Source organism: Arachis hypogaea, chromosome 15 (assembly GCF_003086295.3).
Source record: "Arachis hypogaea cultivar Tifrunner chromosome 15, arahy.Tifrunner.gnm2.J5K5, whole genome shotgun sequence".
Taxonomy (NCBI): domain Eukaryota; kingdom Viridiplantae; phylum Streptophyta; class Magnoliopsida; order Fabales; family Fabaceae; genus Arachis; species Arachis hypogaea.
In genome coordinates, this window is record NC_092050.1 from 150,869,139 (window position 1) to 150,920,608 (window position 51,470).

A 51,470-nucleotide genomic window follows, 5' to 3' on the forward strand; every position below is an offset into this window, starting at 1 on the left:
TTTTTTACATTATTTTTTTATATTGCATGGATGGCCTGTAAGTTAGTAAAATTATAATGAATAAATTAAAAAAATGTCCAATTATACTAATAATTTTAAGGTATAAATTTAGTGAAAAAATATGGACTTTTTGAGATAAACATGTATTTAGTAAAATTAATTTGTTAAAAATAATATATATAAGTAAATATCAAAATAATCAGTTATTCTTTTATTTTTTATATTGATAAAAATAAAATAAAATTAGTATTAATTTTATTTGCTCTGCTTTATATTATTGGTACCAAAAAAAAATATAATTAATTTGAATCTTTCATCAAAATTATTAACGAAAGTAAATATTTAATTTGAAACCCTTATTTACAAACTATGTAATTTATATATATTCCTCAAAGAGATTAGTAGATAAATTTTGGTAATTATATATATCATGTAGTAATATAAATATTAAAAATACAGTAATATTATTTAATTACTCTAATTATTGTTTATATAATACTATTAGTTAAGTAAATATAATCAAGTCTTTAATTGTTTTTAATATATTTAAAATGAAAAAATTTCAACATTTCTTTGATTTTAAATTAATATAGTAATTACTAATTAAGGACAAATAGGTTATATATATGTCGATCATAATTTAATTTTAGCCCTTTCAAAATTAATAAAAAATATATTAGCCAAACATGCATTCTTCATATAAAATTAGTTTCATTTTCCGTGCTTTACACAAGAATTTAAATTATAATTTAAATAAATATTATTTAGTATGAATATAAATTAATTTATTTTAAAATGTTTGATAATAGATATATATTTAGTATGTAATAGTAATATTTGACGTGTAATTTACTAAAAGTTGATTTATTATTTTTTTTTTTTTGTAAAATTGTAGCAAGAAAAAATAGTAACTTTATTTTATTAGTTAAAAAAGTATTCATATTTTTTTTTATTATGCAATTAACTTAGTTAATAATTTTTATTATTGTTTTTTCACTAAAAAAATATCAGCTTATATTATTCATACATTTTTTAAGCTAATAAGAAAAAAGGATAAGTATTGTTTTGGTCCTCACGTTAAGGGTCAGAATCGAAATCGTCTCCAACGTAATTTCCGATTTAGAATCATACTTAACATTTTTTTTTGTATTAAAATCGTCCTTTTAATTTTTTTGGACAAAAATACCCTCACCACTACCACCACCACCACCACCACCACCACAACCAAAACCACAACCACCACCACCACCAAGACCACCACCAAGAAAGTAGGAAACAACACCACAACCACAACCACAACCACAACCACAACCACCACCACCACCACCAAGACCACCACCAAGAAAGCAGGAAACAACACCAAACAGAAATAGAAAGCAAGAAAGCAGAAGCAAGGCGTGAGGCGGAGGTGGAGGCGGAGGCGGCGAGACGTGAGGCAGCAGAAGCGAGGCGGAGGCGGCAACGTGAGGCGGCAAGGCGGAGGCGGCGAGGCGTGAGGCGGCAGAAGCGTGAGGGAGGCGGCGACATGAGGCGGCGACGCGGAGGCAGCGAGGCGCGAGGCAGCGACGCAGAGGCGGCAAGGCGGAGGCGACGACGTGAGGCGGCGAGGCGGACTCCAACGGCAGTGGCTCGCTGTCCCCCTCCCCCCTTTCCCCTTCCCTGTCCTCCTCCCCCTCTCCCCTTCCCCCCAAACCCACCCCCACCCCGCGTCCTTTCCCCCTTCCCCCTTCGCCGCCGCCGTCCCCTCCCCCCTTTCCCCTTCCCCCTCCTCCTCCCCCCTCCCCTTCCCCCCACCCCGTGTCCTTTTCCCCTTCCCCCTTTGCCGCTGCCGTCCCCCTCCCCCAATCCCGAATCCGCGTCCCCTTCATTTTCTTCCTCTTCTTCTCCGGCTTCTTCCACTTCCCCTCTTCCCTCTCTTCGCCGCCTGCGCCGTCCCCCCGCCGTCCCCCCATCCCCCCATCCCCTCCCCCTTCGTACCCTTTTCTTCCCCCCACCAGCGCGTTTTCTTTTTTTTTTTATAATTTTTTTATTATAGGGGTAGTTTTGGAATAAATTAAAAAATTTTATTAGAAAGGACGATTTTAAATTCAAATACGACTTTAAGGATGATTTTAAATCAAAATATACATTAAGGACGGGTTCGATTCCGACCCTCAATGTGAGGGACCAAAACAATACTTATCCCTAAAGAAAAAGATATTGGTATTATTATGTTTATTATCCTAGATAATTGGATATTTCACATGAATAAATAGTTTGGGGTTGAAATCTTAAATTTGATTTTAATAAGATTAAAATATTCTTTTAGATTATTTTAAATGAATAAGATTTTCTTTTTAAAACTTAAACAAAAAGAAATTTTTAGTATTAATTAAAAAAAAAGACTAAAATACACTTATAATTGATGTTCAAGAAAACAAAACAATCTTTGAAGGTAAATTAAAAAAAAAAAAACCATCATATATAGGACTAATTCATATTATTGATTGTGTTAAAATTAAAAAGTTTGAATATGATCTAAAAATAAAAATAAAAAACTGTTGTAATTTATATTTAGAATACTAAAATACCCTTTTAATCATTAGCATGAAAAAGACTAATTTTTTTATATGATTAATTAAAATTGTTTGATTATATTAAAATTAAAAAACTTAATATAATAGTAAAAAAATAAAAATATTATTATACTTAACTTTTAAAATACTAAAATAATTTTTTATAATTAATTTTAAGAGACTAAAATATCTTTTATGATAAATTATGTGTCATTATTATATGAAAGATACTATTTAAATTATAAAGTTGTGTGTTATTAATACATGAAAGGTTATTTTAATTATAATTTACTTATGTAATATAATTTTAATTTATAATTGGATTTGTCGAAAAAATTAAAAAAAAAAGGAGAATAAATTAAATATAATAGAATTTTATTTGTTGTGTGGATGGTGAAATGGTTATTTTAGCAGTCAAAAGAGTGACATATAATTGTGCCACATGTACAAATGAATAAAACAATATACTTTGATTCTAAATTGATTTAATATCAAATGAGTCCTAAAATTAAAAAAAAAATTGCATAAAAATCCTAATCCTTTACTTAAGAAAGTTAATATTGTAGAAGTCTCTTATATATATATATATATATATATGAACTTTAATGAATCAATGAAACAAAAAACAATGAGATTGTTGGTAACTTGTCATAAGATGTATCTTGTTTGTTTATAGCGGCAATACACATTTTTACAATTTAAATAAAAGATACCTTAAAATATTACATGTCACGTCCAAATATCCAATACTAAAAAAGAAAAAAAAATTATGTGTATGTTCACTTGGTATACAAGTATACAATATTTAAATTGAAATTGATTAAGGTTTAATTTATTGTGAAGGTATAAAGATATTGCTCCAGAATAGGACCATCCTTATTAAATTTGAGTTTTTTTATTTAAATAAAATAATAGGAGATTAAAATTATGTAAATCTCCTAAATAGAATTTTAAAACATAAATCTCCTAAATCAATAATATATAAATTATTTCAGGGTGATATGTGTTAGTTAATGCATGAAACATATTATCTTAAGATAATTTATATTTTAAATTTATTAAACAAATACACATAAATTGTCCCATCCCAATATGCTTCTCAAGATGTATATAAATCGTCCCACTCCAGCATAGATTACGTTTTTTAACCTAAAGCCACAAAAAAAAGGAGTTTAAAATACCATTTATATTACGACGATTTTAAAGAACCGCCATAATATTAAAGTATTATGACATTTTATGGTGCTGCCATAATTAATGTGCATAAAATGGCATTTTTGGTGATTCTGGCGATTTTACACCGCCATTATCGAAACCCATTATTTAAAAAAGAAGGACCAAATAAAACCTTTCCCTAACAAAGGAAAAACCTAACCCGAAAACCTATTACTGCTGAAACTAACGTGCGCTACCACCAAACCCGAAAATGAAGATATGTGCTCTGCTCCAGCGACTGCTCCGGCGACGATCTGCTCCACCGACTGCTCCGGTGACGATCTTCTCAGCGGCGTTATCCTCCGACAAGATTTTGTGCTCTCTCCAATGACGATCTCCTCTGGCAGGTTCTCCTCCGACTACAATCTCTGTGTGAGAGCAAGGTTGATCTTCTTTCTCTCTCTAAATTTTCTACTGTTGTCGAAAATACTTGAAAGTTTGAAATGGAAAATCAAGTTGCAGAAACTTCATAAATTTATGAGATCTATTGCGCAAGTGTTTCCTCCAACGATCTTCTTCGGCGGTGATCTCCTCTGGCAGCGATCTCCTCCATCAACGCTTCTCTTCCATTGATGAGATCTGTTGCGCAAGTGTTTCCTACGGCATTGAGTTGTGTTCTGCGACTTCTACATCTCCATTGAGCTTAGTTGAGCATCTAGGTTAGTATACAAATTTGTATTATCTTCTTCTGTTTACTCATGATTTATAAATATGCCATGTTCTATATTAACAATGACTACGCCTTTTTTTTTTAATTCTAGGTTTTCGATTTTCTTCCTTGTCAAAAGAAATTGTCGGTCAGGCATTCACTAAATTTTCTTCTAATTTTGTTTGTATGTATGTTAGATGATTATGGATTATGATGATATCATGTTTGAGCTCCCTCCTCTGTTCTATTCTTCTTCCCTCTTTTTATTGAAAGAAAACAACAAACAAAGGAATTTTTCGTTTCAATTGATTTTATTTTTCATTTTCTTGAATTCTTGATAGACCTACATAACTTGATTGAATTTCAATTTTGTTTTGGTTTCGATTGAATTTCAGTGTTGTTGTTGTTATTGTCTTTGAACAACTTTAATTAATTTCTGCTGTCAATTTTCGTAAATGACAGCATCGTTATGGACTTCTCACTACGAGATGCTACAAATGGTACTTATCCAAGTCTGTTTCTCATACTTGTCTTCCTTTTGTCATTCTAAAAAATTTGGTTCTTAATTATTCTGTTGTTAAACATGCTTAGCTAGATTCTTTGACTTTTGTGCTATTTTTGAGTGTTGATTATTGCCTAGCAAAGCTAGTTGACTTTATGTTGCTATGCTATGTGGAACTCGTGTGCTTACATTGGTTGTATATTCTATTTAGAAATGAAACAAAATTGGTGATTATGTATGTGGTCACACATTAAATATGGTTAAAGAATCAGCAAATATATCTCTTAGTCTCTGCCTTATTACCAATAGGGTTTATATTCTAATCAGTTATCACTACTATATATTTTGATTTGCATATTTGTTATTTGCAGATAAGATTTGAGATAGAAGCTCTTAGCCTCCTATGAACAGGCTACAATAAAATGAGAGAGTACTATATGTTAATAGAAAATGCAAAGAAGTATCATAAATTTATAACTCCCTTTTCCTTTGAGTTGCAGCTTTATACTAGCGGAATCTTTGGCCATTAAAAGCTAATGTCTGGAATTCGAATCCAGAAAAAAATAGTAATATGCTAAAAGATGCAAAATTTCACAAGGAAAGGCATTAATGCATCTCTCTGATTCATTGTTTCTCTTTAACTTTTCTTTCTTACAAAAAATTATAGTATAATTAGTGGATATGATTTGCTTAATTATAGTATAACTAACTAACAACTCAAATGGCAATTTATCTTGTAAATTTATATATTTGTTAGTTTTAATAATGCTTATTTTTTACTTTTGTAATTGATTAAATGTACAACTACTTCTGTTAATAAATTATTTTATTTCATTCTATGTGATTTTTCCCCATATCTCCCAAAATATGCTAGTGTTGCGAGAATAATTGAGCATTATAGAAAATGAAGATGTTCATACAATGCATGATGCTGTGTATAAGAAGTACACAATGTTCAAGTAAGTGCCAAAGTATCTTAATTAAAAGTGTTTATTATGACTAATTTCTTTCTTTTCGTGAGATACTTGTTTGTTGAAATTCTGAAATTTGTTCCTTGAGGACTAATATGAATGAAGAGAAAAAGAAGAAAAAAGTATAATGATTAATTAATTAATTGATGGATCTTCTTGTTTTTTGGTAATGATGTGTGAAGTTTAAGTTTGCTGATTTCTCCAGCCAGTCTCCCATGCAGCCATGTCTTCTGCAAGTAAGTATTCTTCTTCTTCTTATCGTTATACAAAATTTGAAATGAAGCATTCTTATGTGTTTGTAATTCAATTTTGGTGGTTTCAGCTTTTGTATCGTCAAATCTATGAAGTCATCTTCTGATTGTCCTGTTTGTAAACTACCCTTTTTCCCTCAAGGTACCCCTCCACCTCTTACCCTCTTTATCTGTTTTAAAGGTTCTTTTAGTAATTTTGGCTGTTTTAAATTTGTAATATATCTCTTTGTTATTTAGCTCCATATTTATCTAGAAGTTAATTAGTTTAGTTAGTGGCAAGAATAAAATATTGAGATCTCTCTCTAGCTCTCTGCACATAGCAGAATCTTAAAGCTTCTTCTCTGTTCTTTCTATTCTCTCCTCACACATTAGCTCTATTTTAATTAGTAATTTATGTATTTGGTATTTAGTGATTTTGTGTCTTGCATGTCATTTTTTAATAACAGAAATTGCTAGTTGTAATAGATGAGCTTGAAGCCTTGTGACTTGAATTTAAACTCCTTGGAAACAAATTGAACAATTGGAGGTAAATTCTAAATGTAATAACTGTAACATTATTCTACTATCTTGCTCCTTGGGGTCGTTGCTTTTTTGCTATGCTCTCTCTTATTTGTGGTTTTGCTAGGAAGAACCTTGAAGACATGCTTACAATTTTATGGTTCTAGTGCAACTTTTTATTAGGACTCTTCTAATTTTTAATTCTATCCTTTTAAAAAACTTTAATTTCAGAATCTTAGATGCTTCTTTGCTTCATCAAGGGTCTAGTACCCTTCTGAAAAAATTAACTATGGTATAATTTTTATTAACTTATTTTTTCATGCTCTTTAATTTTTAATGTTGTTTCAGGTCACTTATTAGTCTATTAGAAGAAGTAAATTATGGGAAGTTGAAACATGAAGAAAATCTAGCTTTCCAGATAAATGTACACAATGCTTTGGTGATGCATGTAAGACTAATAATTATCCTAAAAAGGATAAAACTCTTGTTTTCTTGTAATACTCTTCACACATTTGTCCTTTTTGATTTGTTAGTTTATAATGTGCTTATTGGAGCCATTCGCCATAAAGCCATTAATGTACATTTGGATTTTGGATCATAAATTTGATGTGTTTATAAATTTTATCTCTTTTAATTTCTATATTTCGATATAGATATTGTGAATATTTTTAGTATTTATTTGAAAAATTGATCTAAAAAGGACGGTTTGTAACTGCTATTTTAAAACAATATGAAATGATATTTTAACGAGGTAAAAACAGTGGTTTCAAATGCCGTTTTATCCAATAAAAATGCTAATGTCAGGGTAAAAATTGTGGTTCAAAAATGCCATTTTAACCAATCAAAAACGCCGTTTTAACCCGGTAAAAGCGGCAGTTTCAAACACCGTTTTAACCAACCAAAATGCCACTCTGCCAGGGTAAAAATTACGGTTCATAAATGCTATTTTAACCAATCAAAAATTACGGTTTGAACCGCCATTTTAACCAAACAAAAATGCCATTTTAAAAAACCGCCGTAATAACCAGAATGGCACCCATAATTACATCGCTTTCTAAAACCGTTATTTTTGGTAATAATGGCGGTTCAAACTGCCGTAAATACAAAAAAAATCGTCGTTTTTACCAGATTTTTTTGTAGTGAATCACAACCCTAGCACGATTTACGTGCAATGGGATATGGGTTGCACGTGAATCGTACTAGGGTGTTGGGGATATGGCTTTGCATGTAAATCGTGATAGGATGCTGGGGTTTGGGTAATTACACAAAAATCATGTTAGGGTTGTGAGCTTTAGGTTAAAAAGCATAATCCATGCTGGGGTGGGATGATTTATATACATCTTGAGAAGCATATTGGGGTGAGACGATTTATACATATTTGTCCAATGAATTTTAAGCATAAATCGTCCTGGATTAATATGTTTTATGCATTAACTAACACATATCACCTTTGGATGATTTATATATTATATAGTTTAGGAAATTCACGTTTCGAAATTTTATTTAAGGGATTCACGTCATTTTAATCTTCTATTATTTTATTTAAAAAAACCTTAAAATTGGACTAGAATGATTTATTGATAAAAAAATTGGTGAATCAAAGATATGACTAATTTGGTAATCTAATACATTATATTAAGCAAGTCGATCATCAGTTCGATTTTGATAATTATCGGTGACACATTGGTGGCAGTAAAAGTTTCTCAATTAAATTAAAGTTGATCAGAGACGGCGTAGTTTGTGGAGTTGGTCATTCTTAGAAGGTGTTGTGTAGAAAAAGGTATTAATTAAAGAAGTAATATGTTTTCAACTGTTTATTATTACAAGCATGTATTATTGTGTTTCAACTTTGAACTTTATTGAATTAGAGCTTATAATAAGTAAGAAGGCCTACTTGTTATTATATATGTTTATTGGCAAGTGTACCGGGTCGTACCAAGTAATACCTTACGTGAGTAAGGGTCGATCCCACGAGGATTGATGGATTAAGCAACAATAGTGTTTGATAGAATTATTTAGACAAACAAAAAATAGTGTTTGGAAGTTCAAAAGCATAAAAAATTAAAGAAGAATTTGAAGACAGGCAGGTGAATAGGTGAGGAATAAAATATGAAGAAACAGTTAAGGTTTCAGAGTTATCTATTTTTCGGATTGACTTTTCTTATTATTTTATTTTAATCATGTAAGATCTAATTTATGGCAACTATATGTGACTAGACCCTAATTCCTTAGACCTTTCTAGTCTCCTCTAAAATTCATCAACAGCCAATTTCTTGGTCAATTAATTTCAATTAGGGGGTGAAGTTCAATTCTAGTTATATGCCACAGAAATCCTAATTACCCAAACATAAAAGGATTATATGTCACGTATCCTATTAAATCCAGATAAATTAGAAATTTAGGAGAATATGTTTTCAAGCTGTTGTTCAAGTAAAAAGCTTTTCCAAGTTATACAAGAACGCATTTAGAAAGAGGGTCATACTTTCGTTCCACCCAAATTCATAAAATAAAGAACGAAAACAATTCTTAAATATAAACCAAAACATGAATTAAAATAGAAAAATAATAGTATCAATCCATACAATAGACAGAGCTCCTAACCTTAACAGTGGAGGTTTAGTTGCTCATGGTTCAGAGAAAATACGGATTGTAAATTGGGATGGAATGGGATCCTCCCCATGACCTCTCCAAAGGAAGGAAAATTTCTCCCTTTTATAACTAATCCTAATAAATTTAAAATCTAATTTTTTTAAAATTAAAATAATATCTTTTCCTAGAATTCAAATTTGAATTTAAATTCGAATTAATTTAAATAATCAAGTCTTCAATGGATGGATGGGAACCACTTGTTTCGTCTATTCTGCAGCTTCTAATATGTGTTTTCTGGGCTGAAAACTGGGTTAAAACAGCCCAGAAATCGCTCCCAGCATTTTTCTGCGTTTTCTGCACGTGGCGCATGTCACGCGTACGCGTCAGTCACGTGTACGCGTCGATGGTCTTTTTCGCGAGTCACGTGGACGCGTCGGTCACGCAGACGCGTCGCTTTGCAAATCTTCAAATCACGCGTACGCGTTAGTCACGCGTACGCGTCGCTCCTCGCTGCCATCTCCTTTGATTCTTGTGCTGCAGAAACTCCATCAAATCCAGCCGAATGCTACCTAAAATAAACAGTATTGCACAAAACTTAAAATAGCATCCATAGTGGCTAAAATATAATTAATTCTTAATTAAACTCAACAAATTACATACAAATTCACTAGGAAAAGATAGGAAAGATGCTCACGCATCACAACACCAAACTTAAACTGTTGCTTGTCCTCAAGCAACCAAAACTAATATAAGCTTAGGATGTGAATTTGTATGAGAATGAGAGATTGATTAAGCTTATGTCTCTTCTTATAGTGGGGTTTACAACTGCAATCCTGAATAGTTTTGGTATCTCACTTTACCCTTTGAAGTTCATAATGATTGGCATCCATAGAAACACAGAATTCAGATAGTGTTATTGATTCTCCTAGTTCAGTATGTTGATTCTTGAATACAGCTACTTTATGAGTCTTGGCCGTGACCCTAAGCATTTTGTTTTCCAGTATTACCACCGGATACATAAATGTCACAGACACATAACTGGGTGAACCTTTTCAGATTGTGACTCAGCTTTGCTAGAGTCCCCAGTTAGAGGTGCCCAGAGTTCTTAAGCACACTCTTTTTGCTTTGGATCACGACTTTAACTGCTCAGTCTCAAGCTTTTCACTTGACACCGTCACGCCACAAGCACATGGTTAGGGACAGCTTGATTTAGTCGCTTAGGCCAGAATTTTATTCCTTTGGGCCCTCCTATCCATTAATGCTCAAAAGCCTTGGATCCTTTTTACCCTTTGCCTTTTAGTTTAAAGGGTTATTGGCTTTTTCTGCTTGTTCTTTTTTTTTCGCCATTTTTTTCACAAGCTTTGTGTTTTTTAATGCTTTTTCTTGCTTCAAGAATCAATTTTATGATTTTTCAGATTATCAATAATATTTCTCTTTTTTTTTCAGCATTCTTTCAAGAGTCAACAATTTTAACATTCATAAACTTCACTATAAAAAATATGCACTGTTCAAGCATTCATTCAGAATCATAGAAAATACCACCACATCTAAGTAAGTGAGACTACTCTAAAAATTAAATTCAAATTCTCATGCACTACATCTGTTCTTCTTTCTTTTTGATTTCAAGTTTAATGGGCAATACATGAGACATCTTTCAGAATTAAAGTACTTAACAGAAAAATTAAACTAGAACCTATGAATCCACTAATAAAGGATCATGCAATAAACAAAACAAAGTAGCAGTAAACCAGAACATAATATAATAAAAGCGGGAAGGAATAAAAAAAATGAAAGGAACTCAACCATCTTAGTTATCCGAGCGGTCGTTTTATTCTTCAGGTTGTGCTCCTTTGTAAAGATGATTCACCTCCCTTAGTGCCATAAAATTAAACAGAAAACCTATAAGCGAAGCGTCAACACCAAACTTAAAGGTTTGCTTATCCTCAAGCAAAGAAGCACTGAAAATAAAAAGAAACAAATATTATACTGAAATAAGAAAAAAAGGATAAAAGAACAAGAGAGATTTAGGATTTGGGAGAGAGAATAAAAAATTAAAAACTGGCAGCGAATTTGTGGAGGTGTGCGGCGTGGGTGACGCGTACGCATACGGCACACGTACGCGTGGGTCGCGAGATTTTCTTAATGACGCGGAAGCGTCAGGCACGCGTTCGCGTGCCCTGGGTTTTGTGCGATTCGCGCGAAGCCAGCCGCGCGCATGCACAACTCTTTGTTCGCGTGGTTTGGGAAAAAATTCATACGACGCGTGCGCGTCATACACGCGCACGTGTGGATGGCCATATGTGCAATTGACGCGTACGCGTCAGGAACGCGTCCGCGGCACCAATTTTGTGCTTCTAGCACACTTCCTGCCCCAAGCTAGCACAACTCTCTGCCCAAACACTCCTTTATGTCGATTTTGCAGGTGATGCGTACGCGTCATTGACGCGCTCACGTGGATGGCAAAAATCAGAAACGACGCGCACGTGTGGAGTGCGCGTCCGCATGGGGTTGCTTGTGCTAAAGGCTTGGTTTTAGCACCATTCCCGTGCAACTCTCTGTTCAACTTTTATTTTTCATGCACACATGACTGACGCGTACGCGTCAGTGACGCTTGCGCGTCGTGTGCCATTTTTTTTAAATATTCGGTTCCTGTTCTAAGATAGCTGCATGATCAGAAAAATAGTGAAAACTCAAGAAAAATCAACTAAGTAAGAAAACTACTACTAGGAAAAATAACTAAGAATGAAAAGGAATGATCATACCACGGTGGGTTGTCTCCCACCAAGCACTTTTAGTTAAAGTCCTTAAGTTGGACATGTTGTGAGCTTCTTGTCATGGTGGCTTGTGCTTGTACTGATCCAGGAATCTCCACCAATGTTTGTAATTCCAATGGCTACCGGGATCCCAAACTAGGCGCATAACGCCTTTGAGCAAGTTGAAGCAAGTGACAAGGCTCCAAGAGTATTGATTGTGGGAATGAATTCCAGGGTCCCAAACCTTGCTTTTACACCCGTCTCCTTGTGGATCACCATTGTTCCCACCGGGTGGCAAGTGTTTTGAATTCTCACAGAGACATCCAAACAACCTTCTAAACCCATTTAATTGAGCTCTACACTAATCCTTGCACTTCAATTTGGAGCATGCAACCATCTTGAACCTTGCTTGACAACTCTTACTACTAACCATCTTCCTCTTACTCTTAATGCCACAAAGAGCTCTAAGTTGACCATCCGTCTCCAGTAGCCCATATTCAATTGGGAACGTAAAGGTTAAGGATAGGAATTTTACTCACTTGAATGTTATATTGGATGGTGATGGCTTTGGGAGAGGTCTTGCAAGCTCCACTCCCTTGTGTTCTTCTTTGAATTCTTCCACTTCTTTGCAAGTTTCCTCAATTTCAACCTCTTCCTCTTGGTATCTATCTTCTAATTCAATCTCTTCTTCATTGCTTACCAAGGGCATGGGAGGTTGTGCATCTTCCTCCTTTGTGGGTGCATCTTCCTCCTTTGTTTTTGCATCTTCCTCTTCTTCCATGTGTGAGGATGGAAAGTTATCTAGTTCACTGGAGTATGAACTCTTTTGATTGATTTCCTCACTTTCTTCTATAGGATCTTGTATTATATCTCTTGGGAAGGAATTTGCTTGCTCCTCTTCCTGTGATTTGATAATCGACTGCACATATTTTTTTATATTTTTGACACTTGTTTTTATATCATTATGCATTCTTTCATGAGAAGCTCAAGATCTGATGGTATTTGAAATGAATAAGGAGATGCTGATTCTTGATAAGTGTAAAAAGAGGATGGTTCTTGGTATGAATAGGGAGATAGTGGCTCTTGATATGGGTAGAAAGATGATGGTTCTTGATATGGATAGAGAGGTGGTGGTTCTTGGTGTGGATATGAAGTTGGTGGTTCTTGATATGAATATGGAGATGGTGGTTCTTGATAGTTGGAACATGGAGCATTGAAGTTTCTTTGGTTTTGGCTTTGCCAACCAAAATTCGGGTAGTTCCCCATTCATAATGATATGAATCACTACTCGAGTGTGAATAGTAACCCATATGATCTCTCTCCATTATTTTTCTTTAGCACAAAACACCAAAAAAAATTAAACGCATCATGTGGTAAACATGAAAGCAAAGAAAAAAGAACAGAATTCTAAAAATTAAAATAAGAAGAATTAAAATAAAACTAACTAGGAAACACCAAACTTAATTTCAGAAATTAAAAAAAATGTTAGTACCATTTATTTATTTAAAAATTTAAATATTTTTTTGTATTTATTAAATAATAAAAGAAAAAAATGAAAGAAAACAAAACAGGGGAGGGGGTTGCTACGAAAAAATAGAAAACAAGGGAAATTTTAAAATTTATTAAATTTTTTTTGAAAAAATAATAAAATAATATTTACTAAAAATTAAAATTAAAACGCCTAATCTAAATAATCAAACAACTAATAGTTGTTAATCACAGTCAATCTCCGGCAACGGCGCCAAAAACTTGGTGAGGATGTTGTAACCCACTAACTTACCGGCAAGTGCACCGGGTCGTACCAAGTAATACCTTACGTGAGTAAGGGTCGATCCCACGAGGATTGATGGATTAAGCAACAATAGTGTTTGATAGAATTATTTAGACAAACAAAAAATAGTGTTTGGAAGTTCAAAAGCATAAAAAATTAAAGAAGAGTTTGAAGACAGGCAGGTGAATAGGTGAGGAATAAAATATGAAGAAACAGTTAATGTTTCAGAGTTATCTATTTTCCGGATTGACTTTTCTTATTATTTTATTTTAATCATGTAAGATCTAATTTATGGCAACTATATGTGACTAGACCTTAATTCCTTAGACCTTTCTAGTCTCCTCTAAAATTCATCAACAGCCAATTCCTTGGTCAATTAATTCCAATTAGGGGGTGAAGTTCAATTCTAGTTATATGCCACAGAAATCCTAATTACCCAAACATAAAAGGATTATATGTCACGTATCCTATTAAATCCAGATAAATTAGAAATTTAGGAGAATATGTTTTCAAGCTGTTGTTCAAGTAAAGAGTTTTTCCAAGTTATACAAGAACGCATTTAGAAAGAGGGTCATACTTCCGTTCCACCCAAATTCATAAAATAAAGAACGAAAACAATTCTTAAATATAAATCAAAACATGAATTAAAATAGAAAAATAATAGTATCAATCCATACAATAGACAGAGCTCCTAACCTTAACAGTGGAGGTTTAGTTGCTCATGGTTCAGAGAAAATACGGATTGTAAATTGGGATGGAATGGGATCCTCCCCAGGACCTCTCCAAAGGAAGGAAAATTTCTCCCTTTTATAACTAATCCTAATAAATTTAAAATCTAATTTTTTTTAAAATTAAAATAATATCTTTTCCTAGAATTCAAATTTGAATTTAAATTCGAATTAATTTAAATAATCAAATTTTCAATGGATGGATGGGGACCACTTGTTTCGTCTATTTTGCAGCTTCTAATATGTGTTTTCTGGTCTGAAAACTGGGTTAAAACAACCCTGAAATCGCTCCCAGCATTTTTCTGTATTTTCTGCATGTGGCGCATGTCACGCGTACGCGTCGATGGTCTTTTTTTGCGAGTCACGTGGACGTGTCACTTTGCAAATCTTCAAATCACGCGTACGCGTCAGTCACGCGTACGCGTCGCTCCTCGCTGCCATCTCCTTTGATTCTTGTGCTGCAAAAACTCCATCAAATCCAGCCGAATGCTACCTAAAATAAACAGTATTGCACAAAACTTAAAATAGCATCCATAGTGGTTAAAATATAATTAATTCTTAATTAAACTCAACAAATTACATGCAAATTCACTAGGAAAAGATAGGAAAGATGCTCACGCATCACCAGGCATTCAAGACGGAAGTCCGACGTCTGGCCAGCAAAGCCCTAGGAGAGCACAATCAGGGACGATGGATGACCCTGAATTAAAGCCAGGCGTCTTCAAAGGCACCCGTCCTCATTAAGCCACATTGATTAGTGTTCATATGATTTCTTTCTTTTTCACGCACGTATGCTTCTTCATATTACTTGCACTTATTCCTAAAACTTTGTTAAACTATAAGTTTGGTGTAAGTCCTTAAGTTTGTGTTGGTAACACCATGAGTTTTTGGATAATAGAGAGCAAGGATAAAGAGAACAGTGGATATTGGGTAAGATGAATTCCCTCTAGCGGTTAGTTATTTCTTTTTCACTTTGTTTCGTTTTCCTTTCGTTTTTTGTTTTTCTTTATTTTCTTTCTTTTTTGCATGCATTACATCTTTCTATTTCTATTTTTTTTACTCTTTCTTATTCTTCATTTAAATGCTAAAAATTATTTGTTCCTTCAGTGATCAAATTGAATGGAGTGGTGGTGCTTAAGAATATGGGATTACATTTGAGGAATTTAAGATATTTGAATCTTAAGGAAACAAGAATAATCTTCAAAAACAAAGCTTTGAAGATGCATTATGAGAATTCAACCATCAATTCCTTGGAACTGTGAATGAAAAAAAGAAGAAGAAGAGAGAAAAAGAAGAAGTCTAGAAAGATCAAAGAAATCAAAAGTTATAAGGCTCTGAGTAGCAATGATTAGGGCTCAATAATGTGCCTGTGATGTTTGTGTTTTAAGAAAAGACTTAGGCGAATAAATTCGAGGGATGCCTTATCATCCGATAAGTTGGGCCAACTGGACTGGGATTATCGATTGAAAGCCCGCTTAAAGAGTCGCCTTAAGACAAAACATTAAGAAGCCCAAAGAGGCTCTGAGCATCAATGTTTGGATCGACAAAATCTTAATTATGTGCTTGTGGTGCGATTGTGTCAAGGAGAGGTTTAGGTGATTAGATCCGAGATGTGCTTTATCACCCGATAACTTGGGCCAATTGGCTCAGGATTATCGATTGAAAGCCCATTAAGAGCTGCCTTATGACAGGACACTTAGAGTCAAAAGCCGCAAAGATCTTTCTCCGAATTAAATGTGAAGTAACTAAATTAAAGTAACTATCTCCAAGTCATATAAGCTCAAAGAATTCTCATAATACAATTCGGATCTAAGTTTTTGAAATTTTCATAGCCTAAGTATGCAAGATTCAAGAATAAGAGAAGTCAAATGTAACCACAAGGATTATCATAAATTCTACTTTTGTTTTTAAATTAATTTTGTAAACTCTTCAATTCTTTTTAGTTAAGATAAACTCTGTTTACTTTTCTTTTTGCTTGAGGACAAGCAAAGTTTTGAGTTTGGTGTTGTGATGACACGTCATCTTAAGCATTTTTTAAGGCCCTTTTTCATTTGTTTTCTTAAGTTTTTCTTAGATTTTTTTAATCAATTTTTTTATGTTTTCTAGTGAATTTTCATAACTAATCAAATAGTTAGAGTTGTGTTAGTATTATTGTGTCTTCAGGTGTTTATGGCCCAAAATAAGCAAGAATTAAAGTCTTTTTAGTAAGAAAACATAAAAATCGGTTCAAAGACAGTTCAACCAGGCCCAAAAGAAAGAAAACTGGATGCCCAAGCCTTCAAGCATGGACAGCCGGCAGCACAAACACACGCCCGACGGCTATACACAGAAGCCCGACATCTCCTCCTCCTTCCACCACATGCCCGACGGCCATGTAAGCAAGAAAGGCGTCCCTTCCTTGCATCCAACATAAGCCTGGCGTCTCCCCTCCAATCCAAGACAAGCCCGGTGTCCCTCCTCCATTTGCACACACAAGTCTGGCATGCCAATCACAAGCTCAGCGTGCAATTGTTCCTGCAAGGCCAAATTGGGCTTACGCCCACATTCAAGGATGCAAGCTTGGCGTCTCCATACTACTCAACTCGCGGAATTCAATACTTGACAAGGCCCAAATTCAATTATCAAATCATTAGAAGCCTTAATCCAAAGATTGAAGATTCAAGAGATTAGTTATCATTAATTCATTCTAGAAATATAAAGATTTGGTTGTTAGGATTTGTTTCTATATTAGATTTGAATTATTGTTTTGTTTTGAATTTGAAAATAAGAAATTAGCTATCTTATCTTTCCGAGAGATAAGATTAGGGTTAGTTTTGAATTTGAATTCTTGAACTTAGGATATAAATAAGTGAACCTTGTTTACAAGAGATGATGGAATCTTCCACTGGAAGATCACTTCTCTCATACTTAGGATTAGTTTCTTTTCTATCATGAGTTACTACACCTCTCTATTGAAGGTTAGGAGCTCTGTTTGGTTTTAGGATTAATAATGTAAAGTATTTTCTTTATTTTAATTGATGCTTCTTTACTTTTTCAAGATTGAGTTTTGTTCTTCATCAATAAGGGTTAAAACTATTGGGAAATATTTTAATCTGTCATGGATCCTGATTTTTGGAAAAATTAATTTTGGAATTAGCTTAAAACTTATCTCATAATCTTCACTTGTCTAGATCTAGTACGAAGACGTGACATATAATTCAGCTAGTGATAGTTTTTAAAGGTTGTGCGGCTTAAAATCGAAACCGTTCTTCACCTCTTATCTCGATTAGTTGACCAAGGGATTGACGGTTAATTGGGTTTAGAGAAATTAAATCACCAAGGGATTGGGATTTAGTTATAAATGATTTGCTGTAAAAGGATTTTTTCATTAATTAAAATAAGAAACCATAAGCATTGTTCTTCCGAGAATCAAACATCTCCAAAGCCTTCAACATTCTCATCTATTGCTTTCTCTCTACATTCAAGCATTCTCCCAATTCTCTTGTTCAAGATCCACAATGCAATTTCTAAGTTTAATCGATCTAATTAGATATTTAATTAGATATTGCTTGTCTCAATTCGTTAATCCTCGTGGGAATGATATCCCCTTACTGTGGTATTACTTGAACGATCCGGTGCACTTGCCGGTATCCGTGAGCTTTAATTTTCGCTCATCACTGGGTCAGTTTAAACTAGTTTTCGATGAATTTGACTGAATTTTATCGGGTTTGACTGAGTTTGACCTGGTTAATTGCTTAACCGGTTCGAATGATGACCCAACTCGGGTTGATGACCGGGTGACCGGATTTTCAGTTTGACCGACCAGGTCGAACCGGGTTTGATAACTATGATCTGTGACAGTATTAGCTTCTCTCAAGGTATGCTTCCAACCTACATGCTGTAACCTACTCACCAGGATCTTAATGTCTTCTAGCAAAGGTTTAACAGGATGCGAATTTGGGCAACCTTCCTTGATAAAATTTATAGCTGACCAGGAGTCCGACTCAATGATGAGGTGCTGGAAGTTGTGAGCAACAGCAATACTAATCCTTTAACGATCCCCCACAATTTCTAATGAGTAATTGAACAGCTCCCCAGGTTGCAAGAAAAACCCAATATGTACCTACCTAAATGGTTTTTGAAAATACCTCCACAAGCTGCATTCTTGTTCTCCGAGAATAAGGATCCATCTATGTTTAATGTGGTGTAGTGCTCTGGGGGAGGCAGTCACCTGATTAGTGAATTAATATCCTTGCTGGTACGATGCAAGGAGGACCGAAACTTCATGGTGCACATAATTTCATCGCTCCGTGCTCTAATTGAACTCGTCGCAATAGTCGGCTTCACCCTTTTTCCTTCGAAGATAAAGAAGTTATGATAGAAGCAAAGAGAAATGATAGTTACTCCAAACTTACAAGCCTAGTCACTTATTGCTGATAGATTCCTAGTCAACCAATCCTTGAGGCTGAGGTTAAAGAATTCGAACACAACCTCATGAGGTTTCAAGAGACTCCACACACACTTGGCATAGAAACAATCTCTGAGAACATGAAAGGAGTTCTCTTCTTGACGGTTACATCTGGGAAAGTTGGCATCCGTTACTAGGTGTCTTCTCCTTCTTTCCACATTTGCTAGGATTGTGTCGTTAGCAATCAGCCACATGAAGGAATGAATTCTTTCTGGATCGCACCACTTCCAAACTACCTTGAAATTCGATATGAATCTGTAGGCTGATTTGAGGCTAAACGTCCCATCAGAAGTTAGTGTCCAAGCAATAGAAACTGGACCCTTCCATGGAGACGGAGGCGATAGTGCTTGGATTCTTCTCACAATGTAATCAGGGAGCCACTCCTTGAGCTTACTCTCATACCACTCACCTGAAACCGAAAGAAAACCAATTAGACACAAACTTGATTTAGAGTCTGTTATTACCTGTTCTGAATATTAGGTTAAAGATCCAAGATTGGGTATCCAGTTATGACTCCAAAACTTAATGTTAGCGCCATCCCAATGCGCCAGATATTATTTCTCATCGACCCCCTTCCAAGCCGAACATATCTCTTTCTAGAGATTCGAGGAGTTATTTTTCCTTTCGACCCTCGGCAGCAAATCGCTCCCACATTTGTATTTGGCCCTAACCATCCTTGCCCATAAAGCATCCTTTTTCATCATAAGGCTACTCTTCATCATAAAAGATTGATTAACTTCACAAGCACGGCGGATGCCAAGCCCTACCGAAGCTTTTGGCCTGCTAAGATCCCTCTAATTGATGAGATGAATTTTTCTAGATTGTTCCGTCTCTCTTCAAAGAAAATTTCTGCATTGATGATCAACCAAGTTACTAGTAGAAACTAGTAAAAGAGCAGTTTGCATAGTATAACTAGGAAGAGAAGAGAGAACAGATTTTACCAGTGTGGTTCTTCTTGCTAGATACAATGAAGTAGCTTTGCAACTATCTAGTCTAGAGGTTATATTGTTAATAATGTCACTGTATGTGTTTTTCGAGACCTTGGAGTGGAGGAGAGGAACACCAAGGTACTTCCCCAAGTCATCAGTTCTAGGGAACTTAAGGATACTGCTTATCTGACTTCTCACATTATTACCCATATTATTCGAGAAGAAGGCACGTTTCTTTTCATTGCTGACCTTTTGACCTGAACTAGAGCAGAATGCCTCAAGCACCTTATTAATAACTTCAGCTTGGTCCATAGTTGCTTTGGCAAAGAGAATTAAATCATCAGCAAAACATAGATGAGAAAGCTCAAGGCCCTCTCTGTTCAGCTTGATGGGCTTCCAAAAGCTATGATCTACACCAGCATTAATAGGATGGGAGAGTCTTTCCATACAGAAGACAAAAATGTAACGGCAATAGGGTCACCTTGCCAAATTCCTCTTGAAGGAGAGAACTCGTCCAAGGTTTCCCCATTCTATAGAATCCTCATCCTCACAGATGAAATACAACTGGCTACCATTGAAAAACTGAGAGGGCATCCCAATATCATCCAGAGTGTCTTCAATAAAATTCTACTTGAGTTTGTCATAAGCCTTTTCCAGATCGATTTTAATCACCATCCATCCTTTCAGACCTTTTTTATTCCTTATAGTATGGATAACTTTTTGTGTAATGATAATATTGTCAGAACTATGCCTCCCTAGGATGAAACTACACTGGGTTGGCCGCACTAACTTTTCCACAACCCCCCGCAGCATTTGGGCCAAAATTTTGGTAATCACTTTGTACGAGATAAATTACATAAGCTGATAGGTCTCATTTGCTTTAGATTAGTAACAGGCTCCATCTTAGGAATAAGCGTAATAAGCGTCTCATTTAGCTCTTTGATTTCCTAAGGGTGCGCAAAAATATTCTCAATCATCGTGCACAAATCCAGTCCCCCAAGATCCCATTTATTCTGGTAAAAGCCTACATGAATACCTTCTTTTCCCGGAACCTTGAAGCTACCCATGATGAAAAGAGAATCTTTAATTTCCTTGTAGTAGACATTACACCAATCAGAGTCCTATCTTCATCACTTAATGCCGAAAAAGCACATTAATCACAAAGGAAACATTAAGGAGATAATCACAATATAGATTGGTATAGAAAGTTGTGGCCATTACTTCAAAGGTGTGACTATCATGTATCCAATTACCAGCCTCATCCTGCAAAAAAGTAATCTTGTTCCTCCTTCTTCTGGCCATAGTAGTATCATGAAAATATTTAGTATTTCTATTGCTGTACTCTATCCATTTGCATCTAGATTTTTGAAACCATAACATCTCTTCTTGGAAAAGGAGCTCTGCATAATCTTTCCAAAGAGTAACTTAGAGATCTTCCAGATAAAGATTGTGATTCACACTCAATCTATTCGTGATACTATGCAATCTCGTTAGAATTCTACTTTTCCTTCTAAAGATAATCCCATAGACAGTGAAATTTCATACTTTAAGAGAATCTATAAAGTTCGTAACACCTTGGGACCAATTATTTTCTAATGATTAGTAATCATATTATTGAAGTCCGGATGGGATAACTAAGATGCTAAAAATCTAAATGGCCTTCGCCATTTGTTAGGTGAGGGAAAAGTAAAGAGTTAGAGATAGAGAGGAGCATGCATGATTAATCTAGGTAAGTGCTTTATCGTAGCTTCCAAAAATCTGATTTGCCAATTCATATTGCTCAGACTACGATCTAATCTTTTGACCAAGTTCCCTCTCTTCCAGATAAAAGGATATACTGAGTATCCCAAGTCTAAAAGTCCATAGTCAGAAACACACTCCTGAAAATCAACACATGCACCATTAAATTGAGTGGCTCCTCTTCCTTGTCTTTTCAAAATTATGCATAAGCACATTGAAATCCTTAACCAGGCACTAAGGGAGACTATTCTGCAAACTCAGCTTCCTCAAGTTTCTCCAGAATTCTCTTCTATGTACTCTTTGAGGACCCCCATACACTACAGTAAAAACCGTGGCTGTAAGTACTTTTCCAGCATCCTCATATATATGAATTATTGATGACTCTACAAAATATCCACTCTCCATTCATCGAAATTTCACCAAATACTTCCAGAGTGTCCTCTGGCTTTCTTTATAAAACAACTGTCAAAATTAAAGGCAACTTATTTCTAATATTAGTTCCTTTATCCCCCACTAATATAAGTTTCAAGGAGAACAAAAAAATTAACATGATATTCTTTTTTAACATCTCTAATTAAAACAGTAAAAGAACTTCCACCAACACCACGATAATGTCAGAATAAAAATTTCGTTAAAAGAAATAGGAGAAAGATGTCACCAGAGATGCAGATCAATTAGAGTGTGGCTCCCCACTGGTCAAGATCAAACCGAGTTCCTTAGAGTTACTCTCACCGTTTCCTGATGATCCTGGATCTTCAATCATGGGGTTAGGTGGTTTATCAGGTGGATTCTTTCCCTGACAATTTGCAGCCATCTCCTCCACATTAGTGGTCATAGCCAGTTGAAAAAGGTTCGGGTTGTTGTAGGAAGACAACGCCATTTACTTCGCCATGCCTTCTTTCATAATCTTTTCAACTTCAAAAGCTTCCCACCTTTGCATGATGCCCATTCTGTGAATGATTTCACATTCCATGGCTTCCCTTTCTAGATTTTTTAAGCTCACTTTCTCAATTAGAAGAGGAACAAATGTTGAGTCAGAGAGCACCAAGGTATGACTTTCAACTAGTTTAATCTTCATTTTTTCTTTGTTCACTTTTCCTGGCCCATTTAGCCCATTCTTATTATTTCTAGCCTTCTTACTTATTTGGGAATTTTTTCCAGCCTTCGATCTAAGAACCTTGTGGAGGGATTGGGTTGGTCTTCCATTTTCTTTATGGACTTTAAGTGGCATTAAAGTACAAGGCCCATGTTGCTCCACTCTAGCATCTAGTCCACTTTGCATGGATTGCTCCACGTGAAGCTTCTCATGCACAATCTTCTCGTGGATTTGCTCCATATCTTTCTCATTAAGAATAATAAAACGTGACCTGTTAGAGTTTCTAGCTTCCAAATTAGAAGGAGATCCTTTCTTATTATTAGCACCCTTAATTCCCGCGTTAAATCTTACTTACTTTCTTATCATCATCCAAGGTCCGAATGTCAGGGGGATCTTGATTTACTTGCCTTTTTTGCACCGATTCTAGGGCCTCTTAACCACTGCCACCCTTGCCGGCTATGGATGTGTTCTCCGGCATCACCTTGTGCTCTTGAGCTTCACTGCATTGATCCGATCGATGGCCATATTTACGACACGTAAAACATATAAGATGTAATCTCTCATATTCAACGTTTAAAGTATGATTGAGAATGGAGATTCTTGGAATTAGTTTTTTTGTTAGGTCCAGTTCAACACAAATTCTTGTAAATCATCCCCGAAAATGAATGGAGGTTGCACGATCAATCTTAAGCGTAGTCCCCAGGTTTAAGCATACTTTCCTAAAAAAAGATGATTGTATAACTAAATCGACAGGTTCGGGATACAAATCAAGGCAGCAATCTTCTTGACTATATTCTCTTATGAGAGAAAGAAAGACCTCCATCTCTAAATAATTAGGTAGTGTCCCGCTATCATCTAAGGTCCTTCCATGAGCGCATGGTTATAGTCTTCTTTACCAGTAAGGTGAATCGAAAAATAGTCACGATCCATATCAATAACATTAATTTTACCTTTTTAAATCCAATGTCTATTAAGTTTCTGTTCCATGAACGCTAAGTACACTCTTTTTTCAAGGACTTTAACAATGAAAGCCATATCCCATGGCTTACACCACTCCTCAAATTCATTCCTAGGGATTGGAATGGTCGGATAGTAGTCAAAATGTTTATCCTAGTGGAGTTCTTTCTCCTCCTTATACCAACGATCTTTCAGGTCTAATGCATCCTCATCAATAGGCTCAAACACATTTTCATTAGTATCTACCGATGAGCTAAGGAACAATAAAAGAAAGTCCTTGTATGAGACTTTTGGATTGTCACCGATACCTCAACTTTCTCCATAGCCACTTTCATAGAGTCTCCGAACTGGTTCAAATCAATACCTTCCTGAACTTTCACTTTTTTTTAACTTCATTGAATCAAATCAAACTCTTAAAGTAAAAATCTTAGCAGAACGTTCTTTTATCATATTTCTAAAACCAGTTAAATTATTCTAACACTATAAAAAGATTTGTTATCTAAAAAATATAATCATAGTAAATATCAACACTTCTAATAACAATAAAGCGATATAATTTTATCTTATTTTTATTTAATTTTAATGTATTAATAATGTCAAATATTTTACACAATCGTTTGCTTATATTTTTTATATAGTTATTTATACTGTTAATATAAAAAGTATTACGTAGTATTAAGTATTAGGTAATTTGATATTTGTGTGTATATATAAAACTGGTTTATACTGGATATCAATTTTATTTTCTTATTCCTTAGAAGGAAAAAAAAAAAAAAGGATTGAAGCAGTAAAAAACGCGGTATCATCAAGTGGAAGCAGGCAAGCAGCTATCGTCGCATAACCTAAAAGGCTAAAACCCAAACTAAAACCCTAATTTTCGCAATTCCAGTTCTAGTGAGTAGTCACTGACATACGCAAACTCCTTCTCCATCTCCAAAAAAATCTTTCCTTTCATATCGTATGGGTCGCCGAAAGAACAACAACGATAACAACAGCATGAACAACCACCTTCGCTTCCAAGACGCCGACGAGGTTATCCAGGACGCCGCCGAGAGCTCCAACCTCGACGACCAATCCATGTGTGAACCTGAACCATCAGAACCATCGTTTATTGATTCCGATGACAAAACCAGCGCCGATTATTATTTCGATTCCTACTCTCATTTCGGTAACTTTTGCTTCTCTCTCTTTACTCTCATTCTAATTATTTAATATCCGCTTCTGCTCAATTTGAATTCCCTTTTGCTCAAAGTTCCGAACTTTACATCCGGGCTGTTGTTTTTTGCAACCTGAAAAATTCACGCGCTTCAGCTTAATCTCATTTGTATTTGTTCTTAATAGGATTGTTTTCTCATCTTAAATGTGTATATGTGTTTGCAGGAATTCACGAAGTAAGTGTGCTCAACTTGGATGCAGGCTGGTGTATTAAGTTTATATTTTGTTTGTTTTTTTGCCTTGAAGTTCCGTTTTTTCTTCCCCCCCCCCCCACCCCATAAATGAGAAGGGGAACTGCAAACTAGTATTCAAATGTTTTGCAATATAGTAAAAGAAGTTTTTTGTATGTTGTTGCGGTATAATGCTTTGTTGTAACCTTGTTTGAATTGCAGGAAATGTTGAAGGACACTGTAAGAACAAAAACATATCAAAATGTTATTTATCAGAATAAGTTTTTATTCAAGGATAAAGTAGTTCTTGATGTTGGTGCTGGGACTGGGATTTTGTCTCTATTTTGTGCCAAGGCTGGGGCAGCGCATGTCTATGCTGTAAGTGCCTGATTTCTTTTATTGCCTTTTATGTTTTTTGTGATTTTATCAGTATTCCAAATAATGACTTTAAGTTGTACCATTTTTTATATTGCGAATTCAGGTTGAGTGCTCCGATATGGCTGACATGGCGAAGCAGATAGTTGAAACTAATGGGTACTCTAATGGTAAAGCAATGTTTTATATTTTGTATTACTCCTTTGAAATACATTTTCTTTTGGTGTTGATTCGTTGGAAAAATCCACTCACAATGATTGCAATATAATTGTTTTGGTTTTGCAGTTGTAACAGTTTTGAAGGGTAAGATTGAAGAAATTGAACTTCCGGTTGAAAAAGTTGATATAATCATTTCAGAATGGATGGGATATTTCCTATTATTTGAGAATATGTTAAATTCTGTCCTTTACGCACGCGACAAATGGCTTGTAAGTTATGCACTCCTTGCTTTTGATATTAGATGAAGACATGTCACACAGTACAATGGTGTGGGAATCATTCTGAGTTTCCTCTTTTGAATAGGTCGAAGGAGGAGTTGTGCTACCAGATAAAGCGTCCCTCCATCTTACTGCCATCGAAGATGCAGACTACAAAGAAGATAAAATAGAGTGTGAGATCGTGACCTCTTATTAACCAATATGAGTTTGCTACTCTTATACAGTATACTTACGGTTACAATGAAAGAGGCATCCACACAATGCATTTTCATATGAATTTCTTTATCTATTGGTGAAAAAAAGAGTTACTCAAGCCATATTTTCATTTTTTCTAACAGTTTGGAACAATGTATATGGATTTGATATGAGCTGCATCAAGAAGCAAGCCATAATGGAGCCACTTGTTGATACAGTTGACCAGAATCAGATTGCTACTACCTGCCAGCTACTCAAGGTGGGGGAGCTTTAACAGTTCTTACATTCTTTGTATTTGACATGCGCAAAAATTTCATTCTGCATTGGCCAAAATATTTTGTATTTGGTTTGAACATATACAATGAGTGGTTCATCTTTATTCAGACTATGGATATCTCAAAGATGGCTCCTGGAGATGCTTCCTTCACAGCACCGTTTAAACTTATTGCTGAACGCGATGATTACATCCATGCTCTTGTTGCATATTTTGATGTAACATTTACTAAGTGTCATAAATTGATGGGCTTCTCTACAGGTTAGCTTCCTTTCTACTTCCTCAATTATTTATATGTTTTTGTTGGAGCTGTTCTTTTTCGTCCATATAATGTTATTGGGACTTGGGAGTCAAATTTACTTTTCGGCATGTGAACTGTTAATTGGCAAAAGATAATGCATAGATGTTAAATAGATCGAAAGGATTATATTTTTTGCACGAGAACAACAGAGCATAAAATTTGAAGGGAAGAACAATGAATTTTATAAGTTGGTATCTTTGAATTTGCATGTAGAAGTATCATTAATTCAGAATATGATAACCGCAGACTGAAAAAACTTGTAATCTCTTTTGAAACCATGCTGGATTTATCCGCTCCCAAGAGTTCCTTAGAAACTTAGTTGAAAATTTGAATGATTGCTTCGCTTGCAACGATTTGCTAGACTACACACGCACATGAAGTAACATTTTGAGAATTTATGCAGGGCCAAGGTCGCGTGCCACCCATTGGAAACAAACAGTGCTTTATCTGGAAGACATATTGACCATTTGTGAGGGCGAGGCAATTGTAGGGAGCATGAGTGTGGCTCAAAACAAGAAAAATCCGCGCGATGTTGACATAATGGTCAAGTACTCGTTGAATGGTCGCAGATGCAACGTTTCAAGGGTTCAGTATTACAAGATGCGTTGAGTCATGATTTTCCAATGCTATCTAAATTTTGCAAGATGTTGAACAGCAATTATTGCTGCTTTTATAATTTAATGTAGAGTCTTCTGTTTGAGGAACTGTAACTGTATTTTCACATTGTGCTTGTATTCTCTTATAAATTCATAGTTGCTCTTCTGGCTTTTTGGATGTAATGATATTTAAAATATTATTTTATTCAGAATTTAATTAATCCCATTGAGGCATTGACAACTATTTGTTATCAATTTTCAGTGAATAGATTTGCCTTTGTTAGCAAGTACACAAAATTTGCATGACTGCTAATGTCATTTTCATCCTAATAGTCTAATACTACTCCTCCAACCTTCTGATGACCAAAATAAACCTTAATTCTTGCACGTTGTATTGATTGGGAGTACTTGTAATATTTATTTTTGGTACATTAGCAGCAACGAGATTTAAATTTAAGAAGATATTTTGCTTGTTATTCAAACTGTGCTCTACATTAAGAAATGTGCAGCATAGTGCCCGTATCCACATACTATAAGCAAGAATATTTGTTGTTAAATTGGAAACAAATTTTTGAATGGTGTAAACATGAAACATGTTTGGGCTAAAATGCTAAATGGTGCCATTTGATCTATATAACCGAATCCGTCTAGTGGGATGAAGCGTTTTGTTGTTGGATGATTATCTATACTGTTTTTTAGAGAAAAAAATTTCTACAAAAAAAAGGTGTAGGGGGAACTAAGTCTTTGGAGAACATCACAAGTTCATAACCTTCACTAGTATACACCCTCCTTCAACATCAAAACTGAGTCATTAAAATACATGAATATAGCAAAATACTTGAATGGAAAATGAACCATTCCAAGTGGTCACTCTAAAGTCTAAAGTTATCATTTGATTGCTTCTCTATGTTTCTTCCTCTTGACTATCACAGGCACATTTTACCTGTAACAAATGATGTTGAAATGCCTGCAGTTCTTCAACAATCGCAGTGTAAGCTTTTGTGACTTGCTAAAGTTCAGATTTGGCTCCTTTTGTTCCCTTCTTTGAACTTGTTTTCTTTGCCCTCCACCACTGTCTTAAGCGATTGGAAACTCGGTCTGCATGTTTCTTCAGCGTCACGGTCGTGTCTGTGATTCCTTTTCTAATCGTTTGTTTCCAGTCGCCTTTTCCCTTTTCCTTTTCCTTTTCTCTCAGAACTTTTCCCTACGATATGCAGATTGCTCGATTTGTCAGCGATTGTATGACATTTTAATCAAGTGTTTCCTTTAATAAAATAAAGGTACATGTCATTTTTCAAGCTAAATGGAAAAAGAGAAAGTACCAATTTCCCAGGAAAAGCAGCATCGCCGTCATCCTCATCATCTTCATCTTCATCTTCGGCATCCTCATCACCAAGGTTTTTCATGTTCATTAAATCATCCCTTGAGTACATTTTCATGCCAGGTGCTCCTGGCATGCCCTGATGCAGAATTAGATACAGTAAGGACATAGGGCTATAAAACTAACCAAATGTATCGAGCTAAATAAAGGACAAAGATAACCCTCCTCCTAAGATATAGTGATATACAATGATGACAAGAAAAACAATAACTAAGTCTTATTCTCACTAGGGAAGGTCAGCTATATTAATCAGACAATGACAGTGTTCCATTATAAATCGTCTAAAGATATATAACATGAACAAGGGAAATACCTCCATAGATTTTAGTAGCTTTTCCATTTCAGCCTCCTTATCAGACTTAGCAACAAAAGCATCACCAGGGATTCTGTCCTACAGAACAGAAAAGATATTCTGATTAGAGATGAAGTAGCTTTACAAAACATCAAACAATAATGGCAAGAGCATATTACACAATATGACAATATCATTGCATGAAAATGAATCATAGTTCTCAAACTATATACTTCAAAGAATGGATATTTCATTTGGTTGGGATTATGGAATTTGGAACCTAAGGTGCAAGGTGTGGGTAAAGTGTTGTTTTGATTGTTGATAGAAAAGTGAACTGAAATGCATGAAAATAAACCATGGACATGAAAAGAAAAATCTTGATTTTCTCATCAAGGGTTACACTTTAATCTAGGGCAGACTATTCAGCTATAAAAAATACTCCAGCTGTTCTAATGTTCTGTAATCAGTAATCACATAAGCTCAATTGAACTAGCAACTTAGTTGGCATCACTCTAATCACATAACTACATGAATTGAAACAAAAGCGCATAGTTGGTTTCCGAAAAACAGGGCAGCTGTGCAATATTTATAGTAAGTTAGTAACTAATGTCCATTCTAACTCAAATTTACTTGAAAGCAGTAAGTAAACAACAATTCAGATTGTCACTACCTTAGGGACAGGGGGTGGCTTGGTGCTGCATGCTTTAGTAAGGTCTTTGCAGAGATATTTGTACAATGAATCGGCATCAGGCTTCGAATTATATAGATATTCAGCAACATCTGTATCCGAATACCCTATAACCTGAAAATTTGAAAACAGTAATTCATAATATAATTTGCCATTTCAGAACTAAAAGAAACCATGGTGTGCAATCCATTTGCGACAAACAAATGCACCGAGCGAAAATCACACGAAGTTTTATACCTCCTGACACGCTCGCTCGATTGTCTTGCACTCAGAATTGCACTGTCCTTCAGAGTCATGCTCAACTAACTGTTAAAACAATAAAAGGAAGTTTCAAAATCAATGAGAGTGCAGGTATTAGAACTATTGCATGAATCACACACAATCATCAAATAAATGAAAAAATTGAACCACCATTCTTACCTCAAGCCTATCTTCTTTCTCCACAATATCAATGCGCAATATCCAATCCGCTTCTACCTTCTTAAGATTACAAACATTCTCTGCTATCTCAATGATCTGATACTCCGAGATCTAGCATCCCAAAAACACAAACAAATTTAGAATAGTCCAAACAACAACACAATAATCTTACCAATAAAACACTCCTACAATTGAAAGACATGAAAAAAGAAAACCTTTTTGGGAGCGGTCTCAGCTTGCTTTTTCTTCACCTGCTGATGCAACTGCTTAGCGAGAAGCTCACAAACTTGGCACTTTATGTACGGAATGTCCTCTTTTCTAGCAAGCACTGCGGGTTTCTTGAAACACTCAGAGAGCGGCAACCATGTTGAAACCACCACTGAAACAAACACAACCCAAAACAATGTCTTCATCTTCCTCAACACACACGCTGTTCTAGAACCCCCTCACCTTGTACAGGAAATTCAGATCCTCAAAAAAGGTGGGAATTTTCCACCAAAATTGACACAGAGAACTGAAGTAATCAAATAACAAAAAAACAAAAAACCAAAACCTTGCTTCTTTTCCTAAGCTTAAAAATATAGGAAAACGCAAATTCTTGGTTTTGTTACATAACGCAAAATAAGATTTTTTTAGCGCATGTGATTAGTCCAGAGAAGCATAAGCAAAAGTGGGTCCCATTTTCACCAATAAGGTGCAGGGAAACACGTAGCTCTACATCATTAATCTAATAATAAAAATCTAAAATTTTCCCACAAAAGATTAAAAAATAAAAAATTTCCACCTTCTTTTCCACGTTGGAGTCAATGCAAAACTAAACCCCCACCAACATGACAGAGAATTAGAGAAACCGGGCCAGGCCCAAACTGTAGAAACTGGAAACTCTTAAGTCCAAAACCCCATCTTCTGATAAACCCTAGACCCCAATTTTGGTTCAGCGAGAAATCAAGCAATGGAGATCACAGGTTTGAGCAATGCATCAGATAATTTCGTCCCTCTTGTGGGTGAAAACTATGCCATGAAGATGAAAGACTCAGTGCATGAACTAATTTCCGAGACTCGCAAAGGGTCCCCTGATTTTTCTTCTTTCCTTGATGTATTCTACGAATTGATGCAAGCCAATGTTAATCCACCTTTTGAGGTGATATGGGTCTACACTGCAATCAAGTTTCAAAGCCTCAAATCGGAGAAAGGTGATGCCTTGGATCGTGTATCTGACGTAAGATCCTTGTTTCAGCTGCTATCTGCTTGTTCAGCTTCTGTTGGTGCTTCAAAGAGTGTGGCTTTGATGGCCCCAGTTGTTTATGAGGTTCACAAGGTTCTTCTAGAACTTTCTGGAAAGGAACTGAAGCTGAAGAGAGAAAAGAAAGCAATGAAGGAGGTGAAGTCCCTGGTGGATGTGATTGTTGGGTACATGAGTATTTGCTGTAGTAAAAAGGTTTCTGAGGAGGAAGAATATGATTGTATTGGATTGAATTTGATTATGCCTTTCACTGATTTGGCTTATGTTTGGATGAATGCAAATGGGGATGCTGATAATGGGTTTGAATCTTTGTTGCCAATTTTGGGCAGTGATGTTTGCAAGTGGCTTTGTGATAAGGGTTTTCATGTTGGTTACTTGGGAGGTGCTGTCATCATGGAAGCTTTTTTCTTGAAACTTAGGTTGCTTTGTCATAGGAAAACACCAGGGGATGAATTGGAAGTGAATCTCAAGAGTTGGGCTGTTGGCTCAATATCTAGCTTTCAGAATATTTACTTTTTGGGTCAGTATTTAGTTATTACATATTTGGTTTTAAATTTTCAGTTTCATGCTACATTTTGTTACTTGTGACAATGTGACTTTAGTTTTTCAAAGGTTGTAAAATTTTATGATTTTAGCTTTTTGTACTGCAGTCTGCACTATTATAATTGTTCTGTCTAAAATGCATAGACATCTATAACTAGTTTGATGATTGAATTTGATCATGTATTTTGAGTTATCTAGAACTATGACTCATTTTCTAGCTCCTGTTTTGATGTTGATTTGTCTTGTGTAACCAGAGATCCTCATGAGGGCAGCATTAGGGACATCTTTGCCACTGAGCTCAATTTCGGTTAGTATAGTTTGATTATTTTCCTTTTGAATGTTTCTCATAAGTTCATTTTATTTCTTTGATATCATAGCTTGCATTTGTTTTCATTGTTAATACACAAAGCTCCAACACCATGATTTTGTGGACCGGACAAAGGCTAGCATATCTTGGTTTTTTATGTCCATTTTATCTTAATTTTTGTGCCGTGTCCTTGTTCTTACATACATATATTCATGTGTTCATCATCAGTAATTTAAGTGACATATATCAAATATGAGTGTCTGCAGAAATCTGAAGAGGAAACTCTGTTTAGGAAGGTTCTGTTTGATGCTTTGCTATTGGTGGAGTACCCTTTCCTTTATGAAAATTCCAAGTACATCAAAGGCCTTTCCTTGACCAGATTGATTGTTACTCATAAGGCTGTAGAGTATTTTAGGTATAAAGAATTTAGTATCGTATTATGTTTATATGGCTCTCTCTTTGTACTTGTAGTATCTAATAATTTGTTAATGCAGGGGAATTGGTGATCAGAAAAGAGCTCTCTCTTATGTTAGGGAATTTTCTGTTTCACGGATACCCTTGCAAATAATCAAATATGTTACAAGCCAGAATGGTTTGGAGGAAAAAGCTGTTAAAGCAAATGGATCTTCACCCAGAGCTCTTTTGAGTAAGTAGATTATCACTGCTTATATCTAGGTTGCAACTTCCAGCATGGTTCTCAGTTTATTACAACAACAATAAAGTCTTTTCCTATTAGGTAGAGTTGGCTACATGGTTCTCAGTGCATTATTTCTAACTTATTTCGTTCCAATTTATTCTGCTTGTTAGCTTGGTTGCTGAGCATTGAGAATAGAGGGATTCAAGTTCTTGAAGATGATACTTTAAGAAGCTGTGCTAAATCAGGTCTTGATATTTCCCAAGCCGAGCAACCTACTGGTAACTTGGATGGGAAGATGGTGGGTGATGATCTTTTTTATGTTGATAATGTTGGGGAAGAGGGAAATGCAGTTGAGGAGGATAAGCAAAACGAAGTGATTAGTGATGCGTTTGTAGCTGCTGCTCGAACTATGAAGGTAACTGATAGTGGAAGCCAAAAACGAAAAGGAAAAAGCAAAGAAAGGAAAGTCAAATTCGTCAAACATAACCTCCTTCAAAATTCTCGTCCGGCCAAAGCCGAGACTTCATCCGCGAATGATGGTTCAAGTGGCGAGAGTGAAGTTGAGGATCCAGCTTCTGATTCAGATTCATAAGCTAGAGTATCAAACTGTTAATCTCTATATAAAACTAAAGTAGAGGATCCAGTTACGGCGAAGATACACCAAGCCCCCTTGATTTTGCCATGTACTTTTTGGGGTGATCCTGTTCATGGGAATGATGATCAGCAAATTATGATAAGGAGGCTCCACGAAGTTAGTGCTGTGGCTGCCACATACTTCAAGTTCAGTATTGTCTGCAACAATTTTCCCTTGTTCATTGCAGGCTTTAGAGATTTTTATTGTAGCTTCATTTATAGGAATTTCAAAGATGTTTGTATTGTGTTACATCATGTAAAATTAGTGTTGAGACTTTACATCTATCATATATCAATTGAAAGGCAATTGAAATTTCGTCTACTTATACAGTGTTTTGGAAAAAAAATTTACTGTATACAATTACTCTATTAGCAATACTGTACTATAAATACAGCAAAATCATTAATTAAACCTTTTTTGAAATCAAAGTGTCCCTTAAGATTATTGCTGCTCATGAGTAATGAGTAGTGAGTCAATAAACAATTGATGAGTCCACATTAAATCTACTAATACAGTGAGAAAGCTCAATGCTTCCTTTATGACTAACTACAAAATGAATGCAAGCAAATCTACCTATATTTCATTACACACCCCTTCTCTTTCTATATCTACAACTCCCTCCAACTCTCTCTTCTCTAACCCTCTTGAAAATTAAAAAAGTAAAAAATAAAGAAGATACAAGTAAGGAAATAAAAAAGCTTAAAATTACAAAAAAAAAAAAAAAAATAAAGATATCAAACTTCAAGGGGAACAGAAACCCGGGTCTTTATAGGCTTAAGCTTCAATCCCATGCTTTCTGGAGAGAGTAGCTCTGGAGAAATGCATGATGGGCTAAGAGGACTCCTTGGACTTTCACTTAAGTAGCAGGGTCTATACAAACCATACCCCATGAGAAAATACTCCATTGGAATCAGCATTGCATGTGGTTGTTCCTCTGTAACCATTGATCCACATCCTTGGACCTGCCAAATCAACACATCTTATGATCCTACTTTATGTATCTCATGCAATATTTCCCTACATAACACATGCATTTAGGTGTTTAATGTCCTCCATTGAAGTTATGTGATAGATACTATATTCGCCATTACCTCCCTTAATGTTAAGTAAACCTGAGAATCAACTATGCTATACATATATACTAAAAATCAACCATCAAACCAGCTATCCGTATAGAATAGATGTTGAAATACAAAATACACGTTGAAAATGAGTTAAACAACACATATTTATACACAAATATATAGTGGCTAAATTTTGGAATGCACATAGTACTTTTGCTATTTGTATTATAGTAGACCCTTCCACATACTGATGCAAGAAGAACTACATACCTCAACCAAGGCACTATATCTTCTATCGAGTTTTGAAGTCATATATAGAGCCTCTGAATGGAAAGGAGAACTGTCCCCCACGAAAATAAGTGTACGGCATTTTAATCTCCTCAATCCATCTGTTATGTCAGGCCTCCTACAAGTTGGCAAAACAAGTTCAAACACATAAAGATGCTGACGCCAATCTCCAACTTTAACTCCCAGAGGATGATATATGCAATTACAAAGAGCAAGGAAGTGAATATGGTAAAGCAACTATCTAGAAGATCTTACTGATTAATTGCATGAAGGAACCTTAAGACATTTTTGCATTTTCTATCATCCAGTAACTGAGAAGAAAAAGGAAAGGAAACAAGCACAAAGTGAGATAAATATATTGAACATAGAAAAAGTGAGGAGAAGAAAGAAAAACAAGAGAAAAAGAAACTAGGTTTGGTTAGCACTGACTCTTTTGCAAGCTTGAACTATCTCGGATTCCGGAACCTCGGCATTACCACGAACCTCCTGTTGATGTTGATTACAGAAACTAGTTATCATCGAATAAATGAGGGAATCCGAGACAGATCATCACATTATAATACCTTGCTGAAGTATCTCTGGAGCAAACACTCTTTCAACAAACCACATACCCCATAGAAATATAACAAATTTGACATCACCTGAAAGAAATTGGAAACAGTTTCAGGTAATGTTATTGAATTCGAGAGCACATCAGATAGTCTAAGGCATTTGGAAGGAACCTTGTTATAAAACCATTCAGTCCAAGAAGGAGCTTTGCATAAAGGAGATACAAGTATCAAACCAAGAACCCGCTCCCTATATTTCGTCTGTAATAAAGCATCAAAGAAGAGCAAATTAATTTGATTGACTTCATATAATCTAAAACTACAAAGCATTGGCCACATCCCAAAACTATTTCACCATTCAAAGCTACGTAGGATACATACTGCAAATAGGGAAAGGATATAAGCACCAGCCATTACTCCCATACACATCACTGCACCAAGCCTAGTCAAAGAAATAGTTCATCCATCGGTTAAATATATAATATATATAATATTCATTAAAATTCCACCCAAAATAGTTCATGCCTTTTACTTTACATATTAGTTTTGAGTTTCAACAAATGTAACAGTTCAAAACAACAATAACAAAAAATTTATTGAGCAAGTAATGATACTGCAATTACCCGAAATAGTTGAGGATCTCAATTATTTGATCTGCCAAGTCTTCGACGGAAGGAATAGGATCTTCAGAACTAATTTCAGCAGCTCCCAACTGCAAGAACTCTTGTGGAAGTTCCAGAGAAATTATGTGAATAATGATATTGGGTTTTGAAGGTAATACAAGGTAAGTTCCAGTTGACAACATACAGACCTCATGCCCGGGAGGACTAATATGATATATGCAAAAGTTGTGTAGCAGCAAAGAAGCTGCCTCTGGACAGAAAAATAATCCTTGGAAACATGATTTATCTGAATCGACAACAAATTATGTATCAGGCTTTTAAGAGAATGAACACTCAGAGCAATAGATTCTAAAACAACAGCAGAAAGCTCAGAATGCTTGATATATTAGCTACTGGAAAATGAGATGACACCACTTACAATTTAGTGCTAAATCCGGATAAGTGATCAGGGCTGGTTTGTCGTGATCACCGTATACCATGACAGACACAGAACCACAGCCAGTTCGAATATAATGTTCCTGAAGTAATAATCGAAAATTAGTACTGCATAGAACAAATGAAAAAAAAAAACACAACAAATCAGAGCAAAAACGAATAAAAAAACTGAAGTAATCTTTTGGAACAAAAAAAAAAAGACAAAAAAATAAAACGTTTCTGTAGAGCAAAGGATATCCTTTATTTTGTACATACTCCATTAGAGCAATGTAAGAAAAGCATGTTCAAAACTTGTTAAAACAGTTTATTCCCTAACATATTTGCCTCCATGTGGCCTTACCCCTTTTTTGGACAAACCCAACTAACAAGCAACAGCATATTAGTATCACTTTTCAAAAAGATGCATGAATTGAATACTTCCAGATTCCAATCATTGTATGCCCCAGGAAGAATACAAGGTGAAGCCAGTGAAAAAGAGGACAACATCTTTGGAATATTTAAAAGGAGAAGAATGACTTTACATTATCTAATAACAAATACTTACATAAATTAACAAAAAGCACCACCTGCTATAACTATAATCCAGTACAAAAATAATGAGATAAAGGACAAGAAAGGTATAGCCAAGGTTCTTAATTCCTATAGACTGTAATGCACTTAGAGAGAACCGAGGAGAGGGAAAAGCCAAAAGCAAAATGGATCCAATTCCTTCAAAGGCATGAACATCATCATATAAGAAAACAGGGAAAAAAAATTAAAAAGAAAAAAAAAAGGGAACCAGGACCCCACATGAAAAAACAAAAAGACGGATCAATGATACAAGGTGGAGAAAAAAACAATGTGTTAGTTAACTAATAGGAAGTAAAATAAAATGCAAATAGAAAATCTTTTCTTTTACATCATCAAAATGGCATCAAATAAGGGTAAGGTTAAGATTCATATCTTGAAAAAAAAATTACTAAATCCATGTTTTAATCTAAATATGGAATCGCAAAGAAATGAATAAACAGCTCACGAGCTCAGCATGTTATGGAATATGGAATTTAAAAATAGAAAAAAAAAAGAAATAAATAAAAAGAAAGCATAGGGTACATCCAAAACACAGATCAGCTATTTGACATGTATAAAATAAAAAATTCAAAATTCAAAATCTCAATGGCTTGGCGATGTAAAACACATTCAATTGAAAAGAAGAACATTAAAAAATGAATTAAAGCAACAGAAGAAAATAAACCAACCCCCATTAATTCAAAATAATGAATATGAAAACAGTTCAAGCTCGCTGTAACATCCAACATGAAAAAACTAGATCCAATACTACCAATGATGTAAAAATATTAGCTTAATAAAAACCAATCGCAACGCAGCACAGCAAAACTTAGAAGTTAAAAAAATTGCAATCGCCCAATTGAGAAAGTGCTAAGAAACGATCCAAAACTTAACAAAGATGGAAACTTTAAAGGAAACCCAGAAATGAAATGGGGAAAAAGAAGAACCTTTCCATCGAGGTAGATGTTGTCAGCATCAAGTAAAGCAGATTCAGACATAGGTGGTGGTGAAAACTGGAAGAAGAAGAAGAATGAGTGAATGAGTCAGGCAAGCTTCCACCAATTGATTCTCCGAGTGTGTATATATGTAGCTGATGGTTCAATCAATGGAAATTGGAAGAATAATAATAATAATAATAATAATAATAGTTATGAATCACGCAGACTCTAATGAATCTATTAATGCGAATGTGTATATATATTGTGGTGGTTCCTGGCTTTGATTCTGTGTGTTGTGGCGGTTTGAAGGGTGAGAGATGAAAAATGGAAGATATAAAGAGAGCACCGACGATTTTTTTTTCTTCCTCAACAAAAACCTGCCACTTCCCTCAAAATTTTAACCTCCAGCTAACCACCTTTCGGGTTTTTTTTTTTTTTTTTTTTTTCACACGTGATCATACCCAATGCACCGACGCCGTTTCGTTGGATTGCCCTTATTATAGACAGACATAGGAAATTATTTGTAAGATTAGTATCTAAATTAGTTTTTTAAAAAATTTTAGTTTTTAATATATTTTAATTATTAAATGAACCTTTAAATTTTTATCTCGTTAGATAAATCGGCCTTCATATTAAATTGTTTATTTGAATAAATTACCATTTGTATCCATGAAAGATATTGACACAAACAAATATACTTATATATGAATAAAACGACAATTGTAACCACAGAAAATGGCTTCCGTATGTCAAAAATATCCTAATAAATCAATTGTGTAACCCAAGTCCAGGTACTTTTGGTACACAAAAGTCATCTTTCGTAATTACAATTGTCATTTTATTCTTACATTGATATATTTGTCTGCGTTTATATTTTTTATAGGTACAAATGATCATTTATTTTTGTTTATTTATATAAAAAAATTGATATAATCAAGTTGGATAAGTCTAGTTATCAGTTGATTAATGTCCTTAATTTATTCTTGTTTATTTATATAAATGATAATTTATTCTTATTTATTTACATTTGTTAGAATCTTACTTTGTGCATGTAATAATTTATTGGCTAACGAAAAATCTTTAAATAAAATTCAGATCTGCGGCATATTAGTTTTTAATTTATCGCTAGGAGATACGATAAAAAATAAAAAATAAAATGATTGATATAAAATTTAATTTTTGTTTTTAGAAATTGATTTGTTACTCAAGATTATCTATAAACCTGTTTGATATGTCATTCAAAATGAGTCTAACTCTGATTTTTTTATACCTAATGAGTGATAACTTATAACAAGTCCTTAATTATTATTCATTCTTGAATTTATAAATTCTAGCATACGAGTTTAATAACGGTCATTATTAACTTAATGACTAAATCGTCCTAAATATCAATGTTATTTATTAATCTTATACCTATAAAAAATACCTTTTATGTCTCAACAACAAAAGAAAGTCATAGCCAATAAATAATAGCTCAAATGGCATAATCTCCTCATATTTAATTAAGAGGTTGCGAATTCGAGTCTCTTATCTCTGGTAAAAAAAAAAAAGCAAAAGAAAGTCATATGATAACTTTTTTATGAATTCTATTTCATTTTTTAATGTCTTATTTTTTATTTCATAAAATTATTATACTTCTTAAATAATTTGAGTGTTAAAAGTGTCTTCCATAAATATACGCCCCACTTATATCCTGAGTTTGATTTCGACTACAAAATTTTTGAAAAAAAAAACTCTCCAATCGAATTATAGTTTGGAGTCATCATTCGTTTCGGCTACATATTTTATGAAAAGAAATTTAAATTACAAACTATATTCTTAACCAGTTATAGTAGGAGAAATATTTTTGACACCAGAACAGGAATTGCTATGTATGTATTGAATAACAACGATGTTAGATGTATATCAAAATCAACTAAAAAAAATAATTATTATGTATTTATATAAAAATTTATATATATAGTGTAATTCATTTTTAATATATATTTTATGTTATAATATATATTTTATCTTAATAATTAATTTTAGTAGTTAATTTTAATGTATCAACAATATTTTTAATTGAATAATAATAAAAATTGATTTACCTAATAAAATAAAATATTTTAGTAACTAAAATTTATTAAGGTGAGAAAGAATATTACTCTATTTGATATAAAATGTAGTTAAATATATTGTTTGATATAACAAGCATTTATACGTAATATTTTTAGTTATAATCTTTATACTGAAATTATTTTAATTTAACCAACTTTAACTATCATAAAATTATATTATTCCTTAATCATTAGCTAATTTTGTGTTATATTAACAGTAATAAAATTTAAACTAATTAGGATTTAATACATACTGCTCAAACTTCTCCCTATGCATTAAGATTGTTACTAATAATATTATAATCTTCATACCCAACTTGTACTCGTTAATAATTTAATTTAATTTGAAAAAGATGCAGTCAATTATATCCTTTATTATTTTTTCTGTTTTCTCTTCTTTTATATTGTATTTTTCTTTTTTCAACTTTTGATACTTACTCAAATAGACATGTAAGCTAATCACTCAATAAATTTAAGTTAGTTAATAAGAGTAATGTAATTATAAAAGGTATTAAATCTCTCCAATTTCAATTTATGGTCAATAAAAAATATTGAAAATTCTAATTTATTTTTATAATTATCCACTTAATTTCTTTAAAAATAGTTTGTTTACTCATTTAAATATTAGAAAAATAATTAGGTGAAAAATTAAAACTCTAAATCATTATTTTCAAAAGAAAAAAATATTTGGTGTGAATGTGTGACCTAGGTTGTTTTTGAATCAAACTCTATGTCCTCAGATCCATCACCCATGTGTTGGCGTCTCACACTCTCACCTTATGTGTGATCACCTCCCATTGAATGCCCCAAACAATTTTAAAAGTATATAGACAAATCAATAAATCATCATCATGATTCACGAGTATCAAGAGCACCTTTGAAATTCAATGAGAAAATAAAAATGGTAGGTTGCTTGCCTTTCATTTGACTCCAATTATCACCATTAATCATGCCTTCCTAATGTTCTTTTTTTGTTCTCTAAATGCCACGGTTCAATTAGCTTCATTTCACGCACCTTGTCCTTAGCTTTACCTAACCATAATAAAGGAACTTAATTGGATCTGAACTTACCCTTGATTTAGACTATCATTGACAATATCAACAATAAATAATATCGTTTCATGTTTCGAAATATAAATACAAATTAAATGTATGTCGTTTATTTATTTTTAGATTTTAATTTTCAGTTGTTGATAGTTTTTGTCAATCACATTGTGACTTTTCACCCGCAAAGGAAAGTTTGATGGAGAGATTTGGCAGTGAAGCATATACTAACACTATCGTTATTATTTCGTCATTATTATATTTGTTCTTTGTCTAATATTCACACAATTCCATCACTTTATTATTATTATATACCCATTTAATTAAGTTACTAATTGTACATTATGTACTTAAAATTCTTGAGAGTGACTTGGAACCCACGATTATATTGCATTAGATTGATGTCATCTTCCTAGCTAATGGTAATAAGTTGGTAACATTCAAATCGCAACATTTAGTGTATGTTTTGAAAAAATATCTTGAATAATTTTTTCTATTTTAGGCAAAATGGATTTTGAAATATAAAATATATATCGTGTGTATTCTTTAAGGGGATGAATAAAAAATTATGTGCACACCAAAAATAAGTCACGATATATTTATATATAAATATATATTTAATTTATTTTTATTGTGTATTTTATATTTTATATATAATTTATTTAATAATTAATTTTTTATATAACATAATATATATATGGATTGGATATGCCGTATATTAATTTTGAAGACGAATTCTTCTATTACAACACGTTGGCAATTTATTGAGTTATCAGGTTTGCATATTGAACATATTTCTAAGACGTTATTTATTTATTTAATATTGATTCCACACATATATCTTATTAATTGTGTTTTAATAAAAAAATTATAATATTTATTTGAACACATTTAAAAAAAAATTCCAAATATGATATCACATGATGATGTCGGTGAATTTAATATTATTCTTAATATATATTTTTAAAATAAATTTAGGAATATTATGCATTATTAATTGTTAATATAAGAATATCTAAAATATTTTATATAATTAAAAAATTAAAACATAATTTATATTTTAATATTACTAAAATATTTAGATATTATTGTAAATCTAAAACTTCTATATATATATGTCTAGTAAGAATTTATAATTTATATATCAAGAAAACAATTAATTAATAGTATTTGAGATGGAACGCACGAACTTTAATTTTTTAGGAACAATGATATACATCTGTCAAATAATTGCTCCAGAAGTCGTTTTCTTATGTTAAATTTATATGCATGTTGGGACACGCGTACGTACATTTGTACCTGTCTAAGCCAAGTGTCTAGTCATTAAATCATTTTTATGATCCTTGTTCTATGAATATATTTGGTGTTGATTTCCTTTTCTACGTACATTTCATTCATTTATCTCTTGTTTTATATATTATTTATATATTATATATATATATATATATGTTTTCCAAAGCGTTGGGAGTACATACATGTCATATATATGCTATGTTAAGACGTAACACCATCGAAATTTTCATGTATATGGTTGTGTTTTGGAAGTGCAGTGAACTCATCAAACATAATGGATTAATCACTTACTATATGTATATATCGCAAATCATATTTAACCTAAATCAACCTTCCATGCTTAAAAGTGATTGTTACCTGATTAATTAATTATTACACTGAAAATAAACTTTGGTCCTAGAGTATGTAAGTAGCTAAATATTTAACTATAACACAGCATAATAATTATTATAAAGATAAAGTATATTTTTTGTCTCTAAAATATGTTAAAAATTTTAAAAATATTTATAAATTTATTTTATTTTAATTTTATTTTAAAAATTTTCGATTTTTTCTTTAATTTCTTTTACTTTGAGTTAAATCCTAAAATAGTCTCTGAAATTGACGTCGTCAGTCGTGCACTTAAATTATCCTTGAGATTCTAATTGCATCAATTACGTCTTTGATATTGACAAAAGTGCACCACGTTAGTCCTAACCTAATTTTTCATTAAAGACGTGATGACATGACTTGATGACGTAGACTGTTATGATACGTGTCACTTCATGGTTTGGCCACGTGTAATGATATCATGATGTGTTAATCGGTAACACGTGACATGCTGATGTGGATGGTTGTGCCACGTGTCACAATACTATTTGGTCACATGTCCGTTTGTACCACGTGTCGTAACAGTATTTGTTCACGTGTCATACGCTATGTCATCATTGTAGATTCACCAAATTAGTCCCTTACTTTGCATTAAGTAACTCTTTTTAATCCCTGAAATTGAATATCATGCACTAAACTAATCCACTCACTAGTTTTTTCTCATTTTTTAAAAAATTAAAATTTTTAATATTTTGGATGCACTAATTTCAATTCTATTTTTTCATATATCGTTTAAATACAAGTGCTTTTATAAAAATTTTTAAGATTTTCGTTTTAATTATATATTTTTCTATAATAATTTAACATTGATAAATTTTGTAATATATAAGTATGTTATTATAAAAAAAATTATATGATTGATTAGACAATTTTTTTTATCAAAAAGCATGTGTTTTTGACAAGAAATCAAGAATTAAAATATACTTTTTTTCGGTTCTTATGAAATATACATTTTTATTGTGTGTAAATAGCCTAGACTGAAGGCACTTCAAACACTCTCACTATTATCTCCGACCTCTTCAGTCTAGATGAAAAAGGTCGGAGATGGTAGTGGAGATACTTGAAATGTCTTCACGTCAACTCCAATACGATGGTTAGGAGTACCCACAATAGAAAAAATATTTTATAAAAACACTTATATTTAAATAACATGTGAAAAAAATGGAATTGAAATTAATGTATTAAAAAATATTGAGAATTTTGAATTTATAGAAAAAAATAAAAAAAAACTAGTGAAAGGACTAGTTTGGAGCACAACATTTAATTTCAGGGACTAAAATGAGTAACTTAATACAAAGGGATGGACTAATTTGGTGTATCTACAATGATGACATAGTGGATGACACGTGGACGAATACTGTTGCGACACGTGGTACAAATGGACACATGGCCAGATAGCATTGTAACACGTGGCACAACCGTCCACATCAACATGCCACGTATCACCGGTCAATACATCATTATACCATTACATGTGGTCAAACCATAGAGTGACATGTGTCACTAACAGTCCACGTCATCAAACCATGTCATCACATCTTTAATAGAAAATAGGTTGTACTTTTGTCAATTTTAGAGACGTAATAGGGGCAATTAGAATTTTAAAGCTAATTTTAGTATATGATGTCAATTTTAGAAACCATTTTGGGGTTTAACTTTTTCTAAAATATTATATTTTAAGGATTTGGATTCTCTAAATTTTGAATTTTACTTTAGAAGGTAAAGTATGATCTATCACCATTTATTTCATAGGTAGAACCAAGAGAAAATATGAAAGAAAAAACATTCAATAGTAAAAAACTCACTTTATCCTTTAAAATAAAAATCTAAAATTTAAAAGATCTAAATACATATTTTAATTGATTTGTTCTTCTCTGTTTTAGGTACCTCTTCTTGGTCGCTTTCCATGCTCTCTTCTTGTGATTCTAGTTCATCATCTTCAAGGTCCTAGTTTTTGGGGGACTTTGAGCAAGCATAAGCTTATATGACTTTGTCCCAAAAAAAATTATATACATATAAATAAACCAATTTGAATCAACATAGGCTCATTACTTATTCACTTAAATAAATGTTAAAATTTAAATTTTATTTTGTGTATACAATAATTTATCAACTAATAACAGATTCTTAATTAAAATTTGGAATCAAACAAATTAGTCATTGACTTGTTGGACTTGAAAAAACTGTAAAAAACCAACAAAAAAGTATAAACCACATTAAATTAATTGAGTATTCAACTCACTCGTTCCTTTAAACAAGTGTCAATGTTCAATTCGTGTCTTATATATATAACTCCTCATTTGCAAGCACTCCAAATTTTCAATAATAAGACGTAATTTTTATTTTATTTTTTTTATGACAACATCCTTGCTTAGTATAACTATATTAAAAATTACACCATGATTATTTAAACAAATTGAATATATTAACCAAAAAAAAAAAAAAGAAGTTAAACACAACAAAATTACCTCTTTTCCCCTACCACTTACGACACCAATCCAGCTAGGGTAGCTTTCTTTCATGGTAAGTGGCCATACTCATGCAGTTCCACAAATTGAGTGTGCTAGTAAACCCAAACTTCCCACAAAAGATACATCTATCATCTCTATATGTATTATATGAAGCCTTTAAGATGTTTAGCTTGCACAATCTTCCATTGGCGTTAATTTGATTCAATAGCACAAACCAAATAGAGAGGAACAAGGCCTTTTGTATTTTACTCATGAAACTATAGCGTGTAATTCTTTTTTCTAAATTACACTGAAAATAAATTCATATAAGCTTATTTCTGCTCAAAGTCTCCCAAAAAGCAGAGAAAAAAAAAAAGGCTTATCCTTGCCCAAACTGGCTTCCCAGTAGTTTGTGGGCCAACAACTAAAGTTCTCCAAGAAAAAAAATTATAAGTATTATAAGTATTATGTTTTACCAAGAAAAGAAATTAATATATGTGAAATAGTAATTAAAATTAAATCCAAATAAATTGATTCACAAAAGAATAATGTTGTGATATACTATGTATTGTCTTAGTGCACACTCTTTTTTACACATTTTTTTTTATTTTTAGTATTAAAAGTGATTGATAAAAAATAAAAAGATAAAAAATTTGTCGAATAAGGTTTAAAAAAAATATAAGAACAGTGTCAAAATTGGAACCTTTGGCGAACCTAATCCCCCGCCGCCGCGGGGTGTCGCCGCCATTCTTAATTTTTCCAAAATAAATTATTGATGTAGGCATATAGGAGGAGAGTAAGGCATGAATCCTGGTCCAAACCTCTAACATTCTACGGCTCCAACCACCAGACTAGTGGCCTGGTTCTTGCCCGCCATTTTTATTTTTAGTTATTATTTTATTATTATTATGAGAAATATTTAAAATCTAATAAAATTTATTATTTTTTATTAATATTTTAATTATTAATTTATTTTTTTAATTTAATAATTAAATAACATATTTTATTTTATATTTTAAAATTAAATAATTAATTAAAAATAATAAATTGTATTAATATTTTAATATTTTTTAATTATTACTTCACATTTTATCTAATTTTACAGTATCAAAACTAAATTCTAAATTCTAAATTCAGGTAAAGTAGAAAATTCTTGAAAAGTTAACCTACTATTAAAAGTTATCAGGTAAATTAGATTTATTTATTATTGTTATTATTATTATTTTTTTCATGGGCTGAATAAACAAATTCACAATGACAAAAAAAACTAATTTTCTCTTTTAATACAGGACGACTTTTACACCACAAAAATATTTAGGAAAACTTGATCGAATTCTTCCATTACTCAGTTATTGTCGATGTGATGTCTTCAAGCATCTTCACTGTTTTGTTTGCTGGCGGTGCTTCCACTATCATTCTGGCTAGCCACAGATTTTGACGCTCTTGAACCCACTCCCTTCTATTTCTGCCATGAATAACCTTTAAAGCCCGAAAAATCGCTGCCATAGAAGAGGAAGAAGTTTGTCTGTCACCGGTGCTGGTTGGCTAACTCCAAACACGAAACCGATTCTGTAGAAGAATCCTAGTCTCCATGAAGGCGCCATAATTCTCAGATAATGACACAGTCAAAGCACAAAATACATGGCAACAAGTTCATTATCTTTTATTTCAAATTATCCTCAACGTGTATGTAATAGAATGAAAAATTAAAATACAATTATATTTAAACAATTATTTGTATTACTTTTTTATTAATTTATTCAAAAAATAATTAAACTTTAAACTAATTGGTATAAAATATTACAGATATAAAACTAAGAGAAATTTTTATCTGTATAAGAATGAGCCTAATAAATAATTATTCTATTTAATATATAATTAAGAGTATTTCTTTCTTTGCCAAATGGCATAATCTTCTCATACTCATTTAAGAGGTTGCGGGTTCGAGTCTTCATATCTTTGGTAAAAAAAAAAGAGTATATACCCATTTTGGTCCTCAAAGAATTTCAGACTGGACACTTTAGTCCCCAACTAAAATTAATTACTCGATTGATCCCTAACAATTAATTCCGTCGGTCACTTAGGTCCTTTACTCCGTTAACTCTAACGGGGGACAAAATGGTCCCTGACAACTCTAACAATGGACAAAATGATCACTGACCCCTTTATTCGAAAACGACACTGTTTTTCCCCAATTTTTATCATATCTCGCATAACTCTAACATTCATACTCTCCTTCTTCACCTTTCACAGTCTTCTTTTTCATCTTTTCCTTCCTCCTCTTTAGCTCCAAGATTAAGCCATGGTGTAATTGTCACACGTGTCGCACCTACCTCAACATGTCATGGACCACACACTTCCTAAATCTTTGTAACTGGTACATCCACCTCCTCTGCACTACACCCACCAAAAGCATCTACTTCCACGTTTTCGATAACATCACCTCCAACCCCGACACGTTCACGACATCCTCAAGACCAAGTTCCACAAATACTCCAAGGGCACGCCTTTCTCCACTCTCCGGCAAGCAATATAGATTGTTGGACATTAGAACATCATAAGAAGATTCCCCTTCGACATCATATGCAAATTCTCATTTGAAATAGACACCGAGTGTTTCATTCCTTCTTTTCCAGAGTCCAAGTTGGCAGACAGCTTCGACCTCGCATCCAAACTATCAGTACAACGAGCAACGTCGCCGTTACTGCTCATATGGAAACTGAAGCGATTACTGAACATTGGTTCGGAGAAGAAGCTGAAGGAAGCGATCGGAGTAGTGGATAATGTGGTCATGGAGATGATAGGGCAGAGGAGGAGGGAGATGGCAACGACGACGACAAGTCTTAACAAATCAGACTTGCTGTCTAGATTCATGCAATCTATCGAAGACGATAACTAGTTGAGAGACATAGGCATTAATTTCCTGAGTATGAATTGGTTAAGAACAAGTTGAGGATTTTTTTTCTTGTGAACATTAAATTTATAGAGCATGCATTGTGTAGTTTGAAGTTACAGTGTTAGACTGCTAGTGTTATACGAGATATGATGAAAATTGAGAGAGAACAGTGTCGTTTCCGAACAGAAGAGATCTGGGACCATTTTGTCCCCTGTTAGAGTTGTCAGGGACTATTTTGTCCTCCGTTAGAGTTAACGGAGTAAAGGATCTAAGTGACTGACGGAATCAATTGTTAGGGACCAATCGAGTAATTAATTTTAGTTGGGGACTAAAGTGTCCAGTCTGAAATTCTTTGAGGACCAAAATGGGTATATACTAAAAAAAAAGAGTATTTCTTTCTTTGCCAACGAGCTATAATTCAAATGGCATACTCTTTTCATATTCACCTAAAAGATCGTGAATTTGAATCTTCCTATTTTTGATTAAAAAAATGAGTACTTCTTTCTTTTATTAACTTATATAATATTTATTGAATAGTTACGTAAAATTTTTTTTGTCATAGTATTTGATCCAGAAAAAAGAAAATGTTATTTTAAGAAAAACTAATAATATATTTTTAATAATATTTTTAATACAAAATAATAAATTTTAAATATAGTAAAGTAACATATTTCAATAAAAAAATTGTTAATAAAAAAATTATATAAATATTTTTTATATAAATTTTTGTTTCGCACAAAATAAAATTATTATATGTTTATTTGCTTCTTACGTTGTATATATATTTTTTAAATTAAATTTATATAATACAAAATCTTTTATCATTCACTTCATATTTAATATTATAATTTTGTTTCACACAAAATAAAATTATATATATATATTTATTAATTAAATTTATATAACACAAAATTTTTTATTATTGTATTTATATTTAATATTATAATTTTATTTTATACAAAACAAAATTTATTTAAATTTTAATATTATATACATAATATATATTTAATATTATTTTTTTTAAGATTCTAATATATCTTTTTTCTGAATTTAGTACATGGATTTTTAACTTATTTTTTATGTATTATTTATTTTAATTCTAAAATCCAGTAATTTTTTTATTGTACAGATATGTTACTTTTAATATTTATATACTATTTTTTTGTTTTGAACTTTAACTCAATATCTGAAACTTATAAAAAAATCTAAAATTTATAAAAAAAATGGTTAACCTAATTAACAGGTTACCTTTTTAAATCCAGACTATTCAAATAAAATATAATAAATAAAAAATTTAAATTTAACGAATTAATAAAGTGTGCAACACTCCATACTTAACAAAGTGAGCCATTTTAAATTTAAATTGTGAACTTACAAATGTGTTAAACTTGGTTAAATCGCGTCTCTCTCCCAAAAGAACATTATACTTTGGGCCATTGCTACTGCGTATAAGAAAAAATTTTCTACACATGTGAAAGGCGGATTTTTTTATTTAAATAAATTAAATATATTTAATAATTATTAAAATAAATAATTTTAAAAATTATTATAAAATTACGTCAGTTTTTCATGTTTTGTTTATACTGTAAACGAGATAATTTTATACGTATTTTGTTTACAGTGTATTAAATTATCTTTAAATATAAAAAATAAAAAATATTAATAATTTAAATTAGTTCAAACTCTTAAAAATAGAACATTTCAAATAATAAAAAACATGGACGGTTTTATATAATAAATTTTAAAAATAGAACACTATTGACACGATTAAAATATGATTATTAATAAATATAGTGTGCTAACTCGTACAAATTAAAAGACAAAAAATATGAAGTTGATACACGAACAAAACAAAATTTCTCCTAACAATTAATAAATGAGAGATGAGAGACTCGTATATTTTCGTAATAAATTTTAAAATTATTTATTTCAATAATTATTGAATATATTTAATTTATTTAAATAAAAAATCATGTGAAAGGCATGTGTCTAACACTAGAGCATGGTTTGGTGCTATGTATGAAAACTGATGGAGGGATGTTCTGCATTATTGGGATCTACTAAAGCTTAGGATACTAGTTTCATAGGTCCCATTTGTAAATGTATTTAATGTTAACCCACCTGCTCATGTAAATTAATTAGTAAACAAATTAATTATTATTTTTTATTTCTTTTATATATTGTTCTGCAGGTAAACATTTACTGTATATTTTTTTTTAATTAAAAATAAGATTTAAACCTAAAATTTTTAGGTGAAGATAGAAAGATTATGATTAAAAAAAAATTTTGGTGTAATCAATTAGTCATTGCACTACTAGAATATACATCCTAACAATAATCTTTTTAATTTATATATGTAATTATTTAATTTTAAGTGTATATTTTAAAAAAAATTAATTACTTTATTAGTTTTTATTATTTTTATTAAATCTCAATTAAATTTTTGTAGCTTAAAAGTTTGTAATTAAATTTTTATGTTAAATAAAAAATTTGAATTAAATTATTTTAATTATTTTTGTTAAAAATATAATTTTATTTTTAAAATATTCATTTTTTTCTAGTATAAATAATAGAATATTCTAAAAGCAAATATTTTGAATGATTGTATTTTTTATGAAAAATAATAATTACTAAAGATTTAATTATAATTTTTTATATAATATAAGAATCTAATTATAAATTCTTAAATTATAAGAATTAATTAAAGAATTAGTGAAATTATAAAGATTAATAAAGCGGTCAAGCTTTTCTTTAATTTTGAATATTTAATATTATAAAAATATACGTGCACACAAAAAATTAATTACTAAATCAATTTTTTTTCTTAAAGACAGTAGGTTATTTTATTTCAAATGAAAGAAAATATTTTGTCCAAAATTCAGGACTACACAAAAGAAAGTGGGATTCTCCCATCCTTCGCTTAAATATTAGCGAGACACAGTAAAAAAATGAAACTAAGAAAAAAGTAAAGTTAGAATTAAGTTGGGATTTTAGTGGGTAAGTTTACAAGTTCTTGATTTTGTTTGGTAGCAATTGTCAGAAGTTTTTCAAAATTCATAGATTGACGTTCGAACACCCTCCTACACCTTTCTTTCCATATATGCCAGGTAATAATCAAAGCAAAACGGACTGAGTTCTTACTCACAGATCGGTAATTCGGGGTAACATTTGGAGTCTCCACCAATCGAAAAAGGAGATGTAATTCGGATTTGGTCAAGTGCGCTATTGGACTCTTACTCCAAGTTTTTGAAGTATCGGGACAGTTGAAGATGCAATGTAATAAGGATTCTGGTTCAGCATTGCAAATGGGACAAGTTGGTGAAGTACTTGGGAATCGCTTATTTATGAGCTCCATGATAGAGAGTTTTTCATGGAAGGACTTCCACCCGAATACCTCAATCTTGTGTGGGGTTGCTAGACTCCAAAGGAAATTCCAGATTTTTGGTTATTGCATGATATTTAGACAAAATTCTAGAGAAACATGGTGCAAAAGGTAAGCAACTCTATATCCCGAAGCT

At 32.9% G+C, this 51,470-nt stretch overlaps 4 protein-coding genes and 2 long non-coding RNA genes across 14 annotated transcripts; 3 read left to right on the forward strand and 3 right to left on the reverse strand.

Annotated features, from left to right (window-relative positions):
• The first annotated feature begins 3,852 nt into the window (after window positions 1-3,852).
• On the forward strand, window positions 3,853-7,260 carry LOC112751326 (uncharacterized). Of its 8 annotated transcripts, none has more exons than XR_011872544.1 (8): window positions 3,907-4,153; window positions 4,233-4,429; window positions 4,882-4,919; window positions 5,293-5,880; window positions 6,075-6,128; window positions 6,215-6,285; window positions 6,590-6,669; window positions 6,990-7,260. It is a non-coding gene; the product is annotated as an uncharacterized lncRNA (long non-coding RNA). The 8 variants fall into 8 exon arrangements; XR_011872546.1 differs by having other exon boundaries at window positions 5,422-5,880; XR_011872548.1 differs by having other exon boundaries at window positions 5,796-5,880.
• A 10,566-nt stretch (window positions 7,261-17,826) lies between these two features.
• LOC112751327 (uncharacterized) lies at window positions 17,827-22,676 on the reverse strand. Its single transcript, XR_003176362.2, has 2 exons — window positions 19,871-22,676; window positions 17,827-19,778 (listed from the first exon to the last, which is right to left on the reverse strand). It is a non-coding gene; the product is annotated as an uncharacterized lncRNA (long non-coding RNA).
• Window positions 22,677-24,468: 1,792 nt separating this feature from the next.
• On the forward strand, window positions 24,469-27,456 carry LOC112751328 (protein arginine N-methyltransferase 1.1). Its single transcript, XM_025800419.3, has 9 exons — window positions 24,469-24,819; window positions 25,032-25,042; window positions 25,259-25,414; window positions 25,518-25,581; window positions 25,697-25,839; window positions 25,934-26,021; window positions 26,187-26,302; window positions 26,428-26,578; window positions 27,022-27,456. The coding sequence occupies exons 1-9, from the start codon at window positions 24,612-24,614 to the stop codon at window positions 27,225-27,227; spliced, it is 1,143 nt and encodes a 380-aa protein (XP_025656204.1). The 5' UTR covers window positions 24,469-24,611; the 3' UTR covers window positions 27,228-27,456.
• Window positions 27,457-27,957: 501 nt separating this feature from the next.
• LOC112751331 (uncharacterized) lies at window positions 27,958-30,765 on the reverse strand. The gene is made up of 7 exons (XM_025800423.3): window positions 30,211-30,765; window positions 29,996-30,106; window positions 29,813-29,881; window positions 29,558-29,689; window positions 28,909-28,986; window positions 28,537-28,674; window positions 27,958-28,418 (listed from the first exon to the last, which is right to left on the reverse strand). Exons 1-7 carry the CDS (start codon window positions 30,406-30,408, stop codon window positions 28,224-28,226), a joined length of 921 nt encoding a protein of 306 aa, XP_025656208.1. The 5' UTR covers window positions 30,409-30,765; the 3' UTR covers window positions 27,958-28,223.
• A 182-nt stretch (window positions 30,766-30,947) lies between these two features.
• Window positions 30,948-33,680, forward strand: LOC112751329 (uncharacterized). The gene is made up of 5 exons (XM_025800420.3): window positions 30,948-31,758; window positions 32,036-32,088; window positions 32,355-32,503; window positions 32,583-32,734; window positions 32,896-33,680. The coding sequence occupies exons 1-5, from the start codon at window positions 30,948-30,950 to the stop codon at window positions 33,315-33,317; spliced, it is 1,587 nt and encodes a 528-aa protein (XP_025656205.1). The 3' UTR covers window positions 33,318-33,680.
• A 49-nt stretch (window positions 33,681-33,729) lies between these two features.
• On the reverse strand, window positions 33,730-38,275 carry LOC112751330 (protein NDL1). 2 transcript variants are annotated; one of them, XM_025800421.3, is made up of 11 exons: window positions 37,814-38,275; window positions 36,301-36,400; window positions 36,071-36,168; window positions 35,883-35,971; window positions 35,641-35,701; window positions 35,434-35,520; window positions 35,275-35,352; window positions 35,141-35,197; window positions 34,967-35,022; window positions 34,694-34,829; window positions 33,730-34,321 (listed from the first exon to the last, which is right to left on the reverse strand). In XM_025800421.3, exons 1-11 carry the CDS (start codon window positions 37,862-37,864, stop codon window positions 34,094-34,096), a joined length of 1,041 nt encoding a protein of 346 aa, XP_025656206.1. In that variant the 5' UTR covers window positions 37,865-38,275; the 3' UTR covers window positions 33,730-34,093. The 2 variants fall into 2 exon arrangements, with proteins under 2 accessions (XP_025656206.1, XP_072073333.1); XM_072217232.1 differs by lacking the exon at window positions 37,814-38,275 and adding an exon at window positions 36,862-36,992.
• Between the last annotated feature and the right edge of the window lie 13,195 nt (window positions 38,276-51,470).

What these genes read in the sequence shown, in the direction of transcription:
- LOC112751328 (XM_025800419.3), top strand. Translation starts at nt 24,612, where the DNA reads ATGGGTCGCCGAAAGAACAACAACGATAACAACAGCATGAACAACCAC. An exon ending in CTACCTGCCAGCTACTCAAG is followed by an intron (nt 26,303 to 26,427) that starts GTGGGGGAGCTT and finishes ATCTTTATTCAG; the next exon opens with ACTATGGATATCTCAAAGAT. An exon ending in ATTGATGGGCTTCTCTACAG is followed by an intron (nt 26,579 to 27,021) that starts GTTAGCTTCCTT and finishes GAATTTATGCAG; the next exon opens with GGCCAAGGTCGCGTGCCACC.
- LOC112751331 (XM_025800423.3), bottom strand. Translation starts at nt 30,408, where the DNA reads ATGAAGACATTGTTTTGGGTTGTGTTTGTTTCAGTGGTGGTTTCAACA. An exon ending in AGAAAGAAGATAGGCTTGAG is followed by an intron (nt 29,882 to 29,995) that starts GTAAGAATGGTG and finishes TTGTTTTAACAG; the next exon opens with TTAGTTGAGCATGACTCTGA. An exon ending in CTGCTTTTCCTGGGAAATTG is followed by an intron (nt 28,419 to 28,536) that starts GTACTTTCTCTT and finishes TGCATATCGTAG; the next exon opens with GGAAAAGTTCTGAGAGAAAA.
- LOC112751329 (XM_025800420.3), top strand. Translation starts at nt 30,948, where the DNA reads ATGGAGATCACAGGTTTGAGCAATGCATCAGATAATTTCGTCCCTCTT. An exon ending in TGCCACTGAGCTCAATTTCG is followed by an intron (nt 32,089 to 32,354) that starts GTTAGTATAGTT and finishes GAGTGTCTGCAG; the next exon opens with AAATCTGAAGAGGAAACTCT. An exon ending in TTCACCCAGAGCTCTTTTGA is followed by an intron (nt 32,735 to 32,895) that starts GTAAGTAGATTA and finishes TCTGCTTGTTAG; the next exon opens with CTTGGTTGCTGAGCATTGAG.
- LOC112751330 (XM_025800421.3), bottom strand. Translation starts at nt 37,864, where the DNA reads ATGTCTGAATCTGCTTTACTTGATGCTGACAACATCTACCTCGATGGA. An exon ending in TTAGTCCTCCCGGGCATGAG is followed by an intron (nt 35,972 to 36,070) that starts GTCTGTATGTTG and finishes GAGTTCTTGCAG; the next exon opens with TTGGGAGCTGCTGAAATTAG. An exon ending in CTGAATGGTTTTATAACAAG is followed by an intron (nt 35,353 to 35,433) that starts GTTCCTTCCAAA and finishes AATTTCTTTCAG; the next exon opens with GTGATGTCAAATTTGTTATA.